Here is a 72089-nt window from a genome sequence, read left to right on the forward strand (position 1 = left end):
TTTTTCACACTCCATTTTTTAACGAAATATATACACTGCTCAATTGTCATGTAGTCCTCACCTTCAAAACGATAATCTGTAACGAGACAATGGTCAAACAAAATAAATCACCTGGTGGATAAAGTTTTTATTTCTTCAACTCCTGCAACGACGGATTTCCATCAAGTCATGCCCGCTACCATCACCCACTTTAGGCAAGTGAATAATCGGATAAAGTAAAATAAATCTTTTATACTCCACACAATTCTTGAAGGTAAATATTACAATTGGTATCCATTCTTCTATGCCATGAGGATTGGGTGTGCATGTTTTTCATTACCAAAAGGTGGGAATTTTGGTAAGGAGGTTTTGTCCAGCAAGAAAGAAGTTTTTTTTTTAAAGAGAAGCATTCTGCTTGAAGAATATGATGAAAAGATAAACGATTAGGAAAATTAAGATTAAAAAATAAAATTCTTGGCATAAACAACAGATGAGTGAATTTGTTTTCACAGAAATGGTTGTAATGAAAATTTATTAACGTATAGAAAATTCGATTGACAAAAATGTAAAATTATCGGTGAGCTCAAAGTGAATAAACCCCACAACAAGGAATAAACCCCACAACAGGCATCAAAAATGAAGTTTTCAAACTCCTGCTTAATACTTTGCCGTTTGGTCAATTTAAAAATTAATTATTAGCTATTTTCCCTGGATATCACACAATTACTTATACCACATATTTTTTCCCACCCGGGTTTCAATGAATTATCATCATCTTCAGGCGCAAATTATGATTTAAAAAAAAACCAAATCATAATTTTTCATAGTAAGTCATTTAAAAAAAATCATAACTTGCGCCTGAGGATGATGATAATTCATTGAAACCCAGGTCGCGCTCTGTAATAAAATAAGTGGTATAAGTAATTGTGTGATATCCAGGAAAAATTATAATGGAATAGGTACCACAAAGTAAATCAGGAGCTAGTGAATTTTAATTTTTAGCTACTTCCTTTGATTACTCCATAATGTTTTCACATGCACGACACAGCTATTCAGGAACTTACAGGACGTGGAATAAACAATTTCTGAACGGTATGAAATTTAATTACGGATATGACTTCTGCTATATTTCCCGGGAAAATTTCAATCCTATAAATTCCTAATATGCAAAGCCAGATGTATGGATTTGCGCTGTGATCACTGATTCAGTCATCGTAGTTGAAAAACAATGACCCAATAAAACCGCCATTTAGATTGAGACTGTTACCCCGTGTCCAATGCTGTGTATACATTTTCGTATTAAAATACTAAAAGTCATGAATATTATATGATTTTTACGATGAGTTAGCAAATATAAATGTGTGATAATTCGAGGTTTCAGCTTATTCAGTGTGTTAGAAAAGCCAAAGAAAAATCATCCATCAAAACTCTACGCCATCATAAGCAAGGGTTTAAAAAAAAATACAAAATCTATCTGTTCTAAAATTCAATTTTGTAGTGCAACGGAAGCGCTGGGTGTGTATTGTCAGTCACATGAATAATTGCACTTTAGAATTATTTGCGGTAACACCTGCCTGTACCCTCAAAGACAAGTACATTCATAACACTCTGTTCCAAGAATTATATTCGAATAGTTCATGCTAGAAAATATTACCATGCCCATTTTATTTGCATTTGTAAAACGAAATATACTTTGAGTGGGTCAGAAAATACTGTTCAGTAACAAAATTTTTTTATCATTTATGAATGGACATTTGAAAAATATAAAAATGTCTATAGCATTGAATTTGGCTTTATTGTTGCGACCAACGTGAAAAGTAGGTTAGAGCTTCAATTTTTTCCGTCAGGATTATAGAAATAAAACATAAACCCTCTTCACAATAGCGATATTTTTAAGTAGCATTGTTATGTAAGATAAAAATACCTATCTAAATTCCAATTGATGGATCGCGAAGCCCCAAATAATTCATGCGCATGTTATCCAATTAGCGTTCTCACGCCGCAGTATCGGTTTTAATCTCTAATGTGAAACATTCCATTGTAATCGGTGGGGAACTATTCTATGTGCGTCTCAGCGGAGTAAACTCTGCATTTATTTTACAGATTTCATCCATACCAAGCAGGTTTTTTGTCAACATCGAAAACACATCCTGAAGATAACTCTGGTTTAATTAATAATTAAACATGAAATTTGAGTTTTTCCCAGAGTGTGATTTTCAGGATGGGTTTTTTAGTGTCCCCACCGAGTGTAATTTGTATCGAAACCGGTCGCAAATATATTTTATTTTGTGAAACAGCTAAGTCTTTTCTTAACCTTTGTGCATCATGAAGGAGTTTCACCATGTTACGCCAAACACCATCGCATCGTTCACCATAAGTCGAAATTATCAAACTTGGTGAGATACCCGAGAAAACCTCCTGCTAATAATTATATATTTACCCAAAATAATTTGGATGAAAAATTTTCGGGCTTTCTCGGTAACAAATTGGTAAATTTTCACTAACTTCTAAAGTTCGCATGTGAAATTTTTCGTAATTATTTGGCCAACATTGAAGTCTAAATAACCGTATCCTAAAAGCTGGAATTTTTGAACATCATATTTCTATGATAATAATTGCTCATAATTGCAGATTCTCATATTTCCAATGGTGATGCGGGATAACTACGCTCACTTCTTGATTTCACTCTACGGTTCATTTGCACAGGTGAAGGTGGATCTCACCCCAAGCGCGTGAATATCTTACATACTCGGCGGGTGTTACCAGTTACTTCCCCCGAATCACTTCCATTTTCGAGGATTTTATTCAAAATAGTCCGACGGCTCCACCCAGGGTTAGAGACAGGGATCCCTCAATAAGCATCCGTCCCGCTTCTACCCGCTAGGTTATAACGAACTCATTAAATAACCCTAACGACTTAAAATACTCTTTGTATCACTAACGGCATCATGGATAAAGTATTCAAGTATGAACTTGCTTTGAAATAGAGATATCTTGAACGCATTCATGACTCAGGGAAAAAATTTCTTATAAAATACTTCCTGCTAAAAGATTAGAAAATTTACAGAATAACTATCGATTTGAAAAAATGAATCGTCAATAGGTTTTATTACAGGAACATGTACGTGAGATATTGAGGCTTTCAGATTTCACTGTTATATCCTTTTCACAAATATCACAATGACCAAGGATGAAGGGCGAGCCATGAGCCTGAGACCAGCTCAATCTGTAACAAGGCAACGGAGTCAGTAACTATTGATCAGTACGCTATCACGTGGAATGCAGCGGGTAAATGAAGCTACGATGTTCAAACTAATAGTTTAAAAAGCAACGGTAATCCATATGCATACTCTATGATCATGGTTAAAGAGTTCTTTTATTTACCAGTACCCAATGGTAACATGGGAGATGTTGTCGAACAAACTTAATGATAACTACTTTAAATATAAAAAAATACGATAAAAAATATTGCCTTAATTGATTAAGGAAATACAGAACTATGAATCCCTCTCAAGCAATTAACTTGATGGGCATGCATCTACACTCAAGCCAACTTCTTGATAGGGAAAAACTCACACAGGTGTCATTCAAACCCAGGACTAGATGACAATCCCACCTTCATTAGGGTCATTTATTTCTTTTCACATGCGCCTTGGTCCAAATATTTTCAACACGTTTCTAACTTTCACCATCTTGTTGACTTATATGCATCCTTCAGCATCAACATAACACCAACAGTGCTGGTGCCTGTCGATAATTAAAAGGAACATAGCTGACGTTTTTGGTCTACAATATCCTGGAAAGACCAATGTTATACACCATTCGAAAAAATGAGTGCTTGCTAAAACCAAATTCAAATTATTTACATTTTTAACGTTTTTCGTTAAAAATTTCGAAATTTCAAGACAAAATTGCGAACAGAATATATTAACCGATTTTGAAAAAAATCACAACTGTAATACCCACCCGGTTACACCACTTTTGCCAATTATTCGCTCCTTAAAAAAAGTGGCAAAACGAGGCACCCTCACCAACACCCCAGTTAAAATCTCACCTCTGTCTCTCCGGTGTAATTTGCATCTGCCGCTGAGGAAACTTATATAATAATTTAACCATGTCGCACTTATGCATATAATATACCAGCTGACCCGGCGAACTTCGTACCGCCTAACATTTAATGAACATATAGTTTAGTGGCACCATTTATAAATAAAGAGCGGCTGTATCGTTTAAATCATATTTTATTTATTATAAATTAAATGAGAAAATATTGATGAAATAAAAATTACACGCATTCAGTTGTTGGCTATGTAAACTTGGCTCGTTCACGGGGCAGGTTAACGCAACGCTTGACTGATGCTCAAAATAGTGTCAGAAAAGCCCCTATGAAGCAGCATTCGTATCAAATGACTTTAGGCGCGCCAGTTATAGTATCTCTGTTTGGAAAAAATGCACTGCGTAAACGTGCTGCATGCGTAAATGCACCACGGTGTACCCTACACATTCGGGTTTAACCCTCCCTACCTACCTGGGGTCTTTTTTGACCCCAGCTCATAGAAAAATGTGAATAACTTTTTAACTTTTACAGTTTAATTCATATTTTTTTAGGAATGCTCCTATAAAACAAGTTTACATCAATTCCATTTTTCATTTTCAAAGCATTTGCATCAAGAATCCTAAAAAAAAATAATTTCTGGCTTGGGGTCAATTCTGACCCCAGGTAGGGCATGTGGAACTAAAATCTCCCCGATCGTGATTCAACACCTGGAGGTGAATTATCATCGTCTTTCATAAATAATTGAACAAATGTTTGCTTTTTTGATGACTCTGTCATGTAAGGAATAAATATTAGCATTTTAATCATAAAATGAGTAACATATTGAATGTTAAAATTATTAGAAGGGAAGAACATCGTAGAAGATCGCCATGGATTATTTGGATGTATTTCCTTCGCATGTGATACCGAATTTGATATAATGGTAATATACACCGTCGTATTGAAAAAGCTTTATTACCACTTAGGGAAATGAATAGAGGATTAGCTAACCAAAAGCAAAATCTATTCCATACCAGCAGTGTCAAATGATTGAACTTGGAGACTAACTCATAAGCAGTCAATCATGTTCACCTCACCCCATCTCATAAAAACAGCTGAATAATACCAAGTGATTGCTAGCAAACTACGTTTTCAGCTTGCTCTGCAGCTTCCAACCCAAATATTATCAGCGCCATTCTTCGCCATCAGGGTGTTTTCTTTGTAATCAGCAAGGCCTAGTCAATGTTTTCTCCGGGCGTCGTAATATTCGTCCACTGAAATAAGCTCAGCTGATACAGAGAGATAACTTGTGGTCGCTCCTCTGATGATTGTAGAAGCCCTCATTGCTCTGCAACTTTGAATCTAACTGTTATCTTCGCAGAGCTGATTCTTCATCAACAGTGTGCTTTCTTTGTAACCAGCAATCTCTCTCAATTGTTCTCTCCACTCGTATCTTGACTTACTTACAATTAGTAGTAGTATTCGGCCTCTGATATGAGCTCGGCATATACAGTGAGAATCGTCACTTGTGGTCACGCCTCCGTCGACTGCAGAAGTCATAGCTAACCTTTGTATCCGGCTCAAGAGTATCTCCCACATTCGAATTATTAGCGGACCGGTAAGTGTTTCTTTGTAAACCATAGTACTACCTACTAACTACTTCAGTACTAATTTTATTTCCTTTACGGGAAATTGTTCTGATTCATATATTTACTAGGTTATATGAAGTTTTTGAAGCCTCTCGTAGTTCCACTTTCCTTTTTTTTCAGCTCCCGTGAGGAAATAATCACAATATTTTTGTGAGGGTTTTGAAGGAATCGATGTGTTTTAAATATTGCATCTAGTGGATTTAAGAGCAAAGCAAAAAAAATCACTTTGTCAACGGCATATGCATTTGTTGAATGGTTAGTGTTGTTTTATTTGCCAAGTGCGATGTAATTGCAACTCCTACTTATTAGGGTGTATTCTTATGCATATCTCCTCTTGTCGAATGTAGGATTAGGTTATACAGGAATAATTCCTAATTATGGCAGCCTATAGAGTCAAATTTGCTCCTGGATACAGCGAGAACGAAGCTCTTACCGATTTATTTGGCTCAGATGAAGAAGACATTCCAAATGAGAGTGATGGAAGTGAAGCAGAGGAAGACAACATGGAGGTGGAAATAGCAGACCAAGAGGAGGATGAGGAAATACAAGATGAATATGTCAAAGACGATTCACGGTTCATGGTGAGTATAGATGAAAAAATAAAATGGGATACTGTGGAGCCAAAGACGCCTGGAAAAATACTCTCCAGGAATATTATCAGGCAGGACGCAGGTTTCCCAGGACATATTCAGTGTGTGGAAAAATCTGAATTTTTTCGATGCTTTATAACTGATTTAATGGTTAAAAATATTTGTCAATACACTAATCAACGGGCAAATCAAATCGAGGATAGGAAAAGCTTACGCAAATGGAAGAACCTCGATTCCATTGAGTTTTTAGCTTTTCTTGGCCTGTGTATCACATACGGTGTTCAGAAAGGGCGAGGAAAACCTTTGAACGAATTTTGGTCAGATGAATTTGGATTTCCAATTTTTAAAGCAACTATGTCAAGAAGTCGCTTTGAAAATATTCTAAGCTGTTTAAGATTTGATAATAAAGAAACTCGGGAAGCACGCAAAAGGGAAACAAAAAACAAGGCAGAAGCTGTGTCAGAAATGATGAACTTATTTTCTAGTGCATGTAAAAGTTCATTCATTCCGGGTCCGAATATCACTGTTGATGAACATTTATGTACTTTTAGAGGAAGGTGTGCTTTTAAAGTATATATTCCCTCGAAACCAGGAAAATACGGCATTAAAATTTGGATGGCTGTGGATTGCGAAAATATGTACATTGTAAATTTGCAAATCTACGCAGGTAAACATGGAGATATGCGTGAAATACAGCAAGGGAAGCGGGTAGTAATGGATCTGGTGAGTCACTTGAGTGGGTCTGGTCGAAACATCACCACAGATAATTTTTTTACAAGTTTTGATCTTGGCCAAGATTTATTAAAATTATCCCTAACACTCGTGGGTACAATGCGAAAAAATCGCAGGGAATTGCCACCAATAATGCTCCCATCAAAAAACAGGGAGATTAATTCCTCAAATTTTGCATTTTCCCATAACACACTTTTGACTTCTTATGTCCCCAGCAAAGGAAAATCAGTGGTATTATTGTATACTCAACATAAGGCATTTGAAATATGTTCCTCTTAAAAGAAAAAACCAGAAGTAATTCTCTATTACAACTCAACAAAATTTGGTGTGGATACTGTGGATCAAATGGCTCGACAGTATACTGTAAAAAGAGGGACTAGACGATGGCCATTGACTATCTTCTTTGATATCGTGGACCTTGCAGGTATAAATGCATATCAAATGTATTTGAGAAAATACCCCTCTTTCCGCGGAAAAAATTCTAGGCGGCGGTTCCTTTTAGAATTAGCAAAAGAATTGATAACGCCTGAAATTCATCGTCGAATAGGAAAAACCGGTAGCCAAACAAAAGGAATTCAGACTGCCATAAAAAATGCTGGGATTGGCAACATTCTGCCAGAAAATGAAATCGAAATTATGTCCAAAAATAAGCGTGATAGATGTTGCATATGCCCACGTAAGAGTGACAAAAAAACCAATACTCATTGTAATATTTGCAATAGATATGTGTGTAGTAATCATGTTCAAAAGAGAAGCATCTGTATGCAATGTGACAGTAATGGTAGTGGAGATGAAGATTCAGATTAAAATTTGCCACAAATATTTTGAGTCATCAGAATTTGTTAAAATATTTTATTTTTATTACAATTTCTTTGTAAATTGTAATAACAAAGTTTTAAAATTACAGTGCAAATGTTAACTTTTAAAAATATGCATTCAGATAATCAAACTATGTACTTAAATATGTAGTTCTATTGTGTCCTCATTCAATTCTAAAAATTGTAATATTTTTAATTTTTTGTAAATTATCCAATGTATATATTGGAGTGGGATTTTTCTGTTAATTGACCTGTTATGTGTTCAAATAAAATACTCATTAATATAAGTCATTGGAGTATTATTTTTCATTAAAAAAAATAATATCCACGATGGGGTCAAAAAAGACCCCAAGTAGGTAGGACGTAATTTTTTTAGTAACAGGTGGCGAGGGTTAATGTCTTGCGTCAAGCGCCTTCTGATAAACAACAGTTTTTGTTTTGCTATCAGGCGCAAGATAAAGCGAATGAAGCTAAATAAAAATAGCGAAGCGAAGCAGGGACGCAGCGAGGGGGGTTTTTGGGGGTTAAAACACCCCAAAAGCTCAGAGAACTTTTTTATAAAACATTTTGTTACTATAATATTACGGGGACGGATGAGTAACAAACAAAACATATTTCACTATTCACACAGCTGCAAAACCCACTATTTTGAACCATTTATCTTAAAAAATGTCTGGGGAGGGCTCCCACACCTCTCGCTTACCTTGGCGAGTTTTCTATACCCTACAGATCCGCCAGTATTAGCTGCGCCTATCCTTAATTCCTAGCTGCGCCCTTGAAGCGAAGGAAGAAATACAGCGGATGGTTTACCGACTCGTAAACATACCACGTTTAACTGAACATGAGAAAATAATGGGTTTTCATTAGCACATGAGCGCATACATCACAGAAACTGAAAGACTGACCATGCGATTTTATAATCGTTATCACGAATGCAACTCGAATTGGAAATTGAATACGTTTAAGCTCAAAAGGACATATAAGTTGGGATCATGGAATCTTCGGATTGAGAACTTCCTCATCTTTGAATTTTCCTTTGAGTATAGTGGCGTGAATCACTTTCATTATCAGTTTTTTAATAACCAAACACGTTCCGTTGGATTGTTTTGGTTGATTTAGGTTTCGAAAGATCATGAACACAGAGCCTACCTTTAGCTGTAAATCGTGCCGTGGTAAGCCAGGTGCGTCCAAGGACTTTAAATGTTCAGATAGATAGTTGGTGACTTCGTCTTCGTTTATTACAAAGTTAAAAGATTTGAATTCATGAAGAGTACACGGACATTACTGTTAGTCAACAATTGCTTGGAGATTTGTTTACACACACGGTAGTTATGTGTTTGTTGACAACTCAATTCGAGCTGAGCTTACCTCTAATTCAATTAATTTAATACTATTTTAATATTACTTTAATATTTTTAACATGTTTGAATATTTAGATTTTTTTAATATTGTTAAAAAGATCAGTCAATACATTAGTAAAAATGAAAAAAAATCTTATATTTTTGCCCGTCTTAACAATCAACTCCTAAAAACATATCTCTAAGATAAATTTGAATTTTTTTGTGAACTTTTCCTATTTTTTAATGTCCTATATGTTATCCGGGGCTGAGACGAATCCAAAGAGCCTAATGTCACTAAAATCGGTGCAGCCGTTCTCGAGTTATAAGTGTTCTAGCTAACACGATTTTCGACTTTATTTTATACATATAGATTGGAAAAAAGCACCTAAAGAGATGTTGAACATGTTAAAATAACTTCTCAAGCTCCTAACATTCTCATATTTAGTCGAAAGTTGCTGACTCATTGCACAAACTTTCTACTCCGATCTTACGTCATGGTAAACATGGTTCCTTTCCTATTTGTATGGCTTCTATATCAGATTCATTTTGAATATTCATTCTATCCCGATCATCACTTTTATGAAAAATTTACTACTTTCGCAAACCCATAAGTGCTCTTTCTATTCTTTTCAAGGTTTCTTGCAAGGGTACACAACCGTCTGTTTGTCTCTGCGAAGTACTCGTTTGCAAAATTTGAAATGTTTCACTTCTAAGCGACATCAAGTATTCAACAGTATGTTTGCTTTTTATATCACTGCGTGAACCTAGTGATGAATGATTATTTAAAGAAACAATTGTGAATTCAACGCGAATTGAAAAATGTTTATACAAAATAATTTATAAAATTAATAAAATCGACAAAATAATTAGGAGTTTACCACAATGTGTAAAAAGCACGTGCGTAAAATAAAACTTATGTGGGACTATACGAATATATAATAATGATTTCTTCAATTACTGTTTTCTTCACATCATATAAAAAATGTACTCAGTCATGCAATTTTTGAATTATCGGAGTAAACATCAATGCCACAATATTTTACACTCAAATGGTAGAAATACAATAAAAAGCGCCATCGTCAAGGAAACACAAACCTAATGGAAACACATTGCAAAAGCACCAGAACACAAATTCCACATAGTATAATGAACAGTCATTGAGAGACGTCCCAGAGTAGTCAATATCCGAAAAAAAAGTTTTTTTTCCTAGAAATATCTATGATCAACGACTATAAAAAAGTATCTAAAATACAGAAGTATTCCATTTAAACGATACGATATCTTTAACCAAGTACTACTACCAAAACTAAGACGATTAAAAAAATAAATCGTTACTGTTTGATATAAATTTGTGTTTTATATGCATTTTTTCTTACTCAACGGATGAACAGGTTATAAATAAATCAAAAAATTACAAATTTACTTATAAATAATTGCAGTTATAAAATTGCCAAAGTATCTATTCATTTCGATGCTGATATCTGGTTTTATTGCACGTCTAAAATTAAATGAGTGTTTCAGCCAATAATATTGGTGTACTAGCCAAGCTCACAATGTAAACTCCAGTGCTCTTACAAAGTTATCGCTCTATAGGCATCTATGTGTATCCTGCGGTGAAATTCGGCCATATATACTGGTTTAGGCACTTTTAGCCGACACTTGGTCGCATGGAAAATGTGAATTCTTAGAGCACCATCCCATGTTTAAATTCTTCATTTCACGACCCGCCGTATAGTGCTGCTTTACTGATACTTGTCATCTCTCTATAGCTCGCGAGGCCCTATGCGAGCGAAGCACATTCCCATCAGGGATGGCCTCTTAAATAAAAGAAGCAAGGAAGCCAAAGGTCCCTCCCGGCCATTGGGCTCCCAGACACACAGTTCCCTGCAAAGTAATACCCGAGCGCAGCCCTCAAAACCCTTCGCTTCGTGCCGACATTGAGAGCGGACAAATGCGAAAACACTGAAAACGAAGGGAGGAGAAGGGGGTTGCTATGAGTGTGTGTGGCTTTCTAAGGAGAGCTAACGGTCCGGAAACAAGTAGTGGAGAGAGAGGGAGGGGGTGGGTGGGAGTGCATAAGGGATGAAAGGGACATTGTGGCCGGAGGGGAAGAAACGGAATAAAGAAAGGGAAAATGAATATTCGTGGAAAAAGGAACGATGGGAGGGCGCGGGCACACGATACGTCGACGCATCGTGAAATATCAAAGATATTCAAATTAATCAGGAACAGGATATTCAGTTTTGAAAATGATTTCCTGATATTTTGGGCCCATTTGTCGCCGATATTACGCATGGCCATCGCAAATTCTCGAAACTGAATTATTATTATCGTAATCCGACATTAAGTATTCAATATCGCCAAGGTTGAAGTGCGCGTGCAGACAGAACAATACCGAAGCAGATACATGTGATGGAATCACACGCGCGAAAAAAAACTCAAGAGAAATATTAAAAAGCGATATATGCTAAAAGTCTCGAAATATATGCAAGAATTGCTAATATCCTGGCCAGTATAATTTTTATTACATTTCCTACGTCAGTAGACTACAGGATTCAAAGCCTCCTAATAGGTATGAAAATTGCTGTAGAATCCATTACACATTAAAATATCAACGAATGTCATTCTTTGTGTATCATTTTTTAAGTGCCGCTTTTTCTGTGTGCCTATATATAGTCATATGATTATTTATTTATTTAATCAACAAGTAAATGTTCTTGATCTGTAATTAATAATTAATTATTTGTCATAGTAATAAGTTTATTAAAGCTCTAGCATAAGTAGCGATCACAATAACCATGGTAAAGGAAATGCATATTACGAGACGTATACATATATATTTTTAAGCTAAAAAACTCTAGTTAGCGCTGCAAAAACCAATTATCTTTTAGAAAAAACGAGTCATAGAATATACATATCGTTGTGTAGCGGTAGCGATAACTATGACGAATACCTACGTGTATGCAGTATGCCAGCAGCGGTCTCAATAGACTGCTCGAATGGAGGGAGATGGTGAGGAGGGGATGAATGGGATACTTTAGGGGTGGGATGGGGGATGATGGGAAATGGAGCGAGGGTGGTCTCATCGGAGGATAAAGAAAGGGAAAATGAATATTGGTGGAAAAAAAAGAGAGAGAGGATGTCGGGGGGAGCAAAAGAAACGATGTCAGGGCTGGGGAGGGAGGCGGGGGAGGGGGCGGGAGGAAGAGGGGAGGGACTTTCACGTGTGCGAAAAAAACACGAGAATTAAACAACGAAATATGCACGGATGCATATATTCGAGGAAAAAAGCAAATGACGCAGCCACTTTTAATTTTACTTGTAAGGCATAAAAAAACACAAATATGTCGTAACCTACGGATTTTATTTCCGAAAATGGTCGTTACTTTTTTTCCTTTGGATCGGGAAAAATATATTTTCCGCTATTCTGAAATACCTCACATCTCCATAAAATCCATTCACATTAATTATAAATATGGAAGTGAATGCCTAGGACGAAATTGAAGGATTAGTGATTGAATATTATTCCATCGGCAAAATTAAAAAAAATCTATCGTGTGCAAATTTTAAATATGGTGTTATACAACGAAAAAATGGTTGATAAATAAAAAACGCCCTTTCATGCATATATTATGGTCTAGATACTGTTCTCTAATGAAAACTTTCAAAGACTTTAGGTGAAACGAGAATACATATTTAGAGGCTATTGCAAATTTTTTCTTATAAGTGGCAATCGGTATTCGTCAGTCATCACTGATTTGTCAGAGATAATGTGGCGAAATGAACCTCCACTTTTGTTTCCTTCCCTATCTCTGTGCCCTTTTAATAAGAACGCGAATTCATGGAAGTTGTGTACAGCATGGCCGTGTGAGCACTGACAGAGTTCCCTTTTTTAGGCTTTGAAAAATGAAAGTGATAAAATAAAGAAAAAGAGGAAGACGATGAAGGAAGGCATGGATATAAAGGAGAGACACGAGTCGAGAGCTTGCTTCTGACAGATGAATGCCGAGGGGCGCAATGGAAGGCTGGCTGCACGCATTTTATTTATGTCATCCAATTGTCGTCACGCAGCAGCCGACGCTGCTGCCTCTGCGGTGAAAGGAAGAAGCTGGAGCGGTCGGAGCGGAACGCGTTCCTTTCCTGTTTATTTTATTCATTTTTTTCTTTTCGCCATCGTCATTATTCTCGCAGATCTTGGGACCGCGCGCGACGGGACGTAAATTCGAGTTATCGGCGTCTTTCACGGCGCGACGCGGTGGTTCATACGCCAGTGAATGCAATCGGCTGATCGGGGGATCAAAGCCCTTTGAAAATAAGCCACGCGATCGGAGATGGCACGGCGAAGCATCACTCTCAACTTCGTGACGCGGAAACTCAATGGCAGCTTAAAAAAAACATCGCCGTGCAAATATCAACAAAGTTCGACAGTGGTAAGCTCCGATGTTCGATCTGCCACTTTCAATTCTTATCGTAAACTCATGGTAGTTTTCTATTAAACACTCGTATCCAACACAATACCTACGGAAAAAAACTGTTTACCTCCGTTGGGCCGGTATTCTCACGCAGTTTGATAACCCAAAAAGGTGGACTTTGATCGGTGAGGGTAAATCTCACCCTTCACTAAGCCAAAGGCGAGTGAATTTCCCACATTTTGTGTAGGTATGCCGATTCCTTTCACTGTGTTGCTTAGGACTTTGGAAATATTTGTTTGGATCATTCGGAATGTTTCATCTAGGTCACTTATAACTGCATCCTAGCGCTCCAGCTACTAGACTACCTCGGCACTTCTTGGAAACATTATTTTTCAGGTACTTTATGTAAAAATGTAGTATTAATAGAGCATAGCAAATGTGTGTCAAAATTGGAAGTAAACTAACAGCAAATATTCCACGCAATAGAGAACGACATACCAAAATATCACTCTAAAGCTTTTTAAGTGAAAACTCTTGGAGTTTAAAAAGATCTTCACTCTCGTGCAAATATAAACAAAACTCATGGGTAACATCCAATGTTCGATCTAAAATTTTCCATTCTCGTGGTAAACTGATGTTAGCTTCCCATGCTTATCACAAAACAGTTTCAGCGAAATTATTTTTCCTCCGATGGACTGGCATTCTCACGAAGTGATTCAACCCAAAAAGGTGGGCTTTGAATAGCGAGGATAAAGTTCACCCTGCTCAAAGCTATAGGCGTTTTTCGCACATTTTGGCCAAAGGGGCAAGTACTTTCCCTTTGTTACTTCATAAATCCAAAATGTTCCTTAACCCTTTGAGTGCGGATGGCATAGCATCGATGCCCAGCGTATGTCCTGCCAACGGGCGGGTGGCATCACATTGATGCCACGCCGGCCTATGTCCTTCAATCGCTCCCTACGCTCCTCCGCTCTGTTCTATCTACTCTCATGATGGTTTCCCGCACACAAAATGGATTAGGCTACCTGCATATGCCTTCCGTTTTTGAAAAATAGTTTATATTTTTTGAGTAAATTTTTTTACATTTATGGAGTACTTTTTTATTTGTCACATTTTTCGCCATTACAAAAAAATTTAAATGTGATATTTTCTTTACTTTTATGAATATTTGTACTAAGTGTTACCATATTTGAAGGTTACTATTTTCGTTTTAGTCCTATTAAAATTTTTCAAACAATATTTCCTTTCATCTCATTGACGAAATATATGTTCGTATTTCACATTACGGTCACTATACCTACACACGCTAAACACAGTTGAATAATCTGTTGCTGTTTTTATTAATGTTTAAACTTAATATTTACATAATGCCGTTATAACTCCTAACATTCTTCCATAATATATTTGCCACTCATTTTCTGAACGATCCTTTCAATAGGGGTCTGATTATATTGGTTACGGGAGAAGAAATAGAGTTTTCGACTTTTTCTCATTTATTTCGTATGAGTTTGTTAAAGTTACTTGGTGGGAATAATCACGACCACCAATTCGTTATTCACGGGAAATAATGAAGGTTCTAGGGAAACTTTAATATATTTTTTTCCATTTTGAAGGAGAAATTAGAATTGGGGAAATCCTTGGGGAAAAAATGATCGAATTTCGAGGCTCAAATAAAAAAGTCGTTTTCCGTCACCGCGGAATAGACTACAAGACGCTCTGTGTCGCCTGTTATCTCTATTTATAGAAGTATTTTTGCCATTCTTATTAGAAATCCACGCAACTATTCTGTTGTGTGCATGTCATAGAAAAGGTCAGCTCTTCCTTCTCACTTTTTGCGACTCTCGTTAGTAGTACAGTCTCTACTTCGGACATCTTTCGATTGCGTGCATTTTCACTCCTCTATATAGATTTTTTTTTAATATTACCGTATGGCCTTTTTCCATTGGACATTTTGGTATTTTACATATATTTAGCCACTTACGTGGAATATGGGAGACATCTTCATTTTTAACTTTATTCCTATAATCAAACCCCAAAGACCGTTTATGTATCAGCTTTTGGTCAACTAGGCTTAGAATATCTCCTCGCAATAAAACTACCTCTGGCACAATTTACTCAAGTGTATGCATGGAACACTGAATTGGGTCTTCTCCGCGAAGGTTTTTTTTTAACTTTGAAGCAATTTACATACTTTACTTCGACCAAATAGAGCTATTATAATCAGAAAAGAAAGTCAGCAAAATTTCAATGCGCAAAGAAACAATTATTTTTGGATTATTATACGTTGCCGTTTTATCTGGAGCATTCACGTTTAGATATTTCTTGTACGTCGGTTCTAAACTTTAACGCTTACATCTCTTTCTGACTGCAAAAGAGCAACCTCATCAGTCTTGTGCATTTTGTAAGTGTAATGTATTTTATTGTAGTATATTTTATAGGTGTTAACTGAGGTTTACGTTGAGGATGCAAGTATGTGGAGCTGGAGGAAATATTGTCGTCTGAAAGGCTTTGGTCCATATTGCCAATGCCTCTCAACATGCAGTTCTTCAAGGATAACCGAGCATAGGAATCTTACTCGTGGGGTATCCAATACCAAGAGACCCCTTGCATAAAATTCGACCCCTTTTGAAATTATTCACTCAAAGAATGAAAGAAATTTATTACACGTTTAAAGAACTCTGCTTCATTAGTCCATGTTGCTTTGGCGTCACAAACGCGGCATAACATTATATATGCTTTCTGAGCCTAATGGCCTCGTGCAAGATGCTATATTTTACACTGGGGTGAAGGATCCTGATGTTGGAGGCAGGGTACATGCAAACAAAGTCGTGGGAAAATTAATCGATAGATTTCTCCTCAGTGGGCACAGTTTATACAGACGCGTAGCTACGATTTTGAAATGGTGGGTTTTTGCCGGAGGTTTGAGGGCCCTTCTGGAGGGTGCGGGGGCCATTTTACCCGTTTTTGGCACCTAAACGGGGTGTTACCCATAACCCCCCCTCCCGTGGCTACTCTACTGAGTTTTTACATGGAAAATTATAATCATCATAATAGTTATAATAATCTGTTCAAATATCTATTGAGTTACTCAAAAAGACACACCACTGAAACTCAAAGGACAAACAGAAGAAATAATTTCCTCACGTCCTTAGAACGACTAAAGTGGCGAATCAGTATAACTCTGATGGTGTATGATGTGCAGATGTTCCAGGGCTGTGTTTGAACCCTTTTTTCAAAGAATTTCACAATTATTAGTTAATATTTTCAGCATTAACGCAAAAAATGGCAAAAAGATAAAATAACTTTCATATGTTTGCATCCAAATCTAAGTTACTAGTAAATTTAAAAATTTAGATGTGAAAATTAAAATTCTAAAACTTTTATTTACCCAAAATTTGATGCATGGATAGTGGATGACATCTGGAAAATTATTTATCTTATTTTATAATTCAATTCCGCCATCATTTCAGAAATTATTTCAAGCTTCTTAGTTGCTATGTAAAAATATGTTGAGCGTTGTTTCTAATGTTTGTGTAACGGGTTGCATAAATATCCGGAGCATTTATCACATGGGTGCGGATGGCATCACTGTGATGCCATTAACAAATTGTTTAATAAATTGTCAAATTAATATAAAAATCCCTTTTTTATTGAAATTATTTTCATATTTTCGAAAAACAAAGTGAATGCAGAGGAAAAAAATTCTCCGCCAATGTGAAACAACTCTGAGAAAATGTTACGCAATGAAAGGGTTAAGATAATTTCCAAGACCACATCTAAACAGCCAAGCATTGCAGCCTCTAGGCTCCCACGTTTTGCCTTGGAAACTAATACTAATCAATATTGATATTTTCTTGTTGTACACTAAAAGAGGCAGGGTTGAAAGAGCACGATAAACTCAGAGAGTTTCAATTTGAAGTAAAGCAATTGCAAAAAAATCTTGCGATGGTATGCCAACACATCACGCAGAAACTCAATGGGAACTCAAAAAATGTCACCTTAGAAATATCAACAGAACTTAACAGTGGTCAGCTATTGTGCGGAATTTGCTTTATCTTATTTTTATCCATGTCTCACGCTAAACATTCAGAATTTGTTTGCGTCGGACCAACATGCGCGGTGGCTCTACCCAAAAGTTGGATTCAGTTCAACGAGGATAAAGTTCGCCCAGAACTAAGGTATAGGCTTGTGGATATCTCGCCTTTTTGGTGGGAGGCGTGTTCCTTTCACCGGGTCGCCTCGCATTTCCAGAAGTGTTGTTTGGAGTTTACCAAAGGCTTCAACCAGCACCATTCCATCAGAAGCCGAGCAATCTACCCACTTTATAACACAACATACTTTACATTACCTTTATTATTATTATTTTTCTCACAGGGAATACACAGAGACGTGTTGGTTTTTAAGAGTATGGCACACATATAGTGTTACCAATTTGTAGTAACGAAAATAAAAAATGAGTCACAAGTAGATACCATTGAAAAATGACTTGATGGCCTAGTAAGATGCTCCTGCTTAATCATAATAACACCAAAGAAATGAGGAAGACCTGTGAAGAAGCACTGCTATGAGCGTACAGAAAGCGTTAAACTGATGTTCAGCGAATTAGGGAGCCGCTAATGACTCGGAGGATGGGCGCTAGCCTTAGATTACTTGAGAAATTGATAATAGATATCTTTCAGAGTAATAAGGAGAACGTCACATTAGAACCTCACTACATTTCCAGGTCCTACAATAACGATTAATTTCAAGAGGTATTTTGCTCACCGGATAGTTATGGGATCCCCCCCATACAATAATCGATGCGAGGTTGAACTTCATTGGAGCATTTCCTTTTAATTCCTTAACGGTTGGTATCTTAACACACCCCGCCACACGCCTATTTAGGCCGCTTGAGGGGTATTATGTAGATGTAGGAGATGAGAGAAGTCTAATGAAAGTCTTAATAAGAAGACGGAACAATCTAATTAGGAATGATGGTCTGATGAAGACCACTATCGAGGTAAAAGTCGGAAGGCAAGGATGGAAATGTAAGACCTCAAATAAGAGATGTGGAACTATTAACGAAGGATGCGAGAGGGATTATGCATTATTAATGCATGAAATGATTAGGCGATAGGAGAGTTTAACGGAGAGCTAGGTGAAACCTATTTCAGGTACCTGTTATGATGACGACATTTTGCTTACCATTATGAGTACACCCATGTCTCGTATAGCGCAAGGGATGCGTTCCTTGGGGTCTTTGCGCTATACGAATTTGCGTTATACGAGAGCGTTTTAACATAGGGAAGATAGGGATGCGTTCCTGGTAGCTTAGGTCTTGGGTATTGAATTTCCTCTAAAACATCTATATTCCCATAAAAAGCCTTAGAAAACATTATTTCTATAAATATTTATCGTTTAAAACATCTTTAAAGATAGTATTCACGCATTCAAAGACTTTTATTCACGTTAAAAAAAATTCTTACGTGCTTTCGAAATTCCATCCTGTCGTGCGGGTGGGCTAACATCTGCTATCTCAGGGGATCGTAATTCGTTGCCGGCAGTTGACGATTTTTCAAACTAGTCTAAAAACAACTATTGTGTCACCCAGGCCCTTTTGTCGCTCATCGAAATGACAGGAAAATGCTACTTTAAATGCCATTTCATAGCTAGCGGAGTTTATGAATGATAAATCATTTTAATTTGAAGTCCTCCGAGTCATTAGCAGCTACGTGAAACAGTCTTTAAATGCCTTGAAACCTGACCCAGGTTTTCCTTCCCTGAAAATAAATGAACGAGAATGCATTCTTTTCCAAAAGAATATCGTCTCATCAACACTAAAAACTAGTTGAGGGGGAAAGGAGCCACTTTCAATCACAGCTTGGAGTTCATCAGAAAATGTTGTGGTGGCTGCGCTATCAACACTTGCAGATTCACCTGATATCACCGCACTGAAAATACCTGCTTGCCGTTTAAATTCTGGAACCAACCGGAGCTTTCACTTAATGTCTCGGAGCGATTACCACTCTCGTCTTTTTGTACTGATTCACCATGAACTTTCCGTATGTGTAGACCGCTTGGTTGAAGTTGGTGCGGCTGAGGTCACTGATATTTTAGCTTCGTCTTTATTCAGAATAAGGCATCGTGAGTTTAAACTTCCACGCAATATCGCTTTGACGCTCTCCATTTTCAAAGCAATTGACCTCTCTCAAGTCCTCTTCTAGGTTATGGTTTTTCTTGATAAATTCTTGATTTTTCTACACGCATTCCTATTTTTTGACATATTCTCTTGGTTTTTACTCTGTATGGCTCTATCTAAATCACCTTCTTCTGCTGAACTGTATTCCTGAGACGCAGAAGGGCTATGACTGCGGGGAGGGAACGAATCCATTGTGTTTAAGACTCTACAGCGGACACTTTTATGTGTTGATGCTATTCATGCGCAACTCGGTCACCGCTCCATTTCTCCCCCGTGAATACCGATAACCTTGAAGGCTTTAGCGTAGACTCTCTACCTGGAAGTCAATCGCCCGGTAACCTACGACGGCAAAAATACGTCTCAAACCGTATTGCTGAAAAAAAAACTCATTTCCACTAGCCCCACGCTTAATTAACGATCTAAATTATTTATTATCATTCTGTTAAGGAGACGAGATAAATCTTCGGTAGGCCGGCTATCTAGACCCAATGACGAGTAATACTTTTGGCAATTGCGCAGCTATGAATTTCGATTAATTTATAAACAAAAAAGAAGATTTGAGGCAAGAAATAATATTAATATGCGTAAATTGATAGAAATTTCGTGTGTACTTAGCGCAAGTTCACGTTTTATCACGAGAGTTTAAGATTTTTGATTAGGCTACACTGCGTTGCAATGTTTCCCTGAGGAACGAATTTGCGCTATATCGAAATTGCGCTAATCGAAATTGCGCTATACGAGACATGGGTGTATATATCTGTGGTCTGATCGAAGGATATGTTAAAGATAAAGCACCTCTTGCTCCTCTTAGCATTTTGAGGGGAATATCCAATCCCTGAAGCATCATCGGAAGCAATGTTGGCTAAGCAGCCAATTTTATTCTCACGCACGCCGGGGTGATAAAAATTTCAATGCGCTCGGTAAACAAGTCTCGGACACAACACGGCACCCTTTCACCCCTTCCGGCTTGCTCTGCTCCTGGGGGTATGAGATGCTCTCTCTCCATGTGGGGGCGGCGAGGGGTTGATCCGGGGCAAACCGCCAGGGCCTCTCTCCCGCAGTACAGCGTATCGGAGATGAGGCGATGGAGCGACTCTGTATGGAACGACGGCATTCCACGTCCCTCCAGCCGAGTGGACGATGGGCACATCGTGGAAGTATCAGGTACTTCTAAATGAATATCGGGGTTTTCACGCTTTTTATATTTATTACACTAAACTTAAAGCTACAAATGATACATCAAATAAAAGAGCAACTCAAGCAGTTTTTTTCGTTGGCATCAATGTGAATGTGCTCTCACTTTTTCTGCCGCTATCCGCTAGAAAGCGCTGGTAGCCAAGATGGCGACTAATGAACAGTAAGATGGTTGTGTTTTACAGTTTGCAAAGATGGAATCTGTAGTTATGTTGTAACGTGTGTTCCGCACTACGTTCGGTTGTGATTCTCCAGGTGGTAATAAAATCCGTGCCTCCACTGCAAGCTGACCATTCCGAATTAATGAAACATGATTGAAGCATCTGTTGTAACAATTACTCGAGAGACGCTTGGGAGGAGCTCGCATTTCGTCTTGATGTGTGGCATATGACTAATAGATCACACATTAAACATTTGTAGGCTATCACAGAAAACTGTTTGAATAGCTCTTTCATTTGATGTATGGCTTATAGTCGTAAGTTAAGAGTAATAAATGTTATAAAACGTTAAAACCCCGATATTCATTTAGAAACACCCGGTATTACGAATACATTGAGCGACAAAAAAGCTAATTCTGCAGTTCACGCAGGCAAAGGTTTCTCATTCGTGACAAAACATGTGTGAAATCTGAAGAGAGTTAATTTCATTCTAGGGAAAAATAAACCTTATGATGAAGAAAACGATGCGTTCAGGCAGTTTCGTATAACTAACTCTGAATTGAGCATTTAATTAATTTTGTTTTCAGTGATGCATGAGAAATATAAAGATCAATTTACACGACAGAAAAGATTGTAAGAGCGTAGGTTTCCGCGGCGATGGTCTGATCTCTGCATTTCTCCAGGGTTTTCTTCCGCGTCAGGTTGTTGGTTGATTGACAACAGTTTCGCTGGCTGTCCTGCCAGCGTCTTCAGGTCGAAGGTGTCGGCTGTTGGTTTCTGCCTCGCTTATATACTGTAGGCTGGATGGGAGCTGCACTGTGATTGGCTGTCTGACTGGGTGCTTCTCTCTGATTGGCTCTCTCTTTGATGACTCTTTTCCAGGCGCTGTGAAGGAAGTATCCATCTTCTCTATTGAAATTCAAAGGTGTTTTTTGAATTTCTATCGCTTCCCTGATTTGTCTAGGGAAGTATCGGCACTCCTTAACTAAAAGTTACTTCTCCTCAAATTTTATGTCGTGGCCAGGTTCCGACCATGCATGTTCGGCGATGGCAGAGAGCTGAAACTGCTTGTTATTGGTCGCCCTTTGATGTTCTTTAATCCTCACATGCATGGAGCGGCAAGTTTCCCCTATGTAGGATTTTCCGCAGGAGTAGGGCACCTTGTATACCCCCTCATACAGTTCTTGGGGAATGATATCCTTGGGCCCGGGGAGGAAGTCTCTTATCTTGGTCACACAGTTGTATCTGGTGACCACGTCATGCTTTTTTAATATTCTGGCGATCCTCTCTGACGTTCCAGCAATGAAAGGGATGGTGACGTATAGCTTCTTTGACGATTCTTCTTCTCCAACGTCATCACTTTGGTTTTCAATGGTGGCCTTGCGTCGCTTTTCCTCTTCCTTCGTGGTCCTTTTAAGGACCAATTCGCTCCTATAGCCATTTCTCTGCAGTGCCGTAGTGAGGTGCTTTATCTCCGTGGAGAGGGAGATATCGTCGGAGATATTATACGCTCTGTTAATTAATGTAGCCACTAGTGAGGCCTTCTGACTGGGATGATGGTGAGATGCTGCATTTAGGTATCGGTCGGTGTGCGTAAGCTTTCTGTAGACAGCATGGCCGAGTCTCCCGTTGTCTTTTTTGGTCACGAGGACATCCAGAAAATTTAATGACTGCTCCTTCTCCATGTCCATAGTAAATTGGATTCCATGATGTTGTGAGTTCAGGTGTCGAAGGAACCCTTGTAATTCTTGTACACCATGCGGCCAGATGACGAACGTGTCGTCCACATATCTCAGCCACAACTTCGGCTTCTTTACGCAGGATTCGAGTGCCTCCTTTTCGAATTTCTCCATGAAGAGATTGGCTACTACTGGTGATAGTGGTGAACCCATCGCCGTGCCCTCCGTTTGTTCGTAGTGGCAACCATTCCATAGAAAAAACGAGTTCCTTAGGCAGTGCTCGACCAGTTTCGGGAAGTCCTTTGGAATGCCATCGGATGTGAGCGATCTTACAACTTCAACTGCATCTGGAATCGGAATGTTGGTGAAAAGTGACACCACGTCGAAGCTCACTAAAATATCGCTTTCTTTGATGGAGACATTTTTTATAATGTCAATGAAGTGAGCTGAGTTCTTCACATAAGACGAAGTTTTTCCAGCATGTGGCTGTAGGGATTGAGCCAGGTATTTCGCAAGATGATATGTCGGCGCGTCAATTTGGCTGACTATAGGTTTGAGCGGCACTCCTTGCTTGTGTATCTTGGGGAGTCCGTATAACCTCGGTGGCTTGGAGGCACGGGGCAAAAGTCCTCGTTGTTCTTCAGTTGGAATGGAAGACTTCTTTATAATGGCCTTGGTGCTGCGTTCCGTTTTGGCCGTCGGATCGGTCTTCAGTTTTTTGTAGGTGGTATCCTTGAGAATGTCACATATCTTCTGCTCGTACTGCTCTTTTGTAATCAGGACTGTGGCGTTGCCTTTGTCCGCCGGTAAAATGAGAATATTCTTATTTTCACGTAGCCTCTTTAAGGCTTTCCTCTCCTCGGCAGTGGTGTTCGGCTTCGGTGGCTTGGCGGTGCGAAGGACGCGAGCAACGTCTTCTCTGATCTCGTCTGCGTCCGTTTTAGGAAGCCTCCGGACGACCGACTCAATTTCACTGATGAATTTCTCTTGAGGTATCGCTCTAGGTGCTAAGGTGAAAAGCGACGCAAGGCCACCATTGAAAACCAAAGTGATGACGTTGGAGAAGAAGAATCGTCAAAGAAGCTATACGTCACCATCCCTTTCATTGCTGGAACGTCAGAGAGGATCGCCAGAATATTAAAAAAGCATGACGTGGTCACCAGATACAACTGTGTGACCAAGATAAGAGACTTCCTCCCCGGGCCCAAGGATATCATTCCCCAAGAACTGTATGAGGGGGTATACAAGGTGCCCTACTCCTGCGGAAAATCCTACATAGGGGAAACTTGCCGCTCCATGCATGTGAGGATTAAAGAACATCAAAGGGCGACCAATAACAAGCAGTTTCAGCTCTCTGCCATCGCCGAACATGCATGGTCGGAACCTGGCCACGACATAAAATTTGAGGAGAAGTAACTTTTAGTTAAGGAGTGCCGATACTTCCCTAGACAAATCAGGGAAGCGATAGAAATTCAAAAAACACCTTTGAATTTCAATAGAGAAGATGGATACTTCCTTCACAGCGCCTGGAAAAGAGTCATCAAAGAGAGAGCCAATCAGAGAGAAGCACCCAGTCAGACAGCCAATCACAGTGCAGCTCCCATCCAGCCTACAGTATATAAGCGAGGCAGAAACCAACAGCCGACACCTTCGACCTGAAGACGCTGGCAGGACAGCCAGCGAAACTGTTGTCAATCAACCAACAACCTGACGCGGAAGAAAACCCTGGAGAAATGCAGAGGACAGAAAAGATTATTTATAAGACAATCAGATCAAGTTTGATATTATGTCAAGAAATATTACAGTCATTGCACGAATAAAAAGCTATCTCTAGCTATCTCTGGCATTCATGTAAACACGATATCAGATTCGTGGAGAAAACTGAGCTGAAAACTAAAAGCGCAGTGAAAAATATTTATTTTCAGACTTGAAAAACTTCTACACTTTAAAGGGACACGTTTGGGCATTTGAAGCTGTCTCTGGCGAAAAATTTGATGACATAGTGCTTTAGTCTGGAATAGATGGGCAATGTGAAGGTAAATTTTACAAAACAGACAAAATAAACTACGCTGAATAATTTTTAAATGAATGAAGTATTCAGTGCAATATCAACACCATTATGATAATTCGAATTCATGTATTTTATAGGGGTGACGGTAACATTTCTGACTTCGATTTATTGCAATCCCATTTTAATATACACGGCAGGTGACAGTTGAAAATGTCTCACAATCAAACCAGAGCGTATAAGTATATAATAAAAATACTTCACAAAGAAATCTTGTTAGTAATTTCTTTAATTTTATAATTTAGTCTCGGCTTCCAAAGAATAGAAAATGGGGATTGATGTCTGATAACGCGGTCATGAGTTATAAATACCAGTCAGCATCTTAGGTAAAACTATAAAAATTTGTATCTACAATAACTAAAAGATACTTGTAATTTTGCATCGACCGCAAGCATTCAGCACGCACCAGAGCATTTTCAACAGGGGACATCGATTTTGAAGGGAATTGGCTTCATAAAGCTCTTATTATAGGACTCACATGTTGGAACGGCAATATTGAGATACTACACTTTAAATCAAGCTATTATTACGCTGCAGTACGTTATTATGACTCTACAAATATTTACCAACTTCTCTTTCAGGCATTGTAACAAAAGATTAGCTATATTGTAACAAAACATTATGCTAGATAATGATTTCAAGTAGTGTATCAGGAAGAATACAGGTCTCAGTTATCCCATACACCGTCATTAGCCAACGTATGAACTAGCTTCAATCTCATTGTCAGTCACAATAACAACAAAGAAAACTTTTTTTCAGACTATAATGTAATTAGGAAAAGATGCGTTAAACTTCCCCATTTTGTGGCAGGGATTTCTGCTCCTGCACGCTGAATTTGATCCCTTTAAAGCAGGGGTTCAAGGGGATCGCTATCAATGGGTCATCAATCTTGCCCCCCCCCTCCCTTCCCTCATCAGCGCACTCATAATTCATCGTCACGGCGACGCCGGCCGCCGTCCTCCGCAATCAGCTCCGCGCGCCAACCACGCGGAAAAAACGCTCGCCTCCATGCAACAACCAACTCGTCATCCCCGTGCACTGAACTCACTTGAGTCTATACGCGATTTAATAGGCACCTACTAGGAGTACCGCTCTATTTAAGGTATCTGTAAACAAATTCAAAATTTTTAACTACAAAGAAACTTTAAAAAAACTTGGCTCTTAAGACTCAGATACATTACACCAATGCTTCATTAACCTTGATAGATATTCATTGAGTTAAATTCTATCGTTAATCACCATCCAATTCATAATTTCTGTTAGGTATCATAATGATGGACTATTACCGGGGTAAAAGATTGGTAGGAACAGTATTCCTGATTGGAAGAGGTATTATTTTGAGAAAAATCAATCAGAAAAGTCCATATAGGTGTCTCAAGAACTCTTAGTCACTAAAAACGCAACAAGGCAACGTTTTGTAACAAATTAAATTGTTTAAAAATTAAATCATCATAATACCCACTCGTGGCGTAAATATTAAAAATAAAGTAAAGCTCAAATTCCTTAAGTGAGAGCTGTATTTATTGATTTATTCACCCTCTTTGATAGTTAATTTTTTCCCCGAAAAGGTAACACGATAAATACAATGTCGTCAATTCTTTCGCTCGGGCCTTTTTTTTTTTAACCCGGATGAGTACAAATGCTTACGATGGTCTCATAGGGCTACTGCTTTTAATTATGTGACTGGTCATATTTATGCAAAAACGATAGATAGCTTTAATAGGGGCGTGTTAGCCTGATAGGTTGGCTTCTGATCGAGGGATCCCAGGTGAATACTTCCTTCGGACATCCAAAATTAGAATCCTCGACGTGCAAAGTGGCCCCAAAGAGAAAGAAACTGGCCCTCCTACTCTGAATGTGCGAAGTTCAAACGCCCGTATCTTAGTTCGAGGTGAACTCTACCCTCACCTGTCCAAACTAACCTTCGGGTTGAATCATTGAATGTGTGAAATAGTCTTTTAATTCAATTAGTAAGAGTGTGTGAGTTACATTTGCCAAATAAGCATTTGGCCACTGATCCACGCGTGCAAATTCTCCCCTTGCATCTATTCCACAGTCCAGCATTTGCAGAGGCATTTTTCGTGTGGTTGCCAGCATTGATAACAAAGGAATTTCATAATATTTTTACAAATTTTATTTACGAGAATATTTTATAAACTTTACTCAGACTCTTGAAAAATTACTGAGTCAGAGTCAAAAACAACATAAAAACAATGCTCGGTATTTAAAAAAAATCAAAAATATTGTAACGGCTCGAGAACAAAAACTTGAGTGATAAATAATGAATGATCATGGGATACTTTCTGATAATAAGGAACCTAAGTGACACTAGGCTGCTGACAAAGTTGTTAGCATAGTTACAACATTGGTTCTTTGCTCAAAACACCATTCGTAAACTTCATGATTTCAGACAGATGGTGGACGACACTGGGAGGAGGATATTCATCCGTTAGCTTTATTTAGCCTTTGTCCTCAGAAGAACATTGTGGACGAACGATTACAACCTCTACTACGAATATCTAAGTAACTACTCAGGGGTCTTTTCTGAAACTGTTTATGCAATGACGAGAGGGAACCTATAAAAATCGGCGGCAGAAGCCAGTGTCTTAACCACAGAAATAATCTATTCCCTAATCTTCCTAAAGGCGACTTGGAAAACGGACTGTGATTAGGTTTAGCTGCGTCGAAGTCTTTCAACTTTTTTAGCAGTAACAATACATGGCTGTGGGAGGATGGTAAGTACCATACGCTAATATAGCCACGACGCCAATTAATACTGCTTGCTTTTTCAATTAATACTTGTAGCTCAGGCATTGATAACAGACCAAAGTTACATTTTCTTATAAAGAAGAAGAGGCCAAAATATTTAATATTCGCCTTCGATTTATCTTTTTTTCCCAACATCTGTCATCTTATCGTAGACGCAACCATTGGAGAGTTCTGTATTCTGAGTTCTGTATAGTGTTGTGTCGTTCATGAGCTAAATCTGTAGCAGTAACCTTCCGTGTTTAAAGCAGGCATAGCGAAATGCACCAATGCACCCCCTTTTTTGGCAAGTATTTTTGTTTACGGATTTAATCCTTTAGAACTCATGCTATCAGCTTTAAATTTTCCGTTGATTCTTTGCAACATATGACTGTCTCAAATATGAAAACATAACGTTGAGGAAATGCTAAGGTAAAAATTTCAAATTTGACATTCAGACAAATGCTTATCCATATTATGCTTAATTTATCCGTTTTATGTACCCGAAATGTTTCATTATCAAATTACTGCAGAAACTCGATAAGAAGTGTCTCGAGGGGATAAGGGAAACGGTATTGTTATCGAGGTGCTCTTTTTGCTGAAGATGGAGTTATCAAGGTTATTTTGACTAGCTGTCGCGTTATCGAGGTTAATGGAATCCCTAAATCCCTACATAGCGTACTCTATTTATAGAGTCCTGTATACTGTCGCGGTTACTGCGTTTGACTTCTCAAAACGACTTGTTGTAGAGGTTCTCGGTTTCGCTGTGAATTGGAAACAATCCGTGTTATTGATATCGCTGGGATAGTAACAATTACGTTTCATAGGCTAATTTAACATTAGGTGTTATTGCAATCTCAAGGGGATTTGAAAATTGCTCTTTTAATTTAGGCTGTCATGTTATTGAGGATTGCGTAAGCGAGGTTCTACTGCACAAGTTGTAGTGGGGTAATAAACCACCAATAAAAATACCCTGTAAAACAGGTGTGTTATATTGTATACTTATGTATGCGGGATGTTGGAGTCACTTTAAGTGGACCTTCCCCACGATCGAGATTATGACTCGATTAAAACTTGGAACGTGATCGTGAAATTTTACAGGTAGGTATGTAAAATACACCTAGTTTGGCACTTGCCTGTATCTCGAGTATATAAACTATTAAAGTGAGCTGCAAGTAATCTGTAACTAAAAGAAACACCGTGAAGTATGCGTCCTGTTGAGCTTCCTTGCGCCTTTGTTTCACCGATTCGTTGTTTCCAAAGAGTCTCTCCTCATTTCGCTCTCCCAAAATGTAAGTAAGTACTTTGTGGGACATGCCAGGCGGTCCGTGATTCGGTCTGCAGCTAAGGTTTCTCCATTAGAGGGCGCTGCAGGAGACAACGGAGCCTTCCCTCCCTCTATGGTGCGCACGAGGGTTGATTAGTCCGGGAGAAGCAAGCCGCCACCGCCTGCGAACTGTATTAGCTTGTTAGGTTCCGCAAATTAACCGGACGAAGAGCAAGCGCCTTCGCTGCTGCGCTCAGGAAACACATTCACTCTGTTCTTTAAGTTCGTGACACGGTGAAAAAAAAAGAATGGACCGCAAATCAGGTTCAATCAAGAAAGCTAACAAGGTCGCCGAGCGTTAAAATTGACCACGAGCAGTGGTAAGATTGCATGCGAGTGCTTTTGCACCCGATCTCATTATTTCGTGGCAGGTAACATTACGGACGAGACATGAAAGATACGCTGAAACACTGAGGTTATTAATTAACTGAATCAATGTTTGTTATCTATCAGATATGATCAAAGTTATCATCATCCAAGTCCATTACATAAGTTTACCCCACATTTCTTTAACACAAGCGAAATACAACACCCTCCTAACGTCAATGATTCTGAAATTAGAGGGAAGACATTACGAAGTAAAGAACTACAGAGAAATTCAAAATTAAATTTAAAGTTACGTATACTTAGCACATAGATAGGAATTTTGTGAACTTACACTTTACACAGAAATTAACGAAGACATTTTATGAACCAATACTTATGCACAAACTTTAGGAACCATTGTTATAAAAAGTTAGTTTAAGGCTTTATTTATCTAAAACTTTATCCAAAATTAAATGTTCGAATATATTTTCTTCTCTCTTTGTTATACTTTCGCTATTTTCGATAAAAAAAATGCCTCATACCTACTCAAAACCTCATATTTGGAAAGGGTTAGTTTCAATTTATGTATATACTAGCTGACCCGGTGAACTTCGTAACGCATAACAATCAATGACCTTACAGTTTAGTTACACCATTTATAAATCAATAGCGGCTGTATCGTTTTTAATCATGTTTAATTTATTATAATAAAATATCAATAGGATCCAAATTCTACCAGCTACGTAAATGAGTATGAAAACTGCTTGTCAGAAAGACATTTTCTTAATGGAATCTACATCGGGTGAATCGGAGCACGTTCACGCGGATTATTTTCAATGCATTTTCTTTCTTTTTAGCTTAAGATATTTTGGGCATTGTGGCTTTATAAAGCAGTTAATGAAATAAAAATTATATGCATTTAGTTGTTGCTATTTGTGCTGTTAACCGTATAAAATGTTTTTAGCTCCAAGTCTGTTGCGTAAACTTGGTCCGTTCACGGGGCAGGTAAACACAACGCCAGACCGACGCTTGACTGATGCTCAAAATCGTTTAATAAAAGCCCCTATGAAGCAGCATTCGTATCAAATGACTTTGGGCATGCCAGTTATTGTATCTCTGTTTGGAAAAAATGCACTGTGTAAACGTGCTGCATGCGTAAACGCACCACGGTGTGCCCAACATATTCGGGTTTAATGTCTTGCATCAAGCACCTTCTGATAAACAACAGTTTTTGTTTCGTTATTAGGCGCAAGATAAAGCGGATAAAGCTAAATAAATATAGCGCAGCGAAACAGTGACGCAGCGAGGGGGGTTTTTGTGGGTTAAAACCCCCCCAAGAGCTCAGAGACCTTTTTTATAAAACATTTTGTTCCTATAATATTACGGGGACGGATGAGAAACAAACAAAACATATTTCATAGTGGCAAAATGTGTGACATATGTTACAGAAAAGAGGTGAGGCGCACGGTGTGGATAGCCAGTTGACGAGTGATTCTCTAACATGCTATTTGTGCATTTTAGGCTCCGCTGGATTTATGTTATAAAACAAATGCTACAAGTAACTTATAACACATAACATTTTTATATAGCATGTTACACAGTGTAAACGCTCCTTTACACACGGTTTTGAACACTAATTTTAACCTTGCCCGAATGAATTTTCCAATGAGGAAGGAATATCAAAGGACAGATTGGGTTATGGAATAACAGATGGAGTTATACACAGGAATAGAAGGATCAACAACTTTGCTATTTCCACATAGTAATTTATTGACACTGACCATGGTTTAATAACATTATCTATGTGATAATGATCAGATCTTGATAATGTTACTCTGTAACGAAACCATGGTCAATCACTATGTGGAAATAGCAAAGTTGTTGATCCTTCCATTCCTGCGATTACGGATTTCCACCAAGTTACGCCCGCTACTGTTAATAAGATGGGGATATACTTTGTAACTTGAGAAACCGTTACTTCACAATTACCGCCACCGCTACTCTTTTGCAAATCGCGCAGCTTTCGGTTGAATTTTATTAAGGCGCGGCCTGACGATTGCGAAAGAGCACCTCCCTTATATGCTAGAATTGCCACGAGGAAAAATGCCCTTGGACCCGGAATCGAACCGCGATGGCAACGATCTCCGATCGAATCAGCCGAGCATGAGAGCAGACCGACCCATCGAAGTGAGCCGCCGCCGTCGTGTGGCAGAGTGGAATGGGATGTGGGGCCAGAGGAGGATATCAACACGTCTCCGGCATTCACCCTAATCAGTAGTGATGGTCCGTAATGTCTGCCGTTGTCGTGATATTGTTAATAGAACTCTACACTTAGTCGCTGAATGGCATATGTAGAAAAATAAAACACGATTAGCTGAGGAGTCGCATTTGATGGAGAAAATTATTCGCGAGCGACAGTTTTCGATTATGAATGCCTATTCTCAATTACGAAAGACCAACACTGACTTCAATCGCGAGTTGGACGGTTGGTCACGAACGGTTGATCACGAACGACCAAAATTACGTTATCGTTTGTCGGTGTGATCTGATTCATCAATTGATCGAGAAAAATCTTTAGCACGCACGTCGGTCGTCATGTAAATGTATTAAATAGCACAAATATTTAATTGATACTATAAACATAAGTTACTTAAAAATTCAAAAGATCTGGGAAGGTTTAATTTTTTTTTATTTTCGAGACAAAACATTTTTATTTATGATTTTTACAACCCCGAAAATTTTCCCCGCAAAATACTGTTTAGTGCTCCTAAAGATGATACGAGAAACACTTTAAATTCCGTGAATGTATGTCTGAAGGAGTTACGGATGTGCATTGATCGGCGAGAGAATCAGTCAGAAAGGACATGTTGCTTTATTTATAAGGGATTAGCGCTCGCCTCAATGCATCCTCCCGCGAATCCGACGGATTCACTTGCGGGATGCCCGTGTTGGCGAGACGACCCTCGCGCCTCCGTACGGGGAAAACGGAAGATAATCTGGGAAAGGGAGGTGTTGTATGGGGGGGAGGGATGTTTGTCGATGCACTCCCATCAAGGACGGAGGTGAGTGGCGATCTTCACACCCGCTAATCCTCTCGCTTGCGTCTCCATGGTTGCACTCTAGCTGTTGGGAGGCAACCACCATTTGGATTTGGCTCGACGGACACTCGAGACGAAAGGGAGCCAAGGAGGATTAGCATCGCAAGGAGGCAAGATCCGATGCATTCACCAAATATCTATCCTACCCCTCTCAGAGATTCCGTCTATGTCACACCCATCTTCCATCCGAAGAACTAGTAGACTGCCTTTGCCAGAGAAAATAGATTTGGAAAGTAAAAGAATTCCTATTAAAATTGTAATAGTTCCGATTAAATATTTAATCATGGCAATGCAATAAATTTCTCCTGAATGAATTCTCAGAGGCCAAAAATACATCAAAATATGTATTGACTTTTACAAAATGACAAAGCCATGGATATTAATGGGGCGAATTCGGAATTTTCTAAGTGTTGCATGTTTTTGCAAATAATTCAATCTGTTGTGGAATCATCGCCAGCAATCATCAATTCTATGATTGGTTTAACGCTGCTCTCCTCTCCATTCTCCCATCAGGTCATCTTTCAACACTTAAATAATTTCAATTTTTATCCAAACGACGCAGTCATGCGATCATTATTTCACGTTATTCGTATCCTTAGAAAATTATCTCCCTTTATGCCTGAAAACGGTGTATTTCCTAATCAGTTTTCCGAAAAATATGCTCAATAATGACTACTCTTTTGGGCGTCATTCGATGAAGCGTTATTAAAAGAGATTATTCTGTAATATCATGTGTGAAAAAAGATGTACACTTAATTTATACGACATTCATATGCCACATGTTAATGCAAGTTTATCGTCAGTTGAAGGTGGGTCAAGCAGCATTAATATACGCAGCTGATAATGTAAAAGCTCTTATTTATGGTGTAGAATGAAGCCTTAAAAGGATATCCATTCAGTCATAGGAAAAATGCCTGCCCAGCATCACCTTCGTTTTCTTCCAGATATATGCTCAAGCCACTCACAACCCGCCGCGAGAAAAATAATCCGAGTGCGGAAATCTTCGTCCGCTTCTTCAAGCGGTCCGCACCTCAGCCCTTCGAACTTTTAGCGACAGACTTCTTTCAAGGAAGGCGACATCCATGGCGGATGACGCCATTGTATCCGCGCACCGCTTACATAATGATCGAATGCAATGGATTCTGCGGTTTCCAGGCGGGGAGGATAAGGGTGGGGGAACAGGAAAGGTTGATGAGGACATACAAGTGTGGCTCAGGAGTCCTATTCAGTAACTACGTCTCCTCGTTTCCGAGATTTCGGAATCGGAATTTCCGTTTCCTATTCCGTTTTCGAAGCGGTTTAATGCTATACATTATGCTTAAGTTACTGCATTGTTGAAAAGCGTTAATGCCTTTCAAGGCTGTGACTTTATTAAATTCCTAATTCCGTACATAATCATCCATTTCCCATCATTTTTAGTAGACATGCCGTGCCAGTATTGCAATTTACTTGTGACTTCTTACCAGCTTCTGCAGCACCACTTTCGCGGTAAAAATATTCCATAACTTACCAGCTGGCATGTCACTTTCCGATTCCGAGAAACGGAAAGTCATTTTCCGAGACCCTCCGCCATTTCGGCCGTTCTCGGACGAGTTTCCGTTACGGAAAGTTCGAATAGATCTTAGTGGATAGCTCATTCCGAAATTATGACGTCTTTACAAGAACCAACCACGAAATATCCGTGAGATTGCCTCAGTGGATAGGGCCTCAGATCTACAACTACATCTACATGCTATCCTATAAGCCATCTCAATGGGCGTGCGGCGGGGAATGTTAAGACTCCGACCGTTTGTAGAAGAAAAAGAAGTTGACTACCGATTCCCTCTTAGCATTTATACAAGTTCTTTTGCAAGGGGATTAAACGAATTACGCCATTTATCCGTGTGGTTTAATACCTCTCACATTTCATCATTTCCTTCGACCTCGAAATATAGTGTGGTTATAAGATAATGTTCTACGTGTCACTTCGAAAGGTTCGTAATTGCCCGATCAATCCAAGATTAACATGTATCCCATGAGCTTCCAGCGCCTCACAGGCTATTTCCGGTAAAGATTGTTTTACACAGGGCATGTAATTACAGAACTCACAATTGCATTTTTACTCAATCTGACGTATAATCGTGAGAATGGATGGACGAAATAGGAACAAGGGCTACTTTTACATCTCGCTTTCATGCGTTCAACGTAGAAATCCACCGCTTTACATGGCGCGATTTGAATTGCGCTCTCGCACATTCGTAAGATTTTGAAAGTACGTGTCACATGAAGAACACGCTTTAAAGCTGGGTAATGCGATCTGTTTGCTCGCAGTAACTTTTGCTAATCGCGCAGCATTCCGTTGAATTTCATGACATTTACGCATTGTCTTTCTGAGCTGGATCCCATTTGATCGCAGTGTATTCAAAGCGCGATCTGACGAGTGCGAAAGAGCAACTCTCTTACACTTTTCATCCGTAAACCTTCCCATTACACGCTTGACGATGCCTACAATCTTCAGGGCTCAATTATCTTATACATAAGGGTGATGTATTTATTCATCAATTCGCAGGCCAAACAACTGAAGATACAGGCATAGAATTTCCAGTATCAAAATATTCCTCATGTTTTTCATAAATGGGCTTAGAAAAGATTTTGGCTAGATCATTGATCGAAAATTTTGATTTAAGCAAGAAAAGGGTGGAACTCCGTGCAGAACTTTTTCCTTTCACTTTGGAAGTGACTTTCTCTGGCAATTCTAGTTAAAAATCTGTTTCCGCGGGGAAAGGACTGCTGTCAATCAACTTCCTTTTCTTCTGATCATTGAATTTTTATATTCAAATTTATCCATGTCTCTTCCAGTTCAGCAATAGAAATTTTACGGTATCAACCAGACATAAAAATGCAATAGGAACATGAAAAAATGACAAAACTGCTTTTACCTACAGTTAACTGAAATGACTGCTTTTATAATTTGTGAGCCATATTTTAGTTTTATGCTACCAACTGACACACAACGAGCACTTTCTGTTGAATTCTTATATATTTTTCGCGCCATGGATTTAAAGTCATCGAGAATAAGACTATCCCTCGCGACAAAGGTTTCCACTCCATATTTTTGCCATTTCTCTTGCCGCAAACTTCGCACATATCCGAGAGGGAGTCTTTTCTTTTGTTCTTCGTTCACCGTCTATCCGAGATGTCTTGGGTCCTCCGAGGGGATTAGATTCGCCGCCGCTGTGCTCCGCTCCCGCACGGACCCCAGAGGGGGAAATTCCAGATAAGAGGAAGAACCATTGGAAAGAAAAGGGGGTATTACAGACGGGTATAAGGAGAGGGATGCCCGGAAGATGCGTAGGAAATTATTACTCAGGTACTAACACGTGTTATTATCGTAAGAAATGACGTTAGTTCTTAAAACAAATATAAGTTTTATACGGTATATACAGATATACGATTAAAGGTCATTTTCTTGAAAATTTGAAGCGACATATCTGACGTATTTGGTTGAAATTATGAATTCAAAAGTCCAAAGTCATACCCCATTGCAAAAAAAGGTTTGTCTGAAATGACTGTTAAATTCTTCGTACTCGTCATGTTGAATAAAAACTTTTGGGCTATATCGCCTCGTCAATTCTTGAGTGGCCCCAACGTTTCCCGACCGATGCTGGTCGCTTTTGCAAGGGTATATGAAGAGTTGGGAATTTAAAATCTTTTATGTAGGTATCTGTGTCAGGTGGTTGGGGGAGGGGAGCGGGAGGTTGGAGGAGTGGGTAGCTTATTGTTTTTTCTTATTATGGAATGCCAAGTACGGCTAATTTTAATGCCGGTGTCCCTGTTGAGATTGTTCTTTCCTTCTTCAGATATTTCAATGGCTGGGCTGACGAATTCTTAGTTTAAAAACTTGTACTATGGCATCGATTTTGGCTTCCTTAGGGTCGATTGTGTGGCCCAGCGCTGCGTTATCGGCTCCCGCGGACTTTGTTGAATGCCCCAGTCGAATCACGCTCTCGTGCTCCTCTAGGCGTGTTTTGACAGTCATGACTAATAAACATCCAAAACGAAAATAATATTACTAAATATTTATACTGATTTTGAGAAAGATTGCAAATATGATTCTTTAAAAAATGAAAAAATTCCAAAACTCTTCATTCTTGCCTCTAAGTGTATTGATTAGCATTTCAAAAAATATTAAGACTTGCACCTCCATATTCTCCTTAATTTCTTATATTGGTTAAGGAAATAGCTTTAAGTCAAACATATTTTTGGTACCGCTTAACATAGATAGAATGAAGTAGGAAAATATTTAATACAAATGAACTTTATTCCTGCCGTTTGTTATTCTCTTTTTAGGTTTAAAACTCAAGTGAACAAAGTTATTTTTTTCTAAGCAATTGAACATTCGGTATTTAAAAGAAAATATCAGAAGAGAATAAGTAAGCTCATTCACTCATGCCAATATTATCCCATGAATCTTTATTATTTCCGGCATTAAAAATATATATCTATTATATTTACTCTTCCATTCAAAGAGTACTAGTTATTCGTCATATTCAGGAAGTAAGTTGGCCTGAAAGTAACTTTGCCTTTGATTGGGCTAAGTTCATGGTAGGAATATGTGGAAATGAGTCGAATATAAATAATATTTAGGGAGCAAAAGGGTAGGTACCTACGTTCAGGCAGACGCAACCACGTTCAGCGGATAAGGCTGGTTTCGCCGGCATTTCCTTTTCAAGGCTAAGACGACGAATTGATCAGCAGCGCCACGTGTGGGTGATTCGGGTACCAAATGCGAGCAGCATTAATCTCGGAGACCCACGCACTGCGAATTGCGTGGGATGAAAACGTGAATGATGCATACGCTAAATTAATCACGGACAAATGGTGCGGTAACTGATAATCAATCCACTTTTGCCTCATTGCGAAAACCAAGGATGATTTGTGCGTTGAGTGAGTGATGGAATTTCGGACCCGGAATGCGAGATTGGAATTAAAAAGAAATAATAGTAAAAGAAATTATTAATAAATAAAGGGAGAATAGATTTCATCAGGACCTTACTCTTACCAAGTCCTCAGATAGGTTAAGACACATTTTACTTCGCAATAATGGTTGCCCAGCCGACCGAAAAACCAGTTATGGAGTATTAATTCCGATTTGGATTGGCATCAGGATATACACTCCAAAATTTAATTGACTTCAATGATCACGAATGAGCATTATTTAGGATTATTGAGAATTTTTTTGGGGAAATATTATATTATTGCACTTCAGTAGATGAACATTATTATATCATTAGAAGTTACGCCCTTACCCACTTATCCGTATGCCTTTGCAAAGTATAACAACTTTGTCGAGTAAATTCGAGCTGTGAAATACAAAATAAGCCCCATGGAAAATATTTCTTCTTGACCGGGTATCGAACCAAGGACCTTTTCCTTACCGGGACGCAGCACAGACAACTACCGCATCCAAGATATTTTACTCGCATGGAATTGTGTAGAACCAAAGGTAGCAGGTTCAATTCCCGGTCCAAGGGAATTTTTCTCGTTGTAATGGTCGTGCATGCTATTTATTGCTTTCATTTTCATTTCAAACTGTACCCAATAAACTTTTATGTTCCATAGGAGACAGAGGGTATGGATGGGGTTAGTGCTTAGCGGGGAGGGGATGTTGGAAATGGTGTTGGTGGGTAGAATGTTAGGGAAACGAGGGAGGGGAAGGAAAAGAATAGGATTTTTAGATAGATAAAATAAGAGCTTTGTGAGACTCACGCAAAAATGTGAAACTATTTATTGCCTTTTATTATTGTATAGATAATGGCTGGTGTTCTGACGATCCCCGCCACACGTCTATTGAGGCGGCTTGCGATGGAGTAGTGCGTAGATGTAAATGGAGATTTGAACCCGATATCCGCGTAACTGTAAGCAATGGCTCCATCCACAGCATCACGATTCCTCCCGCAAAATATAGTTTGAAATCCTCATAACAGTTAAGTTAAAGAACTCTGGGACTTGGAATTTATGATTCCAAATAAATTTGAAATTCAAGAAACGAGATGTTACCCTAACACCTTGCCACTTACCCCTCTTACGCTTCGAAATTCCTTTATTAATGAGCTATGTCAACGCAAAAATTTTATTGGATGCACTTTGCAGTTACCATGGAAACGGTTTTTCTAGGATATCCAGCCCTTTTGACATATTATTTAATACTCTGGATTGTAAAGGAAATTGAATAAATAAGGTTGGACGAAAACGAGTGATTATAATTTTTATCTGAAATAATTAATCTCAAAATGGGTGAGATTGCGTAATCATATGGTTGATACTCGCTCAAAACTTTCGTTAAGCTAGCCTCAAAGATTAATCGTTTCATACATTTGTTATCGCAAATTTCCGTGTTACCTTTAATTAATGCCCTTAAAAATCCAGAGCATTACATAAAATGTCGAAATGGGTGGATGCCCTGAGAAACAGTTGACATGGTAGCTTCAAAGTGCATCCAGAAAATGTTTCCAAGGGTTCTCGCACCATTTTTTCCATTATATACCTGCTTAGCAAAGCTTCATTTTAATTTTGTAAAATCTGATATTTTTCTTTTTCCAGGTAAGTGATGGGGCCGAGCTCTTCTATCACAAAATGAGGAGATTAAAACAGGAAGGATGCCATTAAAGGTTCGTCACAAGGAATTCCACTCCGTCAGTACCTCTTTTAACCTGTAAAATCACCGTATTGAAGGGAGATAAATGATCTGAACCATTTATTTTTAAATAAAACCTATAATATAATGTTAATTAAACATATTAAGCGGCCTACCAAAGTTTACTTACGCTGGGTTGGTAATTTTCTCCTCAGGAATAGCTGAAAACCAATAAAAACATAAATTCTTTCTAATTGTGCCGAACATCTATCTCGAAGAAACTTTACTAGGCTATAATAGGTTTTGATAAAAACAGCGAAAATAATTGCTTCACTGAAACACCAAAATGAATTAATGGAATCAGAGCAAAAACTTAGCTTGATGAGAAAACTCCTAACTGCTATACCAAAACAAGAGCATGTGCAGGAAGCAGTACAAGTAACAAGGCTTGGTAGTATCCTATAGACTTGTAATTAAGCTTTTCCAAACTGAAATTACTTCCTCGAAGGGAATTACGTGCAGAGAGTCAGGAGCAGAGATGAATAAAATATATTTTTTAATCGCTCCAATGATGTGGAGATTGAACGTTTTTCAAGAAAAATTTTGCATGCGTTTTGATTATCCTCTTCCCCGGAAATAAGCTCCAAGAGAAACAAAAACATCGCGTTCCTCGTGGTTTTAATATTCGTTGATTGTTTGTCTCTGTTTCCCACTGCTACTAACGGATTTGTGCCTTTAGGTCTACTTGGTATCATATCCTATGATGATAGATTCATGCAAATGTGAGTGCACATGAAAATCCCCAAAATTCTCTTTGATTTTTGCATCCATGCATCATTACCGCGAGTGAAATATTAGCCTTGGTAATTTCCGTGTTTGTGTTTTTAAATTTCGACAACTTGCATTATTACAACATCTCCCCAAGAATACCATACGGTGAAACAGTCGTATGACCGAGGAAATGAATTTCATCTAATGTTGGCTGAAATTGTGACGTCAAATGATGCAGTAACGGTGGTTTAAGGCTCTTCACGCACTGAATTTCGGAAAAAACTATCCTTCACACAACAATACATAGTTGTCATATCGTGATGAAAATAAAGAGACCCAAAGTACGAGAGTTACATAAATGCGAAACAAGAATGAATGCAAATGATGCGACAGTCTATTAACCAAGAGCTAAGTCCAAATTTAAATCTTCACCGGCTTCGGTATTGCATTGAGAAATGGATGAAGTTAGCAAAGGAAATGCATGTGAGAGCGATTTCTAAAATTTTGACATTTCTCCTTGTTTGCGCGTTTTGAATTTAATGGGAATAAGAATTTCAATCGAAATAAACATCATGCAAACAAATTTTAACATCGGAATCAGCCAAGCAGACCCAAAAAGAATCGCGTCATCTAGGATTTAGTAATTCCAATATCGATTACGGAATCCAAAGTGCATTTGGCACATCGATTTACAAGTTTCCCATTTTTTACAGCCAGGAATCTCATCACAACACTAAATGAACGAGACGAGTCACTTCCGTCCAAAATATATTTTCAAAATCGATTGCTGCGACTCAATTGTTTTCTATCATTTGCAAAATTTATTAAGTTTTTCTAGCGCGGCACAACTACAAATAACATTTTTGTACTATTATGCTTTTATCAGCCGAGGCCGACGACCTAGATGAAGGCCATTTAGGTCTTTATCTCAAGAAGATGTATTCTTATCACTCGGCAGCTTTTTATGTGACCTATTATACTAGGTAACTAGTGACACTATCCTCCTTAAAATTTTCAAGGAACATGAAATATACATTGGAAAAGGAGTACGAATTGGGAGGCAATGTGATGCTATGGGAAGAACAATATTTGAGATGTAGAAATGGAGTGCTATGGAATCTTTAGTTTCCGTGGCGCGGTTAAGAATAAAGGAAATGAAAACACCTTACAATATATACCAATCCATCAACTCCAACCAATGATTTGCAATACCAAACAGAATATTTGTACACCATATTTACTGTACACCAGCTGTTTTTGCTTTGTACACAAATGTTTTCGCCAAATGTTCAAATAAGAATTATTGACCCCTGCATTTCCTCATAAGTACCTTTTTGCTTAATTTTAGACGCATTCAAATATGTAAAGATGTGTTTTATATATGTCTTGAGCATTTTAAGTTATTTTGGATGAGCAATATGGATGAAAAAGGGTAAAATACGGCCAGTTGAGAGGAAGGTTTGCGTCATATTAAAACTCCAAATACGAGGAGACTTAGAAACGGGTGCGAGAGAGGTAAGGGATGACGTAGAGAGGTTAAGAGAGGTTTGTAAGGAGTGAGATAGAGAGAGAGAGAGAGGATAGCGGATGAAGTGGTGAGGGAGTGAAAGGGGTTATGACCGATTCATCCCCCAAATTCACCCCTCTCCATATATATATATATAAATCCATCCCTTTATCGTGAAAAACCTTCATCTGCTAAACTCAAACTACGGCTAAAACTTTTTAACGAAGATTCACGCCTCGTCACGCCTCTTTTTGTCCCGAAATGGAAAGTTTCAAGGAGGAGGTTGGGATGCCAGCCTCTTTCAATGCGGATCTGAGAGGCCTTGCTTGTGCTCGTGAATTCTCAACGATTCCCAGAAGTTCTAATTAACAATTAGTCTCTGCAGACTATCAATCATTTCAGATGCCAATAGTTGGAGCTAAGGCAAGCGCGTCACCTTATAGAAGTGATTTATGCACGTGTAAGTAAAAATAGATGGCGAGTACACTATAAAATACACGCCTGTAGAAAGAGTGAGTGAAAAAAGTTTGAGAAACCAGAAAATTACCAAGGAAAGCAGTAAAACATTGCTTATATTTCAATTATGAACGCCAATCATAATCAGACATCAAAGGAGCATGCTAAGTACATGTAAATGTTCCGTTTTGTTTTGAAAATGATTGACTGAAGTTGGTGGATTAAGATTAGGTCCCCAATTAGGTCCATGTCGGCCACGACTATATTACAATCCCTCGATTGCATTCCTCACTCCAAAATTATCAGACATAGAAGAGTCACACATTTACGCAATTTGTCCACTGGTGCTGGCAGCCATCTCACCAATTCTCTAAATTTGGACTTAATATGGGTTAAGAAGTACCACTCAAAGCTCAAAAGTTGTATAATGACTGACCTGCACTAATTTCTCTGCTCATCTTTATGATGGCAACTCGATCCAATTGCTCGCACTCCCTACTCTGACTATTTCTAGGATATCTCTCATCAAGTGATCTCCTCTCCCCCCTTCTATATTCACTCCCTCACTACATCCATCAATATTACGTATCGTCTGTAAGAATTTCACCACACAAACTAGGCCTCATCTGTCCGAGAATTAAATGTTTCCTCCCAATTCCGGTCTCTTTTTTGTAGTTTTTTTTTATTTTTATCGCATGTAATAGTCTCTGTCTCTCACAGCACTGTTCAACTTACCCATAGAGGACGCGATCAGAGATATCCAAGAATTCGTATTGGATGTAATTAAGATTAATGGATAAAAAAAGAAACGTGCTCAACTTCGCAGAGGCTATCGCGCTCGTAGAAAGAAACCAGGAAGATCTTCATAGGTCACTGATTGAATCGATGAAGTTCGCCGGGTCAGCCAGTCATGTGTATAAATTAGTAAATACAAGTATGCGGAAGAGAAAAGGCTGGATGCAGTCGTCCCACAGAGAGGCAAGAAATTAGAGTAAGTGGATTCATCCATCATCTATCTATGAAGTACCACCACCACGTTGGACGAAAGAGGTACTATCGGTATCAAGCGAAGAATAGCCCAAGGTAAGAGAGCATTCGCGATGAAAAGACAACCGCTTTACTCAAAGAAGATTGGATTTCGGACGATAAATCATGTGAGTGGCACTCTATGGATCAGAAGCATGAACCATCGCAGAAGTAGACCTGAAGATCAAATGGAGAGATAAAATAAGAAGCGGAGAAGTGCACAGAAGGGTGGAAAAAGAAAGAACCGAAATGAAATACTGTTGAGGGAAGAAGAAACGGATGGATTGGTCACACCCTCAGACAAAGGATTCGAGAAGAAAAACAGAGGGAAAAGACCCATAAGGGAAATATGCATGGTAGGTACAATTAAAAGAGAAGGTACAAAGGTAGAGACGCAAGGAAGTAAGCCAACTAGCAATCGATAGGGTGGCATGAAGGGCTGCAATGTACCAATCATAGGTTTGAACAACCAATCATGATGATTATAATTTGTCCATTTTCATTTTTATGTATAATATATCGCAGCAATTTGGCACAATTGCTACTTGTGAAGATTGTTTTCACTAAATAAGGATAAAAGATATCATCATGCCATAAAACGAAAACTCTTTCCTGAGGTACTTCTTTCTAAGAACGAGGGATTATAGTTACCAATGGCACGACAAAACAAGGCGTATAAACCTAATTACATACAAAACTTTTACTCGGTATGCAGCATTAAACCTTTCGTGAAAGTGTAACGTAATTTTGTAATGTTTCTAAAATAATCTGGTACTTGAATTACGAACTCACTGAATGCATTTCAAATTTCCATTAATTGTGGGAAATCAATTTAAAATCAATTGTGAAGCTAGTTTCATCTCCTCAGTATAGGACAAAATATCTAAATATAATACTATTTCAACTACTATGCTTCTGAAATAAATGAAAAAGGTTTGCTTTGACACACAAAAACTGATTTCCGTCGATGAATGGGATACTGATTCCAATCAAAAAATAAAAAGAATAGGCCGCGCAAAATCAATGCCCTTGCCATAAAATCCAATTACGGTGAAGCCAAATTATTCAGGAACTCAAGCAATTTATATTAATGCATCCAGAGACACCCAAAGTCCGTTATTTTCACCGCGATCTATAGCTTTTGATGTTACTTTAAATATAAATGGGAACTAGACGAAATTTCCGCAATGAATTCTCTGCTTACTAGAAACTCGGAATTATCACATGCACATAATGAGGTACTTTTTCGAGTGGAGTAATTTTTTTGCAAACAGTTATTCCTGCGAAGGCCCTTTAATATAATAGAAATGACAGGAATTAATGAAAACCGTTGAACGACCTTTTAATCGAGTTCCATCAATGAAAAGACTAATAAAATTCTACCGATATGCATCAATATAGTGGTATGAGAAAGCAAAGAAACTAGTTATTTGAACTTGAAGTAAAAATCGATTAGCTTAAATCGTTTACCAAATAATATCGAGCAGAAAAAATTAAAGCCAATCATTTTTCCGGGTGATTTAACCAGAGGAAAGAGTGCAGAATGAGAAAATTTCGACAAAAAATTGAAATTTTTGACTGAAACATAGTTATAAGAAAGTTCTTGTGTGGTACACCGATTTTTGGTAGGGTAAATTGGGGAGAGACGCCACTAACGGGATAGACTACGCACCCCCCCTTACTTTCGGCGTTTCCTGACAGATTGCGGGCAGATGCCCTGTGGAGAGATGGAAAAGATTCCATGGAATAAGTGAGGACGTCCCGTTTGTTTTTCATTAGTTGTACAGATTTTAAAGCGCAAATACTGAGATAAGTCTGGTATTTTATTTTAATATATTAAAAGATTATATAATTTAAGTGATGCGGTGTGTAACCCGCAAATAACGGAATAGACGCTGTAACGTAGGTAATGTTTTACAAAAATAATTCTTCCAAATAAGGGAAGAATTACATGCGTCTACATTTTTGTGTGTACGTCAGAAACAAGACTAGTCACCTTATTTACAACGTATTGAAAAAGCAAAATATGATAAAATATAACCATTGAACAAAATGTACGGTATCTCTCTATGATTTACCCTAACAAAAAACCTGCGACATCCTAAGGAAACCATATCATAATGAAATAGTTTGTGTGGGTCTTTTATTAAAAATCTGTGGACCTTAAATATTTGTTAGAAATATTTTTACTGGACATAATTCTCATGAAAATTGCCATTAACTCTGAACTTGACCTTAGACTTGATAATTTTTAAGAAAAAAATGAGTAAGTTTGCGCGTATTGAAAATGAGACACTGAGGGTAAAAATTGTTTTTAATTGTCTACTTCAGCGCATTTGCACAATGAAAATTGCATGATACCAACGCCTTAATGCGGGGAAATAATTCATGCATGTTTTATTGTTGTTTAAAATTTGTAAACCACCCGAACATTTGTTTGTGATTATGTCACATTTTGGCAAAACATCTACCCTTAACATATTCTTTTATGGTAGCAAACTGTGAATTATCAGGACACTGATCCCTTGTGAATTTATTTCTTCGGGCACACGACACGAGAGGTTTGATGCGAGCAAATCGGAGGGCGGGTGTTCATTTCCTTTTCCTCCCCCGGGTCCTTTAAATATTCCTTCCGCTCCTCCAACCAACCAATGAGGGAGTCGAATTCCGTCAGCTCGAAGGGCATATTATCATCCCAACATCCTCTGTCTCATTTCGGGAGCAAGCGGAGGAGTAATCGGGGAGGATACTCCCAATAGAATGAATGAAGTTATTAAGGGGGACCGGCACTTAGTCTTTGTCGTCGCGCTAATGAATTGGTTTCCGCGGCCACGCAGATATCTCACTCGGTTTGTCACCGTGTCTGCTGACGGGGAAGTGGAGACGCACACAAGGAAAGCAGCGAACGCAGCCAGATCGAAAGCGTGAAAGAGAGGTGCTACGACGCACACCCCGCCAGTCTGAGCCTCGATTGTGCATTAAGCATATGGGGATGAGGTACTCATTCGATGTTACCTAAAAATCTCAGCAAGAACCTACATCTACATACTAACCCGCATTCCACCTCAATAGGCGTGTAGCAAGAGGTGTAAGGACGCCAGCCGTTGAGAAACGAAAAGGAAATGATCGAAATAAATTACACCTAGCATTTAATCAAGTACTTAATTGGTCGGGAGAAACACAAATTCTCATATCTATCCGTTCGGCAAAATATCTCTCTTAATTTATCGCTGTTGTCGGACCTGGAAATATAGTGGGGCTCTAATATTATGTTCTCTGTGTCGCTCTTAAAGATATCCATTCTCAATTGTTCAAGCAATCCAAGCCTAGCGCGCAGCCTCCGAGTCATTAGAGACTCCCAGTCTAATTAATTTAAAATCTGTGAACGCTTCATGTACGCCCGTAGCAGTTTTTAGCGAATGTTGAGAATTCTATGTGAAGCAGAGCTCCTCAAAAGATTCACTACGTCCAATTTTTATAGTCATAAATTTCAACTATGTCTAAATTAAAAAAGTTAAAATTATAAACGCATGTTTTACTGCTCCCTGTTTCATGTTATTTCAGTAATGTATTTATTTCCAAGTTCCCAAGAAAGAGGGATTACTTTCTTTTCATTTGGGCCGTCAAAAACTAGCGATAAACGATCACAAACTCGAAATAGAGGTGTACTACCGAGAATGGAAGGATAGACTTGATTCTACGAACTCCAGTTGGGCAGGCAAGGACTTCTCCCCGCTGATGCAAGAGCTACTGAAAGTATCAGTTGAAAGCTTTACTCCTCATCCGATATCATTGTCTCGAATAATGTGCCCAATGCAATTCATGGTAAATTCCGCAAAAAGTGTAAAGAAGTGTAAATGCCGTAAAAAGTGTAGAAAAGAGGAGTGAAAAGGAAGAGGAAAGAGGAATGAATAGATGGGGAATCGTCAAAAGGTAGAAGCGGTGAGAGAGAGAGAGAGAACTCTAAAAAAGGCGATGACGTCCCATCTGGAAATTGGATTGCCGTCTCCGCGGTACCAAAAGTGAAGGCATTTTAACTTCCATGCACTTCACCTCAAATTCGAATTCGCGTGAAGATCGCTCACGGTCTATGCTCCCACAATGCTCAAATCAATTTGCGGATTAAAAAAAGAGAGAAAAACGCTCTAGCTTGACGAAATTAATATGACACTTTATGCAATATGCATATCAAGTATCCATGCCTTCGCATTTCTCGCATAAGATTAGCAGCTTTAGTGGCCACAGTAGGCATCTCTCTTATTACCCATTTCGTGTCAAAACACCGTTCGTGTCCACTGATACTTCAGTATAAGCATTCATAGCTGGTGTGAGAAACTCTCGCATTCAGTTAACTTAGCTTTAATCACCGAGAATTGTTACCCCATTTCCGTTTCGAGTGAAAAAATCGCTACTTTAGCGAAATAATTAGTGAGTATAAAACAAGCGAATTTTATTCCATCAATAATGAAGCTTCATATTTCTGTGTCCATGTCTCTTTGTTTCAACTTGTATTGGTTTTTAATATAGGTTATAGGCATATTGTATATGCTGCGTAAGCAATTGGAAAATTCAAAGCATAGGAAAGAAAAAAGAACATATAATCCTAATAAGACGAGGACAACGGTGCTGAGGTGAATAGAGAAAGTCGGAAATCAGAGAGTAAAAATGCAGCGACCAGGCGTGAACTCAGGACCTCTACATTAGCTACTGGTCAAGTACCGTGCCAGTTATGCTGACAGAGCGCTTAGAATTATCATGATTTCGGCGAGGATTTATAAACAGAAAACTAGCTTTGCTTTGGCCCACAAAAGTAACCAATAGATGGCCCTGGGGCAGCTCAACTCTATCCAACAGAATAAAGTTACAAGGACACAACAATGAAAAGAAAGATACACACACGATAGCTGGAAACAGTCATGATCATGCGTTTCGTAGATCGCTAAGCCCAAATGAAATGAGCCAATTATGAGCGTCTACAACTGCGAAAATAATTCTACGGAATACATCGTGTTATCAATGCTTAATTTTTTTATTATTATAGAGTAATTGAGTCATTAATACTTCCGCCGGTGATAACTATGTCAATGGACATGGATCTCAGATGAGATGCATCACTAGTGAAAAAATAGAATCCCATCTGCTGAATATAAAACCTCCACAAATCCGAGCGACTAACATTTGATGCAATTTGCAGCTAACATATACGATTTACAACCCGTTGATAAGGGATAAAATAGGAGAAACCAACAGCAACACATTCTTTTCAGTTATTTACAATAAAGAATAAGAATATAGGAGTAAAGAGTGTTTTTATATCTCCAAGTTATCATGACTTTGCAAATTTAGTTACAGGTCTCTTCTAAACTAGTCGGAAATTTAAAAATATATTTTATGAAACCCCTTGCTCTCTACTCGACTGCTACATTTATAACTCGCGGATATATTCTCTGGCTGTGGTAACTATTACAGAAAAAGACAAACAGGGAATGAAGAAGAAGAAGGCGAGTAACTTCCACAAATGTGGCGAAAGACGTTTGGGGAGATCCCATCGCGCGCGTAGGCAAGGCCAAAAGCATGCGAAGAATGGATCCTGCTCGGAAATTCCTTTTGCTTCTGGTGTGTGGCGCGGTGGAACATCTGGACGGTGATCCCTCGAGGGAATTGAAAAGGCGAACTTTTCCGCGAAAAGAATAGACTAGCGACCGAGGCTTACTCTTTTAAAAAGGCTTTCTTTTTGCGGCTCCGGGCTGGGAAAGGATAGTTCCCGCCCCAATAACCTTCGTTCCGTGGAAGGAGGGAAAAGGGTGCTGCGGGCGGGAAGAATTCGCGCCTTTCGCGGTGGGGTCGTTCGCGCGCGGAATATTGGCGGCCAAGGAGACTCGAGCAGGCAAAGGAATCAGTGGGGCGCGGATATGAGGACACGGCACCATTGTTACGTCATTTCCGGAGGGTAGGGGGAAGGGAAGAGTCCCATGGAAGTCTTCCCTCGGTGGTTAGGTTTGGATTCCGTCCAAAATATTCCCTCACAGGCATCCGGCTGGATTATCTCCTTTTACACACAAATAACATCAAAATTCATTACGTTCGATTAATTTTGCAAAGCGAGTCTTTGAGAATTTTGTTCCTAATGTTATGCCTTTCAGACAACGACGATATACTTTTGGCATTACAATAGCGATATCTCTCCTTCAGGGTCTTAAAAATTGAATTCAAAGAAGCGAAAAAATCTGAAGTATTCGCGTGTAATAACTCACGCGCAGAGATTCTGAACTTGTTTTAAAATATCATGGATGAAAGTCTGCAGAAAAATCAAGAGGCCAAAAATATCGTCGGCTCAGATAGTTTGCGCACGCATTTAATGCACATCGTTGCTTTAATATATTACCCGTTAAGAAATAGGCATGATGCCCTGAAAATAACGATATCGTGAATAAAATTTTTATAATAAAAAAAACTGGGCGATTAAACAAAAATTTGTGGAATTATGAACATTAGAGCCGTGACCAACAGTCGAAATAACGAGTTCGGTTCTTTTAGTATTTATTAAGTTTAGTAAATGTTTTGGGTCTTCATTCAGCGGTCTCATCAATATGTTGTGCCCCTTTCCAAATGCTCGGTGAAATATATATATATATATATCTGAAGGGGTGAGAAGCCAAGGGGTAGAAGAGATTTTTTCTCTCAACAAAGTTATATAAAGTCAATTGTTAGAATAAATATACAAAAACCTGGTTGCCAAGGGCAACGAGTGAGCCTGTGTTCTGTGCTGACATCGAGTGGAAAATCAAATTCACTACTAAAAGTCTAATTGATCCCGTTTGTTATCTATACCTAATTTCGCTACCTAACAGTGATTAGAAAAGAAAAGAAATCACTTTTACCCCTCGGCTTCCAACGCACTCATATTTAATGTAATGACAGCGGAGGCCAAGGATACTTGAGAAGGCAAAGGAATCAGCGGGGCGCGGATATCAGGACACGGCTCCATTGTGACGTCATTTCCGGAGGAGGTTGGGGGAAAGGAGGGGTCCATAGGAAGGATCTTACGATATCTCCTCAATGGTCGCGCCTTGGCTTCCGTCCAAGATGCTCTCTCACTGACACAACACCAGATTTTCTGCGATGGCACAGACGAAATAATCACTAACATCCAAATATCCTTCATTTGTCCTCGGAAGTACTTAAGCATTGCATTTAAATATAACATAAAAGCTAAATGGATTAATAATTGAGAATAATTTTATTTTTGGCGCATTGGATCGCATTTTTTCGTCTTGAAGGCCTTGAATATTTAAATTTAAAGAAGAGCACGAATTAAAGATCTGAGCAAGCAAAAAAATGCTTCTCACTTTAAACTAGAGAAACTCTTGACTTTAAATTAGATCTATAATAGCATCGTATGCTGCCAAAAGTTCCTAGCTAACAGCTTTGAGCATCACACCAGTAAAAGTGTTTCTGGCATTTTTAAAAGTCGTTTAAGACTAGAGAAGATTCCACTACAGCCACTGAATTCATTTGATAAGCAGTTACATTTCACTCGTAAAGTTTATGATTGCCTAATCAAGTGCATATTCGTTTATTATGTTGTTTATGGAAGAATGAAGTAACAATCTTTGAAAATACGTTAATTCTATCGCAAGGATATTGGCTCAAAGAAACTTGCTCAGTTGCGAGTGGATGAAACGTAGATTTCAAGAAATTCGTAATTAATGTCGATGGAAGTGACTTCTTTGCACTCTAATACGGTTGAATTTTGTGAGAATTCTTAAAAAAAAAATATTTATTTTTTCATGTATGTAATTATAATTTTGCGTTTCGGTTCAAATTTTACTGTGCGGAAACCATTATAAATTAACAATATTTATACTGATGAGTTTTTCAAACCATTTTCCTTAATGCTAATGGTTTATATCCGTTGTTCCATCACCTCGGTAAATACATTGAATAACTTTTCTATTTCGTCCTTAAGACTCGACAAAAAACTTTTTGATTTCAAATCTCCACAGAAATGATATTCCTTTTAAAATTGAATAAGAATTATGGTTTGTGCCGTTATCTCTTTAGTGGAAACAAAGTTAGACTGAGATATATGTGCGCGGAATTAAACTGGGCTTTGTTTCTAATTAAATTATTTTTCTTTTTATGCTTAAAAAATAAATTTCACTTCCATTTTACATGCTATTTGGTTAAATGGAATAAAAATATGATCTGATTTGCATAGATAGCCCTAATTCTTTCCATATCCCTGACCACGCGTTATCGACTTCCAGATCACCAACCTATCATCCCCTTCTGTGACACTCGTTGCATTTTCGGAGGCGTTGGTGTTTCCTTTTTGGCCATCAGTCTCATCCAAGGGCGGTAGCAAATCGGACATCGCTACAGAGCAACGGCAGCATCAAGAATGCGGCCCCCAAGCGAGTCGGGAGGGAGGAAAGACAATGACTGGCCTTTGGCGCGCGCGGTTGCATTGTGTTGTATGTACGTGTGTGTGTTCCCAGCCCTGTCCCGCTCGCCGCCAGTCTGCTGCCGGCCGGAAAGGCGAGGCCTTTTGTTCCAGGGTCTCAGGGTTGCAATCACGGCGTGGCCGGCGGAATCTCCTCCAGCCTGCTAGGCTAATTCGCCGCCGCTATCATCAAGATCTCGAGTCACCTCTGCGGATTAACCAAGGGGACTGCTGCCTTCTGACATCCGACATTAAAATCCTTGGTCAATGTGGGCCAAGGATAAGCAATGACCCTCTTAACCGGAATGTGTGAGCTTCGCATGCCCGAAGCTCAGTTCGTGTTCAATACTTACTCTCTCCTAATATTAGGGTTTAATCACTGAGTTAGATCATCAATGACTCTCTTTTCTAACATCTTTTCTCGAATAGGTCATTAAGAATTCTTTTTTTTTTGTCTTCTTCCACTCGAGAGTCTCAGCATCTATTTTTGATTATTGTTGCAGTCCGTGAATTTTTTTAACAGGAAGAAAGGTGGTGTAGTAAAATTATTTGGTCCCAAACAAAAAAATGGGAAATTCCTTTATTTTTATATTTGGGGATGGTTTTACTCTTAAATACGGTATTTTCCATAAAGTGAATATCTATCAAGACAATATCTTCATAAAATGAAATAAATAATATTTTATTACATCGTTGTGTGCTTATTTCTGGTTCTGAAAGCTTTATAAATAAAAGCAACAGTTTTACCAATACTATAAAAGTTGGAAAATGAGAGTTTACCTGACGTTAAAAAAAATAGGGGATAGCATTAGCATTAGCCCGATCTAAAATATAATTTTTTTCAATTACGCTAGAGGTAGAATTTAAAATATCTTTAACCATGCCCATTATTAACCATCCATATGGACTTAGTTAAATTGAGGTTCCGATTGGCTACGTGGAAAATTTCTCAGGACAGAAATATGCGAATGCCCATTAAAGCTGAAAAAATAATTATGCCCTAAATTGGTTTAAAAACTGTCGAAGGCAGTCAAGTACGGCGAGGAGACCAGAATTCAACCAACCAAGAGATAGGCTTGGTGGCCTTTCGGAATCAGCACCTAATCTTCTCCCTTTATATGATCGTCTATTCAATCAAAAGCTTTATGTTGGTGATTTTATTTTATGTAACTCTTATTGACAGCCAGATTTTCTGCGGTTATCCGTCGTGAAAACTATATAGTGTCAGAGGTTAAAGTCATATTGGCACAAAAAATTACCTATAACTTATAATGAACCCGAAAAATTCTTTCAATCAGAGCATGAATCGCGCATCAATAATGAAATTAATTTGATGATATACTACGAGTTATTGCGATAGTTTGCATATGATTCTCTAAGGAAAAGACTGTCTTCATTGCTTCTCGAGAATTGCAAGAGAATTTTGAACTTCTCTCAATTAATTTCTTTCCCAGCTAAAATAACACCATTTTAAGTGGTTATGAATCAGAGTTTCCAACTCCTCCGTCGTATTATGTATGTATGAAAATTATGAAGACTGGAATATCCGAGTGTCAATTAAACATGGAAAAGTAAGTATGCATGTCTGAAACTGGTTGTTCAATTGTCTGAGGCAGTTGAGTACGTCAACTTAAGTAAAGTCATGTACTTCATTCGCCAAGCTAAGTAAAGCTGCTATGAACAAGGCGTTAGAGAGAGGTCAAGTTAAAATAAAAAAAGTAATAAATCAGCACGGTGCAATGAATGAATGAGTGAATGAATCTCCCCCAATGACTCGTCAGCTGCCGGGAAGGAGGTCTTTGTTCGCGGGTATTGGGGTCGTAATCACAGCGCTGCTGCGTGGCGCCCCCCGAGGGATTCGCCCGCACCGCAATGTCCCCGCGAGGGACGGCCCATTTACCCTCGGTCCAGCGATCAGCCTCATTGCCTCCACTCATGTGCAGCGGCTGCAAGGGGTTCAAACCCTGCCGCCGGCCGCGCCGCCATGCGAAAGGACGGGGAGAAAGGGAACCAATCTGTAGCATCGGAGGAAATAGAGCTCGCAGAGGAAGTCGATGTAGAAAGAGAAAAAAAGGAAAGGTTAAAAAAAAAGTAAACTCCATTTGGCCGAGAGAGAGGGAGAAAATAACCGTCGATTATTTTTATTTATTTTCGATTGAGAATCAAGCGAGCGAGAGATTAGAACAATCCCCGAAGGTCGGATGAGGGTCGCAAAGGGGTGGAGGGAGGGGAGAACCTTGATTAGCTGCCCTTTTGTTTACTTTTTACGCCTGCGGAACCGCTCAGGGTATTTGAAAGGATATTTCGGGGTGTGAAGTTGGAATTGAGGTCAGCGTGGCATGGAAAAGAAAAAAAGGTTCTGTAATTAAAACCGTGAAGGGAAATTGAGGAAAAAATTATTATTTTTTAAATCTCTTTATATCTGACAAAATTCTCTCTCATCATGAATAAACTTACTGCCTTCTTACTACGTTAGTATTATTGCAAAGAATGGTGGCTTCGCCTGGGCGTACCGGGAAAGCGATAAAAGGTAATATTAGCCCTCCGCAAATTTCACCCGTCTAAATACATTAATGGGATAGGGAAATGCGTGTAATTCTTCCGGAGACCGACCACCGCCCGTTTGGCGGCTAGGAATGGCGGCGATTGCCGGGGGCTCAAGAAAATAATTTGGGAAAATTTCGGAACGAAATAATTCATTAAATATTACGAAACCTAATTAAAAATGAAAACCTGGACGTACCGAAGGTACGTTTGTAGGCATGCTTTTTTGAGCTGAATAGCCTAATTTTGAAGCGCCAGCTCTCAAATCGATATTTATTTATCGTCCTATCTCGACAATGTTATTTCGATAATGCTAATAACTCGGAATCTATTCGACATACGAATTTTCCGAGATAGCCAAAAAATCAGGTAAAAAATTAGATAAATTGTATTAGGCGGCGACGGTCCTACTACTTTTGCAAGTGGGTCAAAAAAAATTCCAAAATTGGTCCATAAGAAAAGCATTGTCGATTTTCAAAAATTATTTCGACAGTGATCGAAAGAGTTCGACGAAAAACAAAGGTACCAAAAAATAGACAAAAAAATCTAGTTTACGTCAATGGGAGACGATTACCCTGACACGCCAAGTTTAGTCGTAATTAAGGAAAGAGTTTTAGTCCCATAAGGCTGCCATGTTAATTCAACTCGATATATATCGAAAAGTATCGCACTTTTCGGGATTTTGAGATTTTTCCTCCCGATGAATTTTTTTTTACTTTTACCACCAAAATTTTCATCTCGATCGGCCCGGTAGTTTGGGCTGTGAATTTGTATCAATGAATAAGTCATCAATCGATCTACTATTTAGTGACGGCATATGGCTCCGAAAACATTGCTGCTGTTCAGAAATTAATTGCCAGCAAGGGCTCACGTTGAGCTACCGCTTAATTTCCTGCCTCTAGTTATTTATTACTTCAGTAAGTATTAATAATCATCACTCTTCTTCCATTTATCCAGCAGAGTTTTTTACTTTTCTGTTTCTGCTCCTCTATCCACTGATTCAAGATTCCCTCAAACACGTTTTTCTCCGTACCTTCGGATATTATAATTGAATGAGTGACCACAAAAGCTTCCTAATTTTATTCTTATTTTAAAGTCTCTTTGATTATGTCCATGGATGCATGACAAGACTTCTGTTCGGAAAACTCCATACCACTATTTCAGCTGTATTTTCTCAAATTTACCGCGGTATTCTTTTGCTTTGAGGGTAGGTTCATGGAAATTAAAATACTTCCTTGGTATGCATACAAAATACATCTGGGCTCTGATAGATTAGATATTTGATTGATTAATCGGCCATAATATTTGACTGGCAGGAATTCAATGCATGAAACTCAACGGTATATATTATTGAATAATGTAACCATAAGGCTATTGAAGAACAGTGTCGACCAAGTCAACTGAGAATATATATCCTACCATTAAACTGTATGAGTTATCGTAGACTCAGAAACGTAATAAGGAACTCAGATAATGAAAGCTGGATATTGGCCGATAATGGTGAAATTTCTGCGAGAAACTCAGGAAGATATATTAGCGACCACGGATTTCACAGATGTTAACTATCACCGTTACAGTTTCTTGTGGTTCAATACTCTTCCTTTATGTACTTGTGAGAATGAAGGGTAAAATTTTCACACTATCCACTTATAAAACTTAAAATATGGGTAAAATTGCCGAAGAGATAAGCAAGAAGTAATAAGTAGCGATAAATAGTAATTATTTCGTTCCTTTATAGCAATAAATATTCTGCTTGGATAATAAAAATTCTAAACCTAAACCTAGAATTCAAATAATAATCTTTTTCTAATTTTAAAGCCTGTGCCAAGAATCATTGAGAATGGATCATCAGTAGCACCTAGATAATTTCATACTCTCCTGCCTTTATTTCAATTCAGGTATCAATTGGCTCCTAACCACTATGTGAGACTTATTCATAAAGCTGTTATTCATAATTGTATTATATGGGAATCAGAATAACTGGCGATAGGAGATAAAAGGAAATAAATAATCAGCAGAATAGCCCAGGCGAAGTGAGCATTCCACAAAAAGAAAGACCTACTCGCAGTGGGGAATTCAAACGTATAAGTAAGAAAATAATTTATCAGAACTTACATTTGGAGGATGCTTCCCAACGGAAGTGATGCGTGGACAATGACAGCAGCGCAGATATCGTGGGTCGAGGCTTTCGACACGTGGTGCTACAGAGGAATGATGAGAATCAAATGGATCAACTGAGGAAGTAAAGAAGAAATCCTGAGAAGAGAAGGAGAGAAGAGAAGCCTCATGAAAACATTGACAAGAAGACGGAACTACCTTATAGGCCATATCTTGAGCTCTTTTGTATGATATGACCACAAATTGTACTTAATGGTCAAGGTCCAAGAAAAATAAATCTTATTATTATTTTATATCATAGGACAAGATGGCCTGATAAAGATAACAGTCGAGGGACAAGTGGGTGGCAAGAACGGAAAAGGAAGACCTCGAACAAAATATATGAACAGTGTACAGAAAAATGTAAAAGGGAAAAAACGTGTAAAATAGGTGTAAAAAGATTAGCTGATCGCAGAATTGGGTGGAGATCTGCGTCAAACCAATCTTAGTATCGCTGACATGTGATGATGATTCATAAAAAATGTCAATGGATATTACACTCACTCAGGAATTGAATCCAAAGGTTTGTTGGGATAGGTGAGGGTAGAGCTCACCCCAGACCCAGGCATGTTAATTTCCTAAACATTTATTATGGCGAGTAGTGAATGAATATTCGATCGATTCTTTTGGGGATTTTGCCGTGTCGATTTATTTTTAAGAGAATACTGTGCGGTCATTAAATAACCGCGGACACCTCCAAATCAATGGATGTCGATGTTAATATAAAAGGGGAAAATACTTCTTTTTTGGCACATTAAAAGGTCTATAACCACTTTCTAAAGTATGTTAAAAAATACAATAATTCAAATATAGTACCTACTGTACGTAAAAAAGGGCAAGAAATAGGTAAATATTCCATTTATGGTCGCGCGATTTTTATCGTTCAATTTTATCGTTCATTTTTATTTAAACGAGAATCTTGACACTAGTATTTATTGGTTCTATTATTATTGGTTATTCTATTGCGAAATACCTGAGAAATTAAAAGTAAGTAGCCACTATTGAGGTGTTTCACACCAAATCGGGCCTAGGAAAAAAACGGCGGCGATTTTGGCCGAATTTTTTCTAAAAAATTCCATGGATAATCATTTCACAATAAAGGTTTTTAACCCCCAAATGGAGTGATTTGTGCTGACTAAGGCAATAAAGGTTTGCAGTGCGAGTTGCGAATGAGTTCATAAAATCTCTTTTGTATTTTAATTAGATATATGGTAGTATTAAATATAATATCAAAGGCAAATTATTGCGCAAACTACGTTATTTTTGGGGTTAAAAATTTATTTGTTGAGCTTCCACCCATGGAGATTCTAAAGACCGATTTTCAAAGAAATCGCTGTCATTAGGCGTTTTCGCCATCCGAAATAAGCGCGGGGTGCTCCCATTAAGACACATTTGCCCCCTACGTAAGTATGTAAGCTGCACTACTGAAGCTGTAGTTATTAGGGTCAAAATTCAGTCAGGCCATGGCAGATGTGAGATATCGATTATTCTGAAATACATTAAACCCGTTCAATAAACAGTCACATCATTGCTTTCTCTGCTTTTGACCGGAACGCCGCGACGATTTTAAGTAATTAAGTTCCAAACATCATGAAATATCCATCTGTATCACTGAGTCTCTAAACCTTCGCATGGCGGAGTCGGGACGCGAAGCGCAATTGAAATATTGCGTTGGATTTTTTCCGCTGCCAACCTTTTCCTAAGATGTTTGTTTTTTATTCTTAAGCTATCTCTACTAAATATTCTCAGTAAAAATTGCAGAACTGTTATTTCTCAAACTAAAGATAATGTCTACTTTATGTCAGGTTTTGCCATAAAAATGGAGCCGCCATTTTGCAACATTATACCGCATCGATATCAACCAAAATATTTAAAAATAATAGAAAACGTAGATTAAGTACCATATTATTGGAATACAATGTTTTTTACTTCAAAAACTCTACCATTAGCTTAAATTCTAAGTTTTTCGAAAACAAATGAGGTCGGGCGTGCTTTTTAAAATTTGGTTGTGTTTGGTCATCTGTATCGTAGCAACGGATGAGATCTGTAAAAAATGAGTTGTTATATGTGTCAAGTTTCAAGTCTCTACCTCAATAAAACGCTATTTTGGACTTTTGTCCGGCTTTTTCCAATTTCAGACCACTGTGCACCGGTTTAAATAGGTGAGGGTAGAGGCCTTCACCACAGACGTTTGGATGTCACGCGATCAGGGGTCTAATCACTGTCAGTTCCTTTCCCAAGATCAACTCGTACATCGATATTTTTTTCAACAATATAAATGCGGGAATTGAAGCCGGGAGTCTTCGATCACTATCCAATAACATTCTCCGTTGTCGCATAGTAAACAGGTGGATTTCAACAGGACCTCATTAATATCAACCATGGCGTTAAAGGACATAAGAACATGAAACCGCTTTCAAATCAAAACATTTCTGCGAGAAGAGGAAAAAAAACAAAAATTGGAACGGAATAAAAAGACTGATAAAAATTCGCTGCGTTCAAAAATTTACCATAAATTCACCGCAAACGTCGAGTGACATTCTTTTCGTTTCTATTCTAATCGCTTTACTTTTTTTTATTCTGCTTCGACCCTTTGATACGAAATCGCCGCGAAATAAAACGTGCGATTGTGACATAAATTCTCGCCACCGCCGACTCCACTTTCCCTGTGACAGCGGCAGCCCGCATTACTTCCACCCCCACACCCCTTCGTAGGGGTGGTGGGGGGCAGGGCAACTCCATCCCCACCCCCCGACCCCGTAAGCGACTCTCTACTCTGTGGACCGAGAGAGCACGCGAAATAATTATTCGGTGTGATATATGATTCCCCGCCGCGCAAAAAAAGTAAATGGAGCGAATAAAACATATAAATGATGGAAAAAGGAAAGCGTGGCATTCCACCCCCCCCCCCTCAGTTCGCCCTCTTATCGCCTCTATTAGCAGGTCCCTTTCTGCCCCATCCTCTGCGGAATATCTTCCCCCCATCCGTCGTGGCCCTTAATAGCTCCCAGATAACTCATGTCAACCCAACAGAGGCCTAAACATAAAAGCCCCGCTATTCTGGCGCTGATCCGACGATAGAAAATGTTGTAGAGGGAAAAGAAAGATACAAGGGGACATTATTCACTTTGAGGACTACGCAGTGGCTTAACCTCGATAATATCTTGAAAGCTCAACCTTGAAAATCATCTTAAAAGACTGAATCCGAAGATAAAAGGCATTTACTATGCCTGTAGCCATATCTACACGATGAAATTACCAGTGCAAGTACTGACAATTTCTCGGATAAATGCATAGATGCATCAAATTAAAACAGGTCCTTTTTTTGGTCATGCATTCGTGAATTTTCGCAATTTTGTGTGTTCACACGACGCAATTTTTATGTTGTATAGTTCTACGCATGTACCCGCGGGGTATATCCGTCGTGTTAACACACGTTCAGGTGCGACCGCCGAATGAAGTCTCAAGGAGCATGATCACATTTGACGACTATTGCCAAAAAAAAATCATCGCGATCGTTGGATCAAGTGATAAATTTAACGACACCGAAAGTCACTGACAAATATAAACAAAAAACACAAAACATTCTTCATTGAGAGTCATAATGGAATGAACTAGAATTTAGTTCAAACTTAGTCATTTACACGGAGGGTTTTATTATGAGAGAGACATCAGTTTTAAGAGCCTCAAAGAACAGAAGCGAATTGATCTCACTACATAAGTAAAAATATTTTATCGAACTGACTGAAGAAAAAAAACTTATTTTTGATAAATTTTCGAACAAAATTGCTGATTAACAAGGTGCATATAGTAAGCACTTAATAAGATTACTAGCTGACCCGGCGAACATCGTACCGCCTAAAAAACAATGAACAATTTAGTTACACCATTTATAAATCAAGAGTGGCTGTACCGTTTTTAATCATATTTTACTTATAATAAAATAAGTAAACAAATTCAATACATTTACGTAAATAAGCATCAAAATTGCTTGTCAGTATGGCATTTTCTTTATTGAATCTCCATAGGGTGGATCGGAGAGCGTTTACACGGATTTTTTTAAACGAATTTTCTATAATTTTGACGTTTTAACTTATGAAATGTCGGACATTGTGGTTTTATAAAGCAGTTAATAAAGTTGAAATTATATGCATTCAGTTGTTGGCTATTTGTGTTGTCAACCGTAAAAAATGTTTTTAGGTCTAAATCTGTTGCGTAAAGGCCCGCTCACGAAGCAAGTTAACGCAACGCTTGACTTATGCGTAAAATCGTGTAAGAAAAGCCCCTAGGCAGCAGCATTCGTATGAAATGACTTTAGGCGCGCCTATTTATGTATCTCTGCTTGTAAAAAATGCGTAAACGCACCACAGTGTGCCCTGCACGTTCGGGTGTAATCTCTTTAGTCAAGCACCTTCTGATATACAACAGCTTTTGTTATGTTATCAGGCGCAAGAAAAAGCGGATTAAGCAAAATAAATATAGGAAAGCGAAGCAGTGACGCAGCGAGGGGGTTTTGGGAGATAAACCCACCCCCCACAGCTCAGATAGTTTTTCTATAAATCTATTTAATTTGATTAATTTGGTAACCTATATTAGGGGGACGGATGACACACAAACAAAAATATCTAACATATTCAAACAGCCCAAAAAATCACCATTTTTGAAACATTTATCTTAAAAAAATCTCTGTGGGAGGGCTCCCGCACCTCTCGCATACCTTGGTGGATTTTCTGTACCCTTCAGACCCGCCAGTATTAGCTGCGCCTAAAACCCCCCCTAGACTTAATTCCTAGCTGCGCCACTAAAGCGAAGAACAGCGGATGGTTTACCAACTCGTGAACGTAACACGTATTATAATTAATTAACCATAGTAAAATCATGGGTTTTCATTAGTATGAGCACAAATACCATAAAAAATGAAAGACTGACCAAGTGATTTGTTTTTCGTATTCACGAATGCGACATGAAGTTGAAATTGAGTTCTTTTAAGCTGAAAAGGACATATAAGCCGTGGAATCATGGAATCATATGATCATAATCATGGAATCCTCGAAATGAGAACTTCCTCACCTTTGAATTTTCGTTTGAGAATAGTCCCGTGATTCACATTCATTAATAGCTTCTTTTCATCACAAAACACGTTCCGTTGCATAGTTTTGGTTGGTTTAGGTTTCGAAGCATCTTGAACACCGAGCCAACCATTCGCTGTAAATTGTGCCGTGAAGAGCCAGGCACATCAAAGTACTTTAAAAATTCATATGGATAGTTGGTGACTGCGTCTTCGTTTGTTACAATGTCAATAGGTTTGAATGAACGTAGTGTACCAACTATTTTATCCTGATTTACCTATGTTTATGTTTAATTAAAACTTTTGGGCTATGTCGCCGCGTTGAAATTGAGTTCTTTTAAGCTGAAAAGGACATATAAGCCGTGGAATCATGGAATCATATGATCATAATCATGGAATCCTCGAAATGAGAACGTCCTCACCTTTGAATTTTCGTTTGAGAATAGTCCCGTGATTCACATTCATTAACTTCAACAGAGACACTGGCCTTAAAATCAGCCGTACTTGGCAACCCGTAATCGGCAAAAATAATCGACAACCTACTCCTCCAACCTCTCACTCCCCTCCCCCCCCCACCACCTGACACGTATCCCTATATATACCAATTTTAAATCCCACCTCTTCAGATTCCCTTGAGAAAGCGACCAGCATCGGTTGGGAAACGTTGGGGCCACCCAAAATAAAAAATACGCGGCGACATAGCCCAAAAGTTTTAATTAAACATGTCGAGCACCCGCGAAAGTTTAAACGAAGAATTACTGATTTACCTAGTTTGAGTCATCTTCGTTAAAGATCGCCAAAATCGCTCGCTCAATCAACCATTTGTGATTTTTGCGGCGATCAATTATATTGGGGAACACTTTTTGTTGAGCTAATCTTCCGATGAAAGGAATTTGCAAAAATTCCGAGGACATGAAATTATACTACTTCAATAGTCGACAGGAACACGGACATTACCGAAAGCCAACAATTGCTTGGAGATTTGATTACAAACACGGTAATGAAATATCTTCTCGAGGTTGCCTTAAATTAGCTCGAATTAAATTTTTTAAATATGATTTCAATATTTGTAAAATGTTTGACTTCTAAATTCTACATTGTTATGAAGCTCAGTCTTTAAATAGCCTCTAGTAATACCCCTATGACCAAGATAAAGTTTTTCGTTGACTTTCACTATTTTTTAATGTTAACTTGTAATTCGGGGCAGAGGCGAATCCAAAAAACTAAATATCATTAAAATCGGTACGGCCGTCCTCGAGTTGAAAATGTTCTAACTAACACGATTTTCGACTTTGTTTTATTTATATAGATTTGAAAAAACAGCCTCGAGTTTACTGTGGGCCAAAAAGAAAGAAAATAATTCTGTTTTCATTTCATCTTCGCTTACATGCATCCCATTTAATTTCCATTTTACGAGCTTCCTTTAATCAAATTGAGGAACGAAATTTATCAGTGCTTCGTTAAAAAAAGTTCTGAAACCCCAATCTTGCTCATTACCCCTCAAAATGTTTGACGGAATCTGTATACTATAAAGTTTATCATAAAATACTTCTATATGCAATTGTTCATTTCTTTACAACCTTTAAAAAAAATTAACCAGGTTACTCCATTCAGCTGTAATGATTATTACGATTACAGGATTCTATTATACACGGCGCGGCTTTGCGAGTTAATCAAAAGAGATGAAGCTGCATTTTTTATTATCACGCTTTGGTAAACCAACGTGTCAAAATAAATTGGGATTTAAAAATAAAATACTTCATCCGCAGTACTATAAATTCCAGCTGTGTTTCCAAAAAACGGCATTGATGCTAGCACAAAGTGCGGAAAACCACACTTCATAGTGAATTTGACAATCTTCATAATGGGTTCATATAAATAAAATCAGGCGAGGTAAAACACCATTCCTCAAATGATATACCTAATGCTATGGTTTGCTTAAAACATTACTTCCGTCGAGATGACATGAAAACATACAGATGCAAGTTCTCTCATTAACAACGCAGTAAATATCCACAGCGAATAGAATATTTATGAAAACTACCCAGTCGTGGGATTTTGCTCAGATTAGTTCGAGGCACTTTTAGGCACTACCAAACACAATTCCAATTGATTAAATGAAACTAACCAGATTTGTACGTAATGTAAATGAGTCATGTTATGATGTGCAAATCATAGGATAAAGGAGTATCCAGAATTTAATCAATGGAATCGGGATTATTTAATCGGGACCGTTCATGAAAAACTTTGGAAGCAATTTGAATGAAAAAATTTGGAAGCAACTGATGAATACTTCTTGAGGCCATTTAGATAAAATTTAACTCTTTTTCAATAAGAGACGGCTGATTTTGTTGTTGCCGTTTGTAATACCGGAGCCGGCCTCGGTGGCGGCGGGGTAACGTTCCCGCCTGCCAAACAAGAGGTCGCGGGTTCGAGTCCCGCCTGGGTAGGTTTCCCCGGTCCAGGGCATGGTCGTTTGTGTACGTTTACTTGTTACATTTGTTGAACACCCCGGTGTAAAATGGCCAATAAGAGCTGTATCCGGTGGTTTGAGAATAAAAAAAAATAAAAAAAAAAAAATACCATTATGGCGAAATGAATGGTGTACCATCTCTACAGCTTCGGCAATTATCCGAGAGAGCTCGCAGAGAGCGACTATTATGACTCTTTTCATACCACACACGAAGTGAAGGGTAGATGTTTGAAGGAAGCAGAAAATGAGAAAGAACTGGCCTATTAAGAGTGGCCTCATTGGTTGAGTTTACAATGTTCCTCTTCGATGCTCACGGGTCCTGCCGCTGCTGTTGACAGTTGCCAACGGAGACTGTTGACCCACCGCTCCAGACGGCGAAGAATCACTCCAAGAGCTTATGCCACCAAGTTTATCCGGACCTGCCAAGGCCTCGCTGATCCCTGACTCTCTTAAAGAGGATATTCTCGCTTGGAGCGGAAAAGCAAAGATTTTAGAGGGCCCATCACCACCGCTCGGACGGTCGCTTGCAGTCCGCTTTGTGATGCAATGCTGATTTAAAAGTTTATATGTTTCACGGCGCATAGAGTACATCCCTATCCTGCGTAAAATTTTGTCTCTGATCTAATAATGTCAAATCTGATAAATTGTGTTTTAATATATAAAAACATGATATTGGTAAATGACGGTGCAAATCTTTCCTAAGAATACCTGATAGAGCGGTTAATTGAAAATTTTTACCAAGAAAAGCAATAAAGCTATCCACAAAACTTTTTCAGTTACTGTTACATCAATATACGGTTCAAATACATGCATGAAGTGCAAATATTATTGTTCATAGAAATGCTGCAGTCAAAATGGAATCAATATTTTCGTACACCGAAATTACACATATTACAGCCAAATTATCTCATTAAAAACAAATTGAGCTCCAACTTCGTTTCGTAATGGCGGCGATCACATGGGTTTCCGCTACGGCCGCAAGAGGGCAATGCATGCCTCACCATCTAGCGCCACTCTTCTTTTCCATGTGAGTGCATGTAAGTCAGAGTGCCTTTATCAATTCCGTTCTGACATATGTGCTAAAAGCACATACAAGCATCACTCACGACGCCATCACCTCACTTGCATTAGTGAGTCATGCTTTCCTTTGGCCAGAGATTTATATAACCCGCTCAAATATTTTCTTAATTTTCTATAAAAAGTAATCATTTCAAGTTTAGAGTGTGACCTACATTAATTAAAAACATTTCGAAAATTTCACAAACGGACACTGCATATAAAATCGGAATCAAGGAACAGCTACACCGTGACTAACTCCGAAATGAGTAAAAATAGCATCTGCAATTCAAAATAGATATATTGAATTAGCGCATTCGAGGCCCATTCCCGCTTTATCTACTTCGCATTTTACAAGCCACACCATTGCAATAGTAGCTAAATTTTCTAGTGTTCCTAGTAATTAGTACCTGCTTGTTCTAATCATTTATGGATTTGTATCTCTACGTTTTACAATGAATTCAAGTGATATTATCTACACATTTCTTTCATGGCCTATACACAATGCCGACCCCGAGGCAAAAATTGCAGGAATTTGTTCATAAGCAGTCCCAGAAAATTGGCGAGCACATTTCACAAATTTTACTCCAGCTCCAAGCAATGGTTCCGAATTGTTATTTAATTTAACGAACACATTCCAAGTCTTCCGTGCAGAGTTTTTTCATGCGGGCATTAGCAGGCGAGTTGCCGAAGGGACGCATTGGCCAGTATGGAGCACGGAGTGAAAGGGGGGAGGATATTTCGTTCGCAGAGGAGGTGGAAGCTTTTAGCACACAGGCTTTCATTTTGAGGGATTTTCTCATGTTTTATATTAAATTAACAAGCGTGGGAGAAAGGCTCGAATATATTTAGTGGATAAACCAGCGATGAAAATCAAATGGAAGTGAAACATAAGTAAGGTTTATTTATTTATTTTTTAAATGCCCAATACTCCTCCGAAAAGGGTAGGGTGAGGGCTCTAGCTCCACATTTACTAAACAAATAACAATTGACCATCACGAACGTCCATATTGTTTAGTACCTATGCTTTTATCACTGCGCGAAACTACAGGGACTACATTAACTGAGGAGTTTCTTTTCAAATCGGGACGAGACTATACTCCCGGAAAAAGTAAAATCCTCCGCAGGAAGTAAGGTTTAAACCCAAATGAAAGAGTGAATGAAGAAATATGTAATATTTTTGATTCTAAAGTGAGATGAAGGCATGGAAAACATAAACCCATCCTGCATTTCTATTTAGGGTAACCGGCTTTGGTATATCACCACAAGAGTTGGGTGTCCCATCGGTGTGGACGTGGAGAGTGATAGTTGGATTGGTTTCATGAAGTGTGACAGATTAAAAATAATGTGTCGGTAGCAAAAATGTCGGCCGCTTCTCAATTGTACAGTCTTTTAGAAATGTGTGGATACCTGAGAAATATCGGCGGCATAAGCTCGAATAAAGAGAGGAGTTACCGTGGGAATCCGTTTGTTTTTTGCCATTGAATACCGTTTTGTTCTTCAGATCAAATGAGCGGGGATGCAATCAAATAGAGTGATCATACGTTTAGCTGTTGAGTGCGGAATTCACTATTCTCTTTTTACTCAAGATTGAAATTGTTACACCTCATCTCAGCGATGACAGTCCTGAGCCTATGCTCAGCTCTCCTCCATCTCGATATGAAACCATTCTCACGTCCGCTGTCCATCCGGTATATTCGGCGCAGAACACATCATTAAATTCAGGTGTTGCTTGCGGAAGTAATACTCTTAATTCTTCAAATTCATTACCATTTTAATAAAATGTGGGCCCACATTTGCTTTCAGTCATGGCTTTTTTGACGGATAATTCATATTCTGCCAGATATTATAAAAAGTTTTACTTGGTACTCTTGCCTTTATGAACTGTTCTCCATGAAACGTAAGTGTTCCAGTTCAATCCACTGGAGTCTGTATGGATCAAAACGAAAAGTGAACAATACACTTTTTAGGATGTGCACAGAGACACTTATATATGGACACGAGAAGTTGCACTATTGTGCTTGAGATATAATTTATTCTTAATCTTGCAAATTCAAAAATAGTTTATATAGGTTATTTATACCATTTCAAAATTTATGCCATGGCAAAAATATTTCTCTGTCTCTATGTAATCTTTTTGAGTAATTATTGTCCATCGGTGACATAATTTGAAGTGGAAATACAGGTACCAGTTCATTCCAGGCTCTGTATCGTTATACCACTTTGTTTGTGTATCAGATTCGTAATAAGTTAGCATATCGCATAGCATTACAGCACTTCCTGACCCAACAAAACGTTGCCTGTTACCGTATATCGTGAGTAAGATGAGGCGTTTGATCTGAATCGGCTTGACCTCAATGAGGTATATATGAATGGGGCCATCAAAATATATAATTTTGGCATTTTGGAATGAGACACTCGTAAATACTCCAAACTCAATTTGAACTATTATGCACCCCTGCCGAATTCGATTACAAAATCCGCGCCGCATAATAAGAAAGTATTTAATATAATACTGGATAACATTCAACATAAAACAGATATTCATGCATATTCGATGATATTAGAATAAAATATCAGCCACTGTTGTCAGGAATAGGGTTATGGCGGCTTAGGTTTTTGATTCCTTCCAGGATCGGGACCGAGTTCGAATCTCGGCGGTGACAGAGATTTATCTGGCATTTCCAGATCTCTGAATAAATGCTTTGAGGAGGCTACTTCAAGCTCAGCACTCCATCTGCCGGATGAAAGATTAGCTCGGGTCCCAAGGACACCTTTCGTTCAAAGGGAACAAATGAGATATTTTTAGAGCGAGCATTTGTTTGAAAAAAAACGACACTGGAAGAGAAATATTGCTGATATGGACCTGAATTGCTCCGCGCAAAATTATTGAAAGTGGCGCAGATCACTGCTATTACAACGTTTTAAATAATCTGAGAAATACTTGCAACAGATTATGTAAAAATAATGCCAATCAATTCCTCATCATCACCACTAGTAAACGATTGTAAGATTATCTTGACGCAGCTCTCCCTATCCGCTAGCCTTTTCATAGCGGCGCATTTCTTCTATTTTACAGTCAATGGCAATTTACAATCAATGCTTGCACGTGAATTAATTAAACTTTTGAGTTAACCAGCGTTTTTGGTTTAAAAATAAATGTTTATTTCCCTCTGACAGGGATTTCAAAGAGTGTGTGTGGAGAAGTTCCTGGCAGAAGGAAGGAAACGTTGAAGACACGGGTTAAACCAAAATTTCATTACATTTTACAACACATGGACCAAGAAAGTTATAATAATTGAATAAAATACCTGTACGGTTATTAACTGCCAATCAACGAACAAAGAATATTTTTGAATGCAATAATTTAAGCGTATTTTCATATTTTGTTATACCATTATGACTATTCATCACACTTTTCAGTAGGTATTCACTCCTCAGTTGCCATTGAAATGTTTTCCTAAACAGTTTAAATCCATCTCCTCTGCCTGATTGCAAATAATAATTTTATTTTGCAAGTTCTCTCGGAATGAAGCAGTCGGCAAGCAAGTAGCCTTTCAACTTAGAGCACATTTAGTTCCTGTGGAAGCTAGATGGAGCCTTTCAATCCAAAAAGCTCAATGAAAACTTTTAATTGCCACTTTAAAGGCGCTTGAATTGCAAATTCACTGTCACGAATGGAGGCGACAATTAAAAGCCGTCACTTCTCCAGTCCATTGGAAGTAAAACATTCGGCTATAATGAGCAAGGTGCACTTCTAGAGGTCGAGCTAAGAACTAAAACATGGAGAGGCGTAGAATAATTTTGAAGTTGCATGTAAGAGACACTTCATTACTCTCATGCTTTTAATTTAACACCTTTCACCTCTTCAACGGATTATTATTAGCAAATGCAGCGCCAAGCGAAAACCTCTCTTTAAGCCCGTAAAGGGGAGTTCTTCATCTATTTGTAGCGTCTCAACAACAGATTGTCCATTTAGCAAAGTTTCAAAGTCAACCACTCCCCTCTAACATCTTAAGATCTACCACAGTCATCGCTTAAAAAGTCTCCATTAATATATGTATCAAATCATGAAATACTCATGCAAAAAATCTAATCAATAGTTATTGTAGCCTCAGAGTTGTAAATAACGCTAATAACGTTGCTCATACCAAATACCCGCTAAATCGATTGCGCCGTTTTGGAATTCATGCCTTCGATTGGTGCTCCAGTTTCTTCACTTGAGATTAAGTTTAAATCATGCAATAAAACTATGAAATAGCACGAGAACAGGAAAATAAAGGCTCTTATTTTTTCTTTATGCTTTATAATTATAAACGTTATAATATACCTACGCAATATTCGATTAAATAAGGCAGAAGTGCATGTATTAAAGTTTTTTGCCTATAAACAATATTTTCCTTATTAATGGCGCAAACAGAAATGGACAGTCAATAGAAGAGGAAACTCGTTTACGAAACTACAAGGTTAAAATAATTAATTTAAATAAATCAGTTAAGAGTTTAATAAAGTATATCAATGAAATAAAATTACTCTCTTTCGCTAAGGTGAAAGCACTTTGCTAGCAAGCGTACCGAAGGTATATAAGACCGTCGCAGGTCTCCGATTTACGGGTTATTTCTACCCATAAAATTGATTTTTTAAGCATGAGTTTATGAGCACGTATAATGTTATGATCGTCGCAGCGCAAAAGGTGCATTGCAGCTCGACAATTCCCACTTTATATGGAGAGAGTCCATTCGCCGGCTGAAAATCGTATCTAGGGACCGTAAATGAAGCGTGAGGAAGAGAGGGGTAGGAATATATCTGCCGCCGCAACGTACGTACCATTGGTGGTGCAAAGGAGTGAAAGAAAGAGAGGGGGGAGGAGAGAATGTGGTCATAGCACACCGATTTTCAATTTTCCGCCGAATGCGATGGAGTTTGAAAATCAGGAGACCAACATTTTCCCGTTTTCTATCCGTCCCCTACTACTCGAACCATCCGCTGCGAAAAGTTGGTGGCACTTGACCTTTAGCTGATAAGTCGATGACGTCACGAACCGCTACCGAGTGGATCACCGCTGCTCAGCTGCCCCCCATCCTCAACGATTCTCCTCGCGTTGTCTGTTTTCATTTATACTTTGCGATTCCTTCTCTCGGTGAAAGATTCTCCCCGATCGAGTAAACACACTTTAAAACTCGAGACATAGTGGGCGCCCCTTTCGCGTTCTCTTATTTTACACTCGCAGGACAATGGCTGAATGGACACGATTTTTCACTCCGATGTGCCTTTCCTGTCGAATTCTTTTCATCAGCTGCTGCAATTTCGGATCAGAGCAGGGGTGCCGACTTACAAAAAAAATTGGGGGGGCCCAAATCGGGGACATCACCCCGGTAAATTTTATAAGTAGTGAATTTTAAGTTTTTTAAGCATTTTAGAAGAGTCATATGATCAGCATTAGAACCCTGATCACTCAAATCTCGATATCCGGACACTTTGGGGAAAATTGACAAGCCTGACACATATTTTCCTCACATCTGTAACGAATTTTTGGGGGGGCTCGGGCCCCCTCAGACCCCATGGAGTCGGCACCACTGGGTCAGAGTGACTCAACCCAGTGTTAGTCTCCGACACTGCCAACAATTTTCCAGGGAACTTCGAGAAGCTAATCGCGGAAGGATCTTGCTAAACAATGGTTATTATTACTTCTTATTGACCTCAGGGCATCTTTGACTAGTGCTTAAAGAAGGTATCAGGAGAACATAACAAAAATCATGTACTCTATAAAAAGATACATGAGATGCAAGCTCTAGGGATTCGACCCGATATTTGTTTTAGGTGAGGTGTGTTGATATCACACATTCAGGGTAGCGAGGCCAATTCCTTTCCCAGGACCCCCACGCGCTTCGTGGACTACATTTGGGGATATTGGGGAATGCTCCACCCGGGATTTGAACCCGGAACCCTTAGATTAGCATCCAAGCGCTCCTCCCACTAGACGACTGCGCTTCCACTTTATATACTAAGTACATAATAAAATGTACGAATGAGACGTAGATGCTCGTATTCGATTTGTGGTGTGAAGGAATGACCCAATTAAAGCAAGAGGAAGAGGGGGAGATAGAACCCCTGCCTCGAGAAAGCATGAGGGTAGAAAGAGGCGTAGGAAGGGGATGAGGGTTTTCCTCGACATTGCTGACCCTCTGCACGAGGGGAAACAGCGAAGGAAAATGATAAAGCAGCGTGTAAAGGAAGGAGGGGCGCGAGTCAACCGAAACGAAGGTAAGAAAATTCTGGAGTCCGGGTGAGGAAAAAAATAGGCAATAATAGGAAACGCACGCCTTTACGACGACGAGAGCGCATTTTCTCATTCATTTTTTTTCCTTTGCCCCTGCCCCCCCTAACTCTCCGCGTCCAATTAAGTGAGCTTGTAGTATGATTGTGCGAGTACTTTTGTAGATGCTTCGCAATAGAGCGACGGCAGCGCACATATTAAGGTGGCAAAAAAGAGCACTAATGCCCTAGTCTAGGTACCTATACACTCCACCGGACGAAATTGGAAACGCTATCTCAGACACGAAGTGCATCTCGAGTTTCAAAGGGAGTCTCGAATTTTTATTTCCCGAAGCAATATTGTAGAACATCTAAAGGAAGCAAGACGTGAGAAAGACTAGCTATTTCACAGAACTGTGGTAAAAATGCTTTAATGCCATTTTACTCCGAAAAATAGTAAAAAGTGGTATTATTCACAAAAATGAGGAAAACAGATAGATGTGTAAGTAAGTACTGAGTCGATTGCCTTTATCAGTTGAGTGCGAGGCTAACAATCTAAGGAACTTTTCATTATGGTAAACGGGTCACTTCGTCCATATTTTTTTTACTTCAACCCTCTGCACGATGATAGAAATTGGTCCCTATCGTGCTCTTTAAGCCCCCCTTGTGAATGGTAAATCGCTGTATAAATAATGATGATTTTTTTTCAAAAGTAATCTTTTGAGTTTTGGCTGTCACATATTTTATTTGAGCATTTGAGCTTTATCTCAAGATTGAATATAAATGAAAATGAATACTGGAGACGCTAAATTGGAATTCACACGACTTTGAGGGGGATAGCTAGGCAGGATTTCTGGAACATATTTAATATTATTTTCGACGCAGTGCAAAGGGTTAATTGTTGCTCGCAGGTTTTCACTGTATATACGATAGAGAGAGTCCATTCGCCGACTGTAAATCATATGTAACGACCGTTAATGATAGACCGCTTGAGGAAGAGGGTAGTAGCGACACCTCTGCCGCCACGATGGAGTACCGTGGGTGGCGAAAAGAAGGATCACCTTCTTTTTCATACAGTAAAACTATGGAAAATTTGTATGCATTGATAAGCGAGGTTATTGGCACCAAAATTAGCACAATAGTACGGATATTCAGAGATCGAGTGAAGGAGTATTAACGTTCTTCAATACATCAAAATGATACTAACTTGCAGAAACTCCAAGAACAGCCCATAGCACTGGAATGTTGGAATCTCGGCCTTAAACCAAGAAGTGTATATAAACGGTCGGAGAAGAGGAGAGAGCCTAAATGAGAGGGCACGGGAAGGTTTACGGAGAGTCCAGATAACGTCCAGCACTGACCGCCATCACCTGAACATTTGTGTGATATAACTAATCCTACAGGA

At 38.7% G+C, this 72089-nt stretch overlaps 1 protein-coding gene across 1 annotated transcript; it reads right to left on the bottom strand.

The window, feature by feature from the left end:
* Positions 1 to 20942: 20942 nt before the first annotated feature.
* Positions 20943 to 56401, bottom strand: LOC124157122. Its single transcript, XM_046531627.1, has 4 exons — positions 56337 to 56401; positions 55791 to 55876; positions 22636 to 23772; positions 20943 to 20959 (listed from the first exon to the last, which is right to left on the bottom strand). The coding sequence occupies exons 1-4, from the start codon at positions 56399 to 56401 to the stop codon at positions 20943 to 20945; spliced, it is 1305 nt and encodes a 434-aa protein (XP_046387583.1).
* Between the last annotated feature and the right edge of the window lie 15688 nt (positions 56402 to 72089).

This window comes from Ischnura elegans, chromosome 4, assembly GCF_921293095.1.
Source record: "Ischnura elegans chromosome 4, ioIscEleg1.1, whole genome shotgun sequence".
Taxonomy (NCBI): Eukaryota; Metazoa; Arthropoda; class Insecta; order Odonata; family Coenagrionidae; genus Ischnura; species Ischnura elegans.

Excerpts from the sequence above, each read along its gene's own strand:
- LOC124157122 (XM_046531627.1), bottom strand. The coding sequence starts at position 56,401 with ATGCCTGGGTCTGGGGTGAGCTCTACCCTCACCTATCCCAACAAACCT. Across the intron at positions 55,877-56,336 it reads CCTTTGGATTCAATTCCTGA|CACCACGTGTCGAAAGCCTC; the intron begins GTGAGTGTAATA and ends ATTCCTCTGTAG. Across the intron at positions 23,773-55,790 it reads TTGGGAAGCATCCTCCAAAT|CACCTAGAGCGATACCTCAA; the intron begins GTAAGTTCTGAT and ends TTTTCACCTTAG.